The sequence below is a fragment of the Aquila chrysaetos genome, chromosome 2, assembly GCF_900496995.4.
Source record: "Aquila chrysaetos chrysaetos chromosome 2, bAquChr1.4, whole genome shotgun sequence".
NCBI classification, from domain to species: Eukaryota; Metazoa; Chordata; class Aves; order Accipitriformes; family Accipitridae; genus Aquila; species Aquila chrysaetos.
In genome coordinates, this window is record NC_044005.1 from 12,698,990 (window position 1) to 12,767,124 (window position 68,135).

At 48.2% G+C, this 68,135-nt stretch overlaps 1 protein-coding gene and 1 long non-coding RNA gene across 2 annotated transcripts; both read right to left on the minus strand.

The window, feature by feature from the left end:
• Positions 1-10,772: 10,772 nt before the first annotated feature.
• Positions 10,773-33,229, minus strand: LBHD2 (LBH domain containing 2). The gene is made up of 5 exons (XM_030001210.2): positions 33,048-33,229; positions 23,591-23,693; positions 19,221-19,311; positions 15,233-15,434; positions 10,773-14,085 (listed from the first exon to the last, which is right to left on the minus strand). Exons 3-5 carry the CDS (start codon positions 19,308-19,310, stop codon positions 14,009-14,011), a joined length of 369 nt encoding a protein of 122 aa, XP_029857070.1. The 5' UTR covers position 19,311; positions 23,591-23,693; positions 33,048-33,229; the 3' UTR covers positions 10,773-14,008.
• A 3,152-nt stretch (positions 33,230-36,381) lies between these two features.
• LOC115333961 lies at positions 36,382-55,632 on the minus strand. The gene is made up of 3 exons (XR_003920991.1): positions 55,071-55,632; positions 40,353-40,437; positions 36,382-38,272 (listed from the first exon to the last, which is right to left on the minus strand). It is a non-coding gene; the product is annotated as an uncharacterized LOC115333961 (long non-coding RNA).
• Positions 55,633-68,135: the final 12,503 nt, after the last annotated feature.

The window sequence follows — 68,135 nt, forward strand, 5'->3', positions numbered from 1 at the left end:
CTTTCCCTTGTCCCCAAATCTCCCCAGATACCAGCCCCTGAGCTGTGCTCTTTCCAGCTGACCTGGTGCAGAGGAGGCCCTGAAATGCCTTTCCCTGCCGGCGGGGGCTGCCCCTCTGTCGTGCTGGGAGGAGGAGAAGCTTGGGGTGGCCCCAAGTCTCATGGCTGCAAGCACTGAGCAGAGGCAAACAGCCCTCAACACCAGTGTGTAAGTCGCTGGGAGAGGTGGAACTCAAACCACCTCTTTCCTCAGGATTTCCTGCAGCATAACTTGGGCTTCCCCACGCATATTGGGCTGGCTGTAATGAGTCCAGTTTCCCAGGCACTACATCTTCCCATGTACCTCCTAGGGAGCCTCCGTGACTCCTTCGGTGAGTCTACTGGTTTGCAGGATGCACAGGAGTCTGGCCCTGGGGCTGATGTCCTTGTGTGGGATTAGCACAGAGGGACCCAGCGACGGACCCAGCGACCAGCCCAGCATCACAGAGTAGGCTTGAAATTGTGGGGGAATGTGGGTTTCCAAGGCAGTATCACTAACTTAGGGTTTATTGCTCACTAGATCACGTTCTCTCATTCTCTCTCTGGAAATCCAGTACTTGGAGTCATGAGACTATCAGAGATTCTCAGTTTTGGGATTTTCTAAAGGATGTTCAGCCCTTTGTGCTGCAGAGAAACTATTGAAAATGCAGTACCTCTCCTCTTCCCCTGCTGCAAAAAGCAACTGGGGAGTCCAGATCCATTCATTTTAAATCTTGTAATTTTAAGCCAGTCATAGAACTTTTGAACACCTGGAGCTGACAATCCTACAGCCCAGAGGTCCTTGTGCCTAGACCACCCAGCCTCTGCAAATATCTGCACAGATACATGTGTCTTCCATTTGTAATGTATTTTGCAAAAGCTGTTTCAGTTTCTTGGAACAGGCACTTGATACCTTGAACATTCACATTCCTAAGCACTGGCTTCTTGAAGTATTCATGTGCTTTTTGCCTGTGTGATGGAGAGGCTGCTGTCACTCGGTCAGAAGGAAGATAATATATGCAGTTGCATATTTGGGTTGCTCATCTTCTGGAGTGTTGAACAGACTTCCTAAATGATGCTTCAGTCCTTTGTTCAACTTTCAAAATGAATATCCCAGAGAGGTCTGCATTTTCTGGCTCAGAAAGACTTTCAAGAATAATGAATCAAAAAGGGGATGATTTTTGAAGCACTTGTATGGGAAATTTATGGCTTTGCTTCTTCCAAGATGAAAAACCTGATGTAGGCTATAAATTTACTTAAAGGTTTGCCTTTAAAACTCAGCCTGTGACTTCTCATGGGAAACAGAGGACGGGTAGGTATAAATCAACCTGCACTAAATGGAACGGCTAAGAATTCAGAAAGAGAAATCTGGTCCAAAGGACATGCTCTTTGTTGTGGAGTTAAGCTGAGCTCGTACCTAGTGTTACCATTTCACTCATCTGTGCACCCAAGACCCGCTGGCACGAGTTTGGTGGCACTTCCAGCCAGGTGAGCTGGCGTGAGTAGGAGTAGAGTCAGCTTGCAGAGAGGATGCAGGCTAAAAAGCCCTGCTTGGAGCACTCCTATAATTTTCCACCTGTGCCAAGAAAGACAGAGAGGCTTTCCCCGTACTGACCAGGGGAAAGAGCAGGATAAATTGGTTTGGGGCAGCACAAGATCCTGGTTACTCCATGACTCACACCCAGCCTCAGCTACGCCACAGCCAGTGATGGTCATCCAGCGTAGCTGGTGTGAATGCAAATCCTGAACTGCTCTGCTGGGACAGAGAGCAAGAAAAAGTTGAACTACTATAGAGAAACAATCCCCTGTTTATTCCTGATTAACTTACATTGAAACATGGTTGCTGACAGGTTATTTTGGTAAAAAAGGCGAGAGCTCATTGTGTCCCTCATTCTGCTGCCTACTCTGCATGGGTGGAGTTTCACTGAACTCAGCTGGAGCCCTTCCACATACAGCAAACGGCAGGATTAGCAGCGATGTTTTGCAAATATCCCTCTTACTCAAATAACCTATTAACTAAAATGCTCCATTGAGCTGCAATCACTAGTAGGGTTGTTTTAGTTTATAGTTTCTATGGAGAGTAGTGTGTTTCTGGAAGCTGGGTAGGTATTTCTTTTTCCTCCACTTGGAAACATTGTGTTGAAGAAAGTGGAGATTGTTAGATGTTTTGAAACGTGTTCTTCTCAAAAAAGTTCCCTTTTGACTGTTTGATAATAAAAATTCATTTGCATGATGCTACAGGCTGTGGGCTGAATTGCATGGCTGGATATTATTTAGCAAGATAGAGAGTTGCCACAAAACTAGATGCAAGTTCAGAAAACAACCAGGCATTGCTTGAGTTTGCAGCTCCAGTGAATTGTCACAGAGCAGAAGGATGGACAGCTCGTGGCATCACGCAGGGTGCTGGGCAGTGCTGGGGCTGAATGCTGCATGAAGCACATCTCAGCATTAAAGCACAGGGCACAGCGATGAGAGGCACGTCCCACTGATAGCACTGGCAAAAAGTTTGCTGTCTGTCCCTCTGCTCTCTAATCCGGAGCAATGGCTCAAGCCAACCCCAGAGGGGTCCCAGGTATCACAAGCATCTGCCGATGACTCTGGTGGTGGGTGGCTGCCGTTGTGTCAGCCCCTTCAGCAGATGGGGATGGAGAGGAGGCAGTGCAGAAAGGCGTTGGGTACATGTGGGCTGCAAAAGGGCAACAATTCGGTTTGTAGGTGTTGGTTTGGTGGGACTCGGGGAGGGCTGAGCACAGGCACCTGCTCGGGGCAGGCAGCAAGGTCACTGCCAGCGGCAGGGTTTGGCTGACCATCGCTACAGCCGCAGGTTTGGCTCCTCGGCTCTCTCTTGGCTGTTCGTGTCCAACAGAGGCAGCTGTGTCCTGGAGAGGAGAGATGGGTGTGTAGCAACATCAGGCGACTGCTGATAGGAATGTAGAATATTTGAGCTATTTCAGTTTTTGTGTATAAAGCTCAGCGTCAACACCAGAAATACAACATGAAAGCAAATGTCAAAAAGGAGAAGAGTCAAGAACTGAAGACTAACAACTTCTCATAACTACATGTATGTTTCTACCCATTAGTTTGAAGATGTAATCCCTAAATCATACCAGCCTCACCACTATGTTTTATACAAACTGTTACTGTCTTCAGGAGCTGCAAGTAAAAACACTGTTGTTATACTCACGCTCTTATATCACGTATAATGATTCTTGTCCAATTTGCTAAGCAGCAGTGTTCAGTGTCACATTGTGTGGGCATTAGAAGTATTATTTGGTAGTCTTTTTTAATCTTAAACATTTCTGAAATGCTAGGCATATAAATTGCTGCTTTTAAGTTTGGGGTGAAAAGGAAAAAAAATAAGAGAGTCACTGCTTTTAATCGGTGTATCATCTCGATGCCATGCTCTTAGTGCAGAACACTTAACAACTGCTCAGCAACCTTCCTCCTGCTCTGAGAAGAGGCAGCCAAAATCTGTCCTGTGGGGACACTGTCTCCTGGACCGGACCCCACCGATGTGAAAGTTTGTGAATCCCACAGGTGTATGTGGCTGTGGATGTCAGATGTAAAAATGCAGAGAGCTTTACTGAGGAAAGGTAGATACTCCCAGAAGAGTAAAAATGGAGGGGTTGAAAATTTGGGGACTGAACATATAAATCTCCTTGTGTGACTTCAGCTCAGATAGATGAAGTGGCTACGCCTAGGTTTGTGGTGAAACAAGAACCAGAACAGAGGTCTAGGGACTCCTACAACACAGCAAGTGACACTTCTCCCCCCTGGTTAATCCATCTTCTTCTGAATCATTTATTTATGTTTTGAGGCTGCTTATGAAGTTCAGAGGCATTAGGCTGGAGAAGAAAGTGCGGAGAGGCGTTGCATGTGCTGTCAGCCCCCCGGCGGTGTGTCCATCTGCTCTCATGCGCTAACGAAGACCTGCTGCGTGATGCCTTTCAGGAAGCTCCAATCTTCAGGGCCTTTTGCATTAATCTTTAATATGGTCTTTGTGTGCTTGTCATGTAGGAATTCAAAGACAGAAAATAAGCTGCTTAGCAAAGATGGGGCATATTAGCTGACTTCTACTCCAGGCTGTGGGACAAATCCACCAGCCTCTGGTACAGAAGAGACCAGCTCGGGCTAACATGCCCTTTTGCAAAATTTTTCCGAAAAGGAGAGGGAAACACATCAGCACCATAATGGATCCCATCCTGTGTTTTTTAATCCTTTCTTTGTTTGAGCTACCTGATCTCTCCAGGAAGACACATGAGGAATGTTCTCAATGGAAGCCCAGCAAAGCTGCCAAGAAATGCACACCAGATGAACAGGGTCACAACCACTTCAAAAGTTACCTCCAGTAACAGTCCAAACGCCCAAATTCAGTGTATTACTCATCTAGAAGCAGGTCCACAAAGTCAAAGGAATTACCTCTGTACATACCTGATCTCAGAGCAACATTGGGTTGGAGATTCGTGAGCACAACTTCACTAGACCTAGCCTAGCAGCATGGACACAACTGGGGTTGGTTTATGCCTTTGTGATAAAAGCTGAGTATCTGCAATAGCTGTTTTCACATTAGACATCGGAGATTCCTGCTCTTTCATGTATAGTGTGTCCAGAGCATTTTGCTTTGAGTTGGTAGCAAACCATTACTCAGAAGGTAATGGTATCATTCTAGGTAAAAAAATAAATCCACAAAGAGAAGATCTAGCTTAACTATGGGCTAATTCAGTGTACAGAGTGTTACGTGTTCCTGGTAGCCTGTAGAAAGACTAGTATATGCAAATTTTCTGAGTTAGTGCTAGCATATACAGTCCTGACAAAATTCAACTTACGAATTCTAGTCATGATCTTAAAGTTTATTAAAATGCACTGAAAAGGAAGGTGACATTGTAAACCGGAATAAATAGTGGTGCCTTGTAAAGCTTGAAATATCAACATGGGTATCTTGAGTGCAGTGCTAATCACAGTAAATTTGGAGTGGAAATGAGCTCTTCCAGTTTCTTCTGAAATCTTTCTCCAGTGCAGAGCTGATGGTCACTCTAGGAATGTTTAATATTTGACATTTGGCATCGTATGCTCCGTGCCAGTATGTCTCATTCAGTTTGTGTGTGTTTAACTTGTGTAAATTAACTACTCTGCAGTGGTACAGTACTTAAAAACCTACCTACTGCGATGCATCGCCTATAGCATATGTTGCTACAGAAGCTCTGTTGTTTATGAACACGGCAGGCGTGATCGCATTACAGTGATAGCTGTATTCTGCTCTGGTGTAAAGCTTGGGCCTTATCCTGCCATCTGCAGCCATGCTTCTGCCAAGAGCTTGCATCCTCTTGTGTTCAAGGCACAAAAAATTGTTGCCAGTGGAATTTTCCTTCTAAGTAAGAATAGTTCCACAAGCAGGAAGATTTTGCTAAAATGTAGCAGCATCTGCTTCTCATTTTGGGAATCAATCATTTATCCAATTTTCTAAGACTGAGATACAAGAGGTTGAATGACTTCAGTTCAGGCACCAAGTTGGTGGATCAGGTTGATTTACATCTCAAGATGCTCTTAGTTGTCTCCTTTGGCCAGCAGATGTTACGAACCGATACAAAAGATAGTTTCCAGCATTAACGCAGTATTGCCTGTCTCTTCTCCTGTAACCTATGCACAGCCATATATTAAGATTCTGTAAGATCACATCACAGTGTTTTCCCAAGCCTTTATAAGTTTCCTGATTAGATATGTGTGCTGGATTTAGCCAAATCCTCACTTAAGTGCTGTATTCTATGTATCTAGGTCATTTGCACAACAATTTTTATTGTAAATCTGGAATAACAAGCACAGCTCTTGGCAGAGTTCTGCATGGCAGAAAAACTTTATGTCTTCATATAAATGCATGTGAGATTTTCTGGAGGGGGGGGGGGGGAACAAACCCACCAAACAAAAAACCAGAAGAACAAATTAGTTAATTTGTCTGTGTTTTTTCTGGCAACTCAAGAGTAACCAGGAAAGATAACCAGAGAGACTCAGAGCTGTTGCTTTTACTCTTAGGCAAATGTGTTGGGCAGCTCTTGGACCATTTCACCTGCCTCCTTTGGTCTCAGCCCACTCTCAGTTCGGCCCCGGGCACCTGCAGCAGGGAATGCAGCAAAAACCTGCTGGTTCTGTCTTCCCCGGGAGGGCTGCAGGGGGGAGCAGGGCTGGCAGTAGCGTGGAGAGGGGCAATATGCCAAAAGCTGCCCCAGAGCGGGGAAGGCACAGCTCGAGCCTCGGGCAGGGTATGGACCAGGCAGCTCTGTGTGAGTACAGGCACCGCAGGCATCTCCTGCCGGCTTCTTCCCACCGCAGGGGACTCTCCTGCTCACAGAGCGGAGCCCGCTGCCTTAGGTGCTGTGCAGGTATTTCCAATACAAAGCAACAAAAAGGCAGTTGCTACCCTAAAGAGTTTAAAATCGAATCACTTGGAAGGAAAGCTTTGGCTCGGTTACATTAGTGGTTATCACAACCGGAGCCAGATGCTAGGTTGTGACAAAATCACCTATTGCAAAAACAAGGTAATTACACGTCTGGGTTATTTGTGAGTTGAATCAGTTCTTTCCTATTTGCTGAAATGAAATGCAAGCACCTAACCAATGCAGTTTGCTGCGTTGTTCGAACAGTGAAGCACCTCCAGAAGCACTGCTACGCAAACACACTGTAGCTCTACATGGTGAGAAAGCTATACATGTCTGTCAGAAACCAGAAAAATTTTGAAGAATGCAATAAAATCTGTACTGACTCAGAGAGCTGGCCTTGCTTGGGACAGCAGCTTAGCATGATAAGCACCATCTCTTGCTCTGCTTATTTCAATATATTACTACGCATTTCTGTAAAGCAGGGATTTAAAATACCCTCATTTTACTCCTTTTTTCTTCTCCTCAGTACCATAATTCATCCCTCAGCTGCAGTGGACCCAAAGCAATGCCAGCAAATTTAGAGGATTTCTATCAGTGGATCTGCAAGCAGGGTTTGTACCCACATGTCAAAACTTTGTATTATTTTAATAGCTTCTTTTTCTCAGAATGCATATGAAAATCATACAGATGATTTCTAGCAGGACAGTGGTTCATGCTGAGCCAGCAAATAATTTTCTAGTCTTATTTTGAATCACTCTTGGAACAAGTCTTAGCTCTGCATGTACAAACTAGGCTAAAAAGAAAAAAAAAAAGGGTGGGGAAAAAGACACAAGGCCCTTTGTCCTCTCTGGAATTTGTTTAAAACCTCAGGGATGAATAAGGCACTTTATTTAACCCAGCCTGGCTATAAATAGGAAGCAGCACCTTAGCCTCTATGTGAACTAGGGAATTCAGATGTGTCTCCTCACTTACAATCATGCTTGGGAGGCACAGCTTCAATCTGAGATGTGTCCCTTTGCTAAAGGGTCATTCAAGGTAACCAAGGGCACTGGTTTGGTCCAAAGAGAGACCTTGAGCTAGAAGAAAGGTGCTGGGGCCAGCAGGAGTCAAATGGCTGCTTTGCCTTTGCTCATGTTTTCTGGCTGTGCTTTAAGCACCAAGCCCTCTGGGTGTTTAGCATCCCAAACCCCATCTTAATTTTTTTTCTTGTTCCTACTGGAGCAAAATTGGGTTCAGCATGGAGGGAGTGACTGTTCATCCCTGTGGGACCTCGAGGGCTTCATGGTGGAAAAGTCACCAGGAGCTGCTCTTCTCTCTCTGTAGAGACCCTTTGCAGGAGTGGGGTTAGCTCCTGTCCCCCCGCAAGGGACACTGTCCCAGCACCTCTGGGCCATATCACTGGGCCAAATTAACCAAAACCAGGATGGACAGGAACACCTGAGATTTAGAGAAACCTCTTCTGCAGCAGGGCTCATGAGGAGGGGGAGGATGAACCACCGCAGCCACATGTGTGTCCTGCTGGGGAACAGCAGGGCTAGTGGCTGGACATGGCCATTAAGAATTAGAAAACCAACCATGCTGCTTCCAGAGCCAGTACCCTCCACAGCTACGTGGAGACCATTTTTGTGTCCAATTCACTTTGTTCTGCCTCAGTTGTAAATTTGGGGAAAAAAGCTATTTGCTTCCCCCTGCACACCCAAGCTAGGAGTTAAAGACCAGTCCCAGTGAAATAGCACCTGAGTTGCTGGTTTTCATCCCATGCTCAATTTATTTTGTTCTGTCCCTGTGTTTTCAGTTGCAGTTCTGTAGTTGCAAGACCTCACCAGCCTGAAGAGCTACCCCAGGAGGACGTACGAGGCTGCCAAGGGAAGGCTGGATTGATGAGATAGGTGCCTGTGCTAGTTCTTCCGGCCCAAATCACCATCAGTGAATAGTTAACAGCAACAACAAATTATTCTTAGGTTTCCAGTGCTGTGGTATCTGGAGCTTTCCCCAGCCCCTGGGTCTGGCTGTACATCCCAGCAGCATCCCAGTCCCAGGGGTTTTCATGGCTTCATCGCCTACTGAATAGTAACGTGTGGGGGTACAGTTGTCAGGGGTATGGAGGACATGTGGATATGTGACAATATCCAACCTATGTTTCATAAATTAAATGACTAATTCATAAAGAGAATTTGTCACACTCCAGGAGCCATGCCGAAGCTGAATGCTGGCTTGATTGCAAACATCCATTTAATGGCTGGACTCACTGCAATCACAGGCATTTTAAACAGATTTCCTTTGGTGTGTGGGCATGAATTGTCAGGTAGGATGAAAAGATCCTTGTCCTTTATAGTGTAAGATCTGGGGTCTGAAAGCTGAGTGTGAGGAGAATAGCTCCTGGCCCATGTCCCCACCTCCCTGGAGGCCCCTGCTTCTCTGCTCCTGCCCACCCTCCTACCTGCGCTCACGGAGTGTATCCAGAAGGGAAGTCTACTAAGGTTAGATGTGAAGTTTTTGGACTCTTCATGGCAGAAATGTTGGAGAAAATAGAGGAAAATGTTTTACCAGTGTTCTTGGAGGAAAATTACAACTTTTTAATGTTTCAAGTTTATTTTTTTCTTTTTTTTTTTTTTCCTTAAGAGAGAAAACCAGAAACTTTGTTAAAAACCTAGTTTTCCAGAACTGAGTGAATTTAAACTTTGGAGAGTTACTGTCTCTGAAATGAAAGCCACAATATGCTTTCAAAGACAAAGGGAAGAAGGGTGCCCTGCTCTAATTTGTGGTGGAAGCAGTGCTATATGAGTAACAGCTTTTATAACATGAATGTGAGGGATGTGCTGTTTGTTATGGGAGTCATGGCTCCCTGTAGCTGTCAGGGATCACCTTTCTCCACAAAAGAATTCACACAAATATTGGATTTGGAAAAAAAAAAAAAAAAGATGGTAAAAACACAAATTAGGATTGATTTGATTTAGACGTGACATTTTTCAGTTTAATGTCATAAAAGCCAGTTTCCATCTCTTACTAGCGGTTTAAATAGAGGCTAATTCCACTGAAAATGTTATTTGCTCCTTTAGACAGGAGTGTCAAGCAGAATACATCTAAAAGAAAGAACTACTAAGCAGATGTCTGATTAAAGATAAATGAAAATGTCTCATAATATGTCAATGGGATAACATTAAATGAACCTGAGTATCCAGTGGATTTAAGTTTAAAATATAAATGTTAGGAGCAAGACAACAGTGTTCCCATGCTCATCCTATATAATTAATTACAGATAAACTCCTCCGCCTTCAGACTCAAGGAAAGAGAACAGCCAGGACTCAGCACAGCCTCACAGTGACATAAAATTGGCACCAGTTGAAATCGCATCCCCTGGAGCCATCAGGTAGCACCTGTTGCATCCTTATGTGGCTGAACACCACGTAGGAAAACCCCAGAAGGAAGGGACAGCTTCTAGGGAGGTGAGAAGGAGGCAGTGTCAGTCGCTCTACCACCCCCCCCAGGGTAATATATGCCTGGACATGAGATTTTCCATGCATGGTGCATGGAAACTCCAGTACTGAGTGACATTAAGCATCAGGTTTGCAAGTGCTGCAGTGCCAAAGCTGGGGTCATTGCCTCCAGCCTGGGATACAGAAAATTTCCCTAACCATGCCACCACTGCCCACCAGGCACAGTTCTGCAGCGGCAGGTCCCCAGCCTGGCTGTGGAGAAACTGGCTTTGCCCCCAAGGAATGCTTTTTGCCATGCTGATACACCCATCTCGGCGAGTAGCAGCTGCTTTTGAACTGGGAAATAAGAGGGACTCTCACCCTCCAGTTATCTGATCCTTTGCTTTTTGGCAACTTGACGTTTTGGGAAAAAAATTGGTTGTTCAGTGGCAGACTATCTCTGCCTCTGATCTTCTCTGCCACATGACCCCGCTCTCCTTGCACAGGGTATAGGTTTCTAGTAATGTGAGTTCCTGCTGGGCTCCACAATAGCCTTTCCAGAAAATGTTAAAAAATGTGCATTGCATTAAAAGGTGAATGAAGATGAGCCAACTGGCTCGCTGCTAGCGCAGCACGCAAGGCAGCGTACCACCCAGGGCGAAGGGGCCGCGCCAAGCAGGGCAGCAAGAAAATCCCAAGACAGAAGCAGTGGGCGTTGAGCTGCCTGGTCTAGGAAGGGCTCAAAGGAAAGAGACGGCAACTGCCATTGATGTAAATGTGAATATATCTGTGTAGGATCATGTGGGATGGAGTGCCAGTGCGAGTATTTGCACACCACGGGGCAAAGGCAGGCTTAGAGCGAGCTTCGTTCCCCTGTATTAGCTTTATTCGTGGTAGGACAGGAGCTACACACCACCACAAATAACCCTTTGCATTTTTAAACCAAGACACTGTAGGTACACCACTTGTTCCAATCGGTCCAGTATAGGCATTTAATAGGCTAAATGGTGTAATACATCTACAGGACATACATTAGTCAAGTATTATGTACAGGTGGCATTTTACAAAATTAGAAAGAACTGAAATAGAGCAAAATCCAACAATGTCTTACTCCATAAAACTTCCTTTCTGCACTACATGAAATATTCTACAAGCTAGACTAGAAAAATATGACTGAATGTCTTTTTTTTTCCTTTTTAGTTTCTACAAAGCTTTTAATCCAGAAAAAAATACAAAACAACTATTGAGTTTATTAGAGAGACAACACTTGCACACAGACAAAGTAAGTAGACATTCATAGACCTGCAAGTTGAATAAATAGGGCTTGTTTGTATAAAACAATTTTCTCTCTATCTTGCTCTCCTATTTTAGGGCCTCTGGCCCATGTTCAGAAAAATAAAAATGGGAGGAGGAGTTGGCTTTGCGTGGTTGTTAAACTGAGGCCACACTGCTTTAAAAGAAAGCTTTAGTTTCAAGCATCCATTTGCTTCAGGTAAAATACTTCAAGGGAGCAGCACAAAAGAGGTAAAAAAAAAGAGAGGAGTAATTAGGCTGGAAGGAGGAAATCTGGCATTTCTATATAGGCTGTAGCTCTATGTACTAGGATGAAAAAAGTAGTGCTCCATGGCATTTTTTCAGGGTGTATGTAGAATTTTGTTGTTTCTTTGGGAAACTTATTTAGGGAAGTGCCATTGACCTCAGGTGGAAATAGGATAAGGGCCATCCAGAGCAGGAAGGGAGGGAGCGTCTGAAAGCAGATAGAGAGCACATAAAATTGGGGGAAGTGTTTCAAACAACTGTTTTTCCTTTTATAAAGCGAAAAGCAAATTAAGTGATATGTCTAACGTCATTCCTCATGGAGCTGGGCAGATGCAGATTGAAAGGAAATCACACAGCTAAAAATATGTCGTCACCATCGTTGTTCTCCCCCCAGAGCTTTGTAAAACTTCTTGACGGTCGATGCAAAAGCAGCATTTAAAGAGCACCTCGCATCCACCCGGCACACCTCACCGGTGCGGCTCTCCTCCCGCCACGAGAGCTGCAGACGGGTCCGAGCCGGGGACCTTCTCTCGCTGCTTCTGTGCTACCCAAACACGTAGCTTGAGCTTGTTCTTGCTTCGTTGGCTTTACCAGAAAACTGTCACCAGTGAAGGGGGTGATGGTGACAGCAGCCAGATTTAGGAGGTGCTCTTGAAGTCTTCAGTTACTCTGGTGAAATTTGGTGCTCTGACCAGAATCCCACTCATCCAACAAAATAATTCTGTGACAGTGTAGGTAAGAAAGTCTACATCAAGAAGGTAAAACAGATTGTTATATAGGTTGAGAGAGCAGAGTTTAACTTAAGTATCACATTATACTATACTACACTGCTTATAAAAAGGGTCCTAGATCCCAAACACCCCAAATAATGAGCTATATAGTTTTGTACATAAATTAATGTTGCTTTGAAGTAAAATAGTCTCTTTCCTTTGTATTAAACATTCATTGCACAGAATTCTTTGTAAGTAAATATATTAAATTTGGTTGCTAAGAAGGTATAAACTTATCTTATTAATACATCTGGCCAGTAAATTTTATCCACCATCACACAATTAACAGTTGCCGTTAGAGAAAGTTATTATTGGAGAAAAGAAAGCACTTGGAAGTCAACTTAGGAGTTAACGCTGGAAGAAATCCTGTTATTTCGTTCCACCTACAGTGAGCGGCTTCTTCCGGCTGCAACATTAATTGGAAGTACAGACCCCATCCAGCCCTGCAGAGATGGAGAAAACCAACTTCGTAGCTTATGGGACACTCGTCACTGACACAGTCAAACCCTTTTGAGTACATGCATTATCTATCTCCACCAACACTGTCCGAAGGGTAGCGTTTTGGGCCAAGATCGGTGCTTCTCCTGGGACGGCGGGAGGGAGTCTCTGGGAGGTCCCTGTGCAGGAAGGGGTTCACCCCTGTCAAAACGGTCCCCAAATCCCCACGGAAAATCCACGGGAGGCCCGAGGTGTCCAGAGCAGAGACAGCTTGTCCCACCGCGAGCCCCGCTCTCCAGGAGGTGGCCGTGCAACCGAAGCCGAGGGGGCCGTGCCGCGGGTGAGGGCACCCCCCGGCGCACGCGCTCCCACCGACATTGCCGCTCGGGCGGGAGGCAGGCGGGTGTGCGTCCCGCCACCTCGGCCCTCCTCCACCCCCTCCTACGGCGGGTGGCTCGGGGGGGGACCTGGCGTCAGGCAAAATGGAGGGCAGGTTTGGGCCGTGCTACGCAGCTCCTGTCACCCACCCCCAACCACCACCCGGCTCGGGTCGAGGGAGGAACGGCTGGGCCTCTGCACCCACGTCATACACAAAACATACCAAAAGAAGAATTGTCACAACGATTTCTATTAACAAGGTGGGACAAATCCAGCCCTGGCGGAAGCGAGAGCCATCTCGTTGGCTTCAAGGGAGAGGAGCGTGCGCCACGCCACAGCTGGACCTGGGCCTCAAGAGTGCACGAACAGCACGATCCACCCCACCAAGCCTACAACAGACAGCCTCACTCCACAAACACCAGCGACTAGCTAATCCGCTTCATCAATGTACAGCGAGAAAGCGTTTCCGAAAGGCGTGAGCCTTGTTGAAAAGGCGGCTAAGAAAAGGCTGGTTCATCCAAATTTGCACAGGTTAGCCAAAGGGAGAGAACTGCTCTGGGCCGCCCCGGGGCAGCAGCCTGGAGGCAAATCTTACACTTGCGTCTCTATACAAAAGTTACAAAATCAAATGGTGACATTATATTACATCTATTGTCCATAATATCACAGTGCTAGTTTTAAATGGCTAAAAACAAGAAAGGTTTTAGATTTAAGACATCCCTCCTGTAGAAATGTAACCCCTTTGTCCTGCTGTTGATACCTGAAAGCAGCCTTGCTCGAAAAAGGTAAAACCAATGAAATGTGCTAATTGAAATTAGGAGCATTTTTTCCTTGATAATCTCATATTTCCTAACACGTCCCATTGTTTCCCAAGGAAAAATTAAACAAATAATATGAATCCCAGCCTGAAAATCAAAATGTTGAAAAGAACAGTTCTAAAGCCCAGACGCTTCTTACCAGGTACTAACTAAATAAAACCCTTGCAGATTTAAATACAGATTACTTTGACATGTCTTCAGAGTGTGTTAGCTTTCCAACAACATTCACAATGAAGTTTCACTTCTGAGGCCATGGAGTCCCTACTCGTCCTCTTCAGTTCTGCTTTCCAGAGTATCTGTACTGTCTTCCACTTCGTGAGCTGGGTGCGCTAAAGTATCTGCAAAGAAATGGCTCGTCAGTATTTATTTCCCCATACAGGTACAACAGCCTTCATCTGATTCCCTGCTCCACCAGGCACTTGATCGGTTAGGGTGATCAGACCTGACATAAGCAATTTGCTCTACTTGCAAACCAGTAGTTAAACCTGGAGTAGGGAACTCTGAGTGCATCACAGTCTGACTCTGCAGGGGACTTGAGACCTCAGGACAGATATTAGTGAGATGAGGTGATGATCCCTGTGCACAGCCACTGTAGCATGAGGGCTACCTGCTGTCTTAGTGAAATCTGCACAAACTCTCCGTCCTGAAGACATAATGAGTCCTAATATGCACAAAAAACAGCACAGAGGCCATAATGTGCAACCTGGAGGTCAGGCCATAGATTTGGCTCATATTTCTTCTTGAATGATCAAACCCTGTGGTTGCCACCACCCAGAAGTGCCAACTGGAATAGCAGGAGATTTGACACTTCAAGATCAGACCATTTGTCATCGCCCCTTTGAACGTAAAGGAAGGTGCATCTTGCACCCCATCCTGGTTGCTGTCTCTGGACATTTGGGTGGCAAATGTTGGTGCACTGAAATGGAAACCATGTCACTTCTTAAGAGAAAAAGAGAGCACCAACATGAAAAAAATCAGGAATAAATAGACCAGTTCCACACTGGAGCATTCCCTGTGCAAGCTACACTCCAACAAGCTCTTACCTTTAGCCATGTTTACCCCACAATGACACTACTAGCCATATCTACATATTTGTGAGCTCCTGCTACACTAATGCACTCCTGGGACACCATGATGCTTTGAAAATGTGCAGCTGTTAAACACTTCGCTTCTAGGCTAGGAGATAGGGAGGTACATCTATGCTATTGAACAGGATTACCATTTCCTAGAGTGAACTGCTAATGTGCAGTAATCTGCTTGTTGGCCATGTGAGTGGCCAGCACTGAGCCTGATGCAGATGAAAACACCATGTACTCAAAAGCTACAAGGAAACTTTCAGTCCACAGGACTCCCTCTCCAGTGCAGGTGTTTCTGGGCACCTTCAAGCACCTACTGCTCTTTGATACGCTATTAACTTCAGTGCACGGCATGGCCTGAAACTGCTATTCTCCTATGGGGAGCAAGGACAAAATTACTCATTCAAACCTTCCAGATCCATCTGCTGCTGCTGCTGCTGGACACAGACTCTTTGGTCACCATGAAGACCCTTGTCCTCTGCTGATTTCAGGTCATCAGGAGGCCAGCGCAGCTCTCCACTCTCCACCTCCCCGGACTCGGTCGGCTCCACCACAATCGATGGCAGTCTTTTGGACAGCTTGGGGTACTTCTCGCGTGAGTCTGGGAAGGCCTGGTGAGACATTTGGGGACATGTCCGTCAAAGCCTTGCCCAGGGATGCATATTCAGAGCAAGCAAAGTACACGCTCCGTCTTAGCATCCTTTCTACATTTGACATGCACTCCCATGTCCATTAAAAACCCCCTTCATCTGGTGCAGGGCAACAGTCCTGCACAGGGAGGATTTCAAAAGTAGCTAAATCCAGCTCCTTGCCAGCATGGATGCAGAGGGGCTGTAGGTCTCAGCACACTCTCCTCTGCACATGCTGTCCCTTCCTGGGCAAAGAACTGACTTTGCTCGCCAGTGTGACGAGCAGACAATCGCCTTGACTGGTGTGATCTGACATGCGTAGTAAAAATGGAGACTTAGGCGACAAAATTCATTATGTTGCCAAACACTGGTGTTTCAGTTCTGGTGGATTTTTAGGACACAAAGGTCGTTGCTGTAACACTAAGCTAAATGGCTGCTGCAGCCCTTCTAGCTGTTGTCCTTTTACTCTGATATGATTTTCATGTTTTCTTGTGGTGACAGTTTATTAAGAAGCCACCATTCTGCAGAGCTATTTTCTGTAATGTGAAACACTATATTTTATGATGCATTCATGCAAAACAGGTAGTCCCAGAGATCATCTTTACACAGAGGATGGTGCCAGCTATTATTTTCATTTGTCACATTGAAGCCGCAGGTCAAACACTGTGCAGCGATTAAAGCTTGAAGCTGAACTAGGTCTTTTTAGTGAAGGATATTGTAACACATAAAAATGGTTTCTTGTTTTCAACATCGCTGGTTCATTTAAATCTCTCAGGGTACTTTGTTTTGGATTGGGGTTTTTTCTGGGTTTTTTTGAGGAACAGTAATTCCAGCTCCTGCAGGATGTTAACATAAGACAAACTCTGTTGTTGCTTCACTGAAACCTTATCTCCTGGCTTCTAAAACTTCCGTATACCTGCACTAACGGGTTGTAAATTTCTCCATGCTAGCCGAGTTTTGTTTTGTTTGTAACAATAAAATCAAGGTGCAGACTAGGGGACTGAACTAGGGGTTGAGAGCAAGAACCATCCCAGTTTAACTCCAGGCACTGCCACAGATTTACTGTGTGCTGGTGGGAACCTCCCCCCACATCTGCAACACATTCACCACTGAATCGGGGTCTCTGGTTAGACTGAGCACTGCTGGTTATGTGGGCCAGTCTCAGCACAGCTCCTGCACAGGCAGAAATACACAGATATTCCCTAACCACCATAAAAGTGGGCATATCCCCCAGGGCACTGCCAGGGACCTGGGGGTGTCATAACCCACTGGAGGTGTTTGCTCCATGGCTTTTGCAACCTTCCTTCATCCCAGTAGCTGCTCTCTCTGAGCTTAGTGTTTAGTTGTCCCACTTGGCATCAGAGCTGGCATGGGGAGGCAAGCCCTTGGGAAGGACAATTCTCTTCCTACGTGTCTGGGAAGCAGCAAGCACATTTTTATCATTGCTGCGATGCCTGTATCTGACTTCTGGAGATGAGGCCGGACAATAATTCTCATCCTCACACCCTTGCTCCCCATGGTAGTGTTGCAGGGATTCATTACTCTTTGCAAATCTACACAAAGGTGAAAAATGTCGTATATCATTGTTAATGTTGCAAAGTGAGACACAATTAAGAAGAAACTTCTTTAGTGAGAAAGCCCCTTCAGTGCACCTAGACCAGTGAATCACTGAAGGTAAACCTTTCTAATGCCACCCTAAGCTGCACCCACATGGGCATAACTTGTCCTGATCAAGCAATGCTGCTCATGCTGCCTTATCGGAAAAGTTACCCCCAACTTCCCATTACACAGCCTCCACCTGTTTATAATTTGGAAAGACATTTCCATGGTAGCTGTCTTGACTGGAAGGAATTTTTAAGAGGCTGCTAATACGATCTTGCTATTTCCAAATATAAGACAAGGTAAAATCTCGTTGGCCAGGACAGGTCCAGAGACACCCCTGAGCTCTTCTTCAGACCCATGGTGGAGCCCAGCTCCCTGAGCCTCACCGCCTCAGCTGGCAGAAAATAGCCATAAAATTGTAGGCAAATTGCCTTATTTCCTCCCAGGGCTGCACAAGCAGGTGACAGTGACCTCTTCCCCCGGCTGCTGCTCAGCCTACTCGGGTGGCAGGGGGCTGCGTGACAGCCACCCCATCCCCAAGCCTGCTGGCAACCCTGGATGGGGGATCCAATACAAGAAAATTTCTGCTTTTTCATCTGCTTTCTGGAGCCCTAGGAAATGACACACACTGATCTAAAAATGTGCTAAGAGCTGACTATTATGGCTGCAACAAAATTTAGGAAAGGCACCTGTGCGGCCTCAGCTTGGCTATTTTTGTTTGTGTCATTCTCATATGGTCTTTTCTCACACCGATCACATAATGTTTTTTTCCACCAGAGCCCCGTATTTACCACATCCCTCCAGGAATGAGTCAGGACTGGCAGGAAGCAGAGCTGCCTGTCGGGCCTTGCTGTGTTTTTCTGCGGAAGCTGGAGTGTGTGACGAGTGGGCAGGAGACTGCAGGAAGAGAAGGACCGGTCTCCTGGCCAGAGTGCTTGGAAGTTGCTGGAAGAAACCTAGTTTTCCCACTGAGTCACTGATTTTGCGCTACCTCTCTTTTCTTTTTGCTTTTTTGCCTCAGGTGGCCATCACTAAAATGTAGACGGTACCACCTTCTCCCAGAGAGAAAGGGTAAAGGAGCTGGGGGAAAACCTCTGGAGCATATGATCAGGGACACCACAGAACAGCCCTAAATGCATAGGTGGAATTGGAGCTGGCACAGAGTTTGGGCAGCATACACTAACACAATGAAAACCTGGGACTCAGTGAAAAAGAGGAAAGAGAATATTGAAAATGTGCTCTTTGAGTGAGCAACATCTATCCTGTGCAGTCAATGAGGCATGGGAAAGCCTATGGTACACTCTTTCATTGCACACAGCCTTTCATTACATGCACAAGTGATCTGAAAGGAATTTGCAAAATTTCAGCTCTGACTTCCCTGGCTTCCAAATGCTTGGTTTTAACCTGCAATAGGCTGCTCCTAGAGTAGTTTTCTGAGTCTAGTCGCAATAATACACCTTATGTTGAGAAGCAGCTCAGGTCCACCAGGACACGTTTAGGTGGTTTGTCCCTGGCAGTGACACTGAGAGTCATGAGCACAACCACAGAGCACAAACAGGGGTGCGGGGGTTGTCACAAGGGGGGCTCGGGACATCGTGATCCCTCCTGCTGGAATTAGCACCGCAGGCGGGTATGAGAGTGGGTGTGTGAGACGGCCTGGGGACAGAAAATGCTCTTGCACCTGCCAGCAAATGGCCCTGACCAGTGCTGCTGCTACGACGGCACAGCCATTTATGTGAATTACACAACCGTTTCAAATGGTCTCTTTTCTAAAAAGGGAGCTCCCTCTGAGCCTGAGGAAACTTAGCTCATTACAAGGGTGGCTGTATAAAAGCTGCGGTACAGTATTGGCTGGATGTCTTCCATCACACGATGGTTGCTCGATCTGAACTCTTGGTGACAAACAGCCTCTTTGCTTGCATCCCTGCAGGGGCCGGGCATCGCTGTCACTGTGCCCCAGAGACCTGGCACCTGACAAAACCCTCCTGCCAGAACTCTTACCTTTTAGAAATAAAACCTAAGTAGGATCAAACAGGTATTTCAGGGCTCTGTTCTTCTGGCAGCTGTGCTCTGCAATTCGACATCTAACATGTATGACAGTTATTGGTTGCATTAAATTGCTTTTGAAAAGCAACTCAGGATACTTTCCAGTTTTTCTCAAGTTACCTGGCTTGAAGGGCCTCCTTCTTCCTCAGGAGTCTGGCTGAGCGCAAATTCCTCCATCACCGGTTCCCGTGTGTTCATCACCTCTGTCATGCTGCGAATATTAAAGCAGAATGGGAAAACTCAGCTCTGAGCTTTGGCCCAACACTTAATTTAAAAAAAGACATTAGCTTTTCATATTTGTTAAAATAATTGCGTTACAGACTGTGCTTTCTAAACAGCCCACCGAGAAGCGTTTCCATAGCCCTCCAAGCCAACTGCTACTGCTGTGTGCCGCGATGCAGAGCAGGGCATCAACCCCAGCTGCCCCCCTGGGACAGCAGAGAGGACCCCCATAGAGTCCCAGAGTCATCAGCAGGAAAATGGGAGTCCTCCAATGTTATCAGCAACCAGTTATTACTGATATATGAGCTCAGAAATTGCATCTGTTGACCAAAAAAAGTTACTCGTGGAAATATCAGCCTTGAATTAAGTTCTCATTCTGATTCCTCGTAATCAATATTTGCTCTTCCCAGATGTCTCTTCCATTTAGTCATGAGCCAGCACTTCTTTTTAAACTATTAATTCAGACACACCAGCTGTATTGGTGTCTAAGGGCCAGATTTTCAGTAGTCTTTACTTGCCTGAGTATTCAGAGAGGTGTTGAGTGGGATTTTCAAATGCATCAGGGAAGGTTTGGCACCTAAATTTCATTTAAATCAGGGACTTCGGAACCTAATCTGCTTATGTGCCCTTTAGCATCCCCCTGTGCTGTTTGGCACCCAAAGCACTACAGCACTGGCCCTTGCGCTCCCCTCGTTCCGCTGGGCACTTCAGCCCCCTGGAGCAGAGGGATGAGAGCCGGCTGCAGTCCCCGCTGCGGTGAGCTCAGCCCAGCCCATGGCTGGGTAGCTGCACGTCTCTATGGCGTTAGGATTTTCCTCACATTTGAGATTTATAGACACAGCATTCTACTGAAAAATTTGAGGATGCCTGAAAACTTCATAATGCATATTAAGCGCATAGGAGCAAAGAGAGCCTGAACCACTCTGACCTACAGACTGAAGGGGCCACATTCATTTTGGATGGGAATACATCAGCCCTCGATGGGTCTGGCCCCGGACATTTCACTCTCTCTATCTGGCATTTGTCAGGTACAGCAGCTACTGGCTGCCGGAGCCTCCTGCAGCACGCAGAACGTAGGCATCCTCAATTACACCGCCCTGCCACCTGCCACAGCAAGCACCCCTTTAGGCACGACTAAATGCTGCCATTAATTCTGGTCCTGCTTCGCTCACAAAAGCCTTCTTTGTAAAGGCTGTTCCTACTGAGAAATGCAAACTAAAACATCTTAAGGATAACTTGTTTCAGGCTTACATTACCAATTATCCCGCAAAGCTAAATTTTACAATATCTGCAATTACTACGAAACCCTTCACAATGACTTTAATTAGCTGTAGCACAGAGCAGCGTGATATCACAGAGACTTTCACTCCCACTGCATCATATTTAAAAAAGAGCACGGCAGACCCAGGAGACACTTGAGCTCAGCTGTGGGCCAAGACCCGACCCCATAGGAATCCAGCGGCTTCGGGAAAAGCCCTGAAGCGCCAGCCTTGGACCCAACAAACGCCGAATTAAACAGCACGCTTTTGGGTACACACACACGAGGAGAGCAGAAGCAGGCTCTGAAACTCGGCAAGAGGCTGAACCAAACCCCTGACCTGGGCATCCCCCAGCTTACACAGCCTGAATCCTCCCAGAGCCACGGCACAGTAGAAGAGGGACAGATTCTGCCTGTTAGGAAGAGAGTTTTGAGCTCCCTGCCCTTGCTTGGACCTGTACCTTTCTCCAGGGACACCACAAACCACCTAATCAGTAAAATACATTTATTTTCTGGACACACGCTTTTATTCCTGCAGCATCCAGTGGGCCATACCACTGGACACCCACGGACAACAGCACTGAGGGAGTGGTGATCTGGAAATGGAAGACCCTTTCCTGGAGCAGTGACCGTGGCCCCAGCTGTGCCAGCTGTTCCTGCCACCCGAGACAGTGCTTAAAAGGACAGAGTCGTGCCCTTGGACCCTTCCTTGCCCAAAAGGAAAGCAGCACTCCCTCCGTTGCCTCCTCCCTCTGATCACCGCTGGTGCTCATGCGGTTCTTGCCTTTTTATCCCGTCCTGGTCCTGGTGTCTCCCTTGGTCCCAGAGGGACCCTTTTGCATCCCTCCTGCTGCCCCCCCAGCGCTGCCTCTGCAGATGAGCACAGTGGGCCATAGCAGGACGCCTCTCTCCCACCCCAACTCTTCGGGAAGAGTTGGTTTGGGGAGCTTTCACACTGCCTGTTAGCCAGACCCACCCATGAGCCTGGAGGAGCACAGGGCCCACTGCTCTGATCACGTCCAAGATGAACGTCTTTCTTTTCAGATCCTTTTTGGGGTTCAGTGCCCCATCCCCAGCTGTCCTGGACTGCAGGGAAAGGTAAATGAGAAAGTGTGTGTCTGGATGGAAATAATCTTGGTGGCTTTGTGGGGGGCTGGGATTTATGAAGTCTTGGGCTTGGCTACCACGGAGAAGACATGTCCCACTGCTGTGTGTCCTGGGGGTTGGTCCCAGCTAGCCAGCCGCAGATTCCTGCAGTTGCCCACAGCTGGCTGGTTTATTTTAGCAGCCTTTCAATATGTACCAAGTGTTTAAAACACTTCTCTGTCCTTGTTCCATGGGACATTAGAGATATACATCCACACATGCACTGTCAAATGTGTCATATGAGCTCAAAGATGTTGTTAAGACCTCATGAAATTCTATTATTGAGCAATAATGGGCTCCGTGCTTCCCTAAGACCACATTACACCCCGCAGATTATTTCTAAATGACAAAGACAAATGATTCTGGCTAGGAAAATGGTGACAGTCCTGCCAGTGTTACAGCAGATGCCTCAGTGAATCAGCTCCCAAGCTGTTGAAGCCCAGGCCATTTCACAAAATCTGTGCAACTTAAGGCTTTGATTGAATAGGATGGCAGAAGTGATTGTACTTGATGTGTTTCAGAAAAGAACATGGGGCCATGCAATTGGCAAAAGAATTAGGCTTTAACTGGAATAGATTAATTGTTCTCAGTCTCCTCTTAAAAACAGTAAAGGAAAGCAGAAGAATCTATATGGGCTGCGAAAGCAGTGAAACTTCCAACAAGCTTAACTAGATATTTAACACTAAAAATAACTAGAGGTGAAATAATTGAGAATGCCGCTGCAAATCAGTTCACCTGAAACTTCGAAATCACCTGTAGGACATCACTGAATTGTTTATAAAGCCACAGAATATGAAAAAGGGGTTTGGTGGCTGCTTAGGGCTTTTTTAGCTATGATATGATTCATGTGCAGAAGGATTTTTTACTTTTCAGCCAGTTTTGATGGAAAAATATTGAGCCACTTTTAGTGTTGCGTTTATGTGAGATGTACTACCATACAGCAGAAAAGTGGCTGATACAAGCAAATTATTATAAGAATGATATCTTTTTAAAATTTGGTCTTGCATTCATTTTATGTACGGTAGATGCTGATACCACCAATGACATACAGTAGCCATAGTGATGCAAAACAAGGCAATAAATAGCATTTACAAACAAAGAATAAATTCTGTTCTGGTGGATGAGTCACCTACTCTGAACCTTAAAATTCTTGTGGCAGTGAATTAAGGGATGCATTTACTTCCCCTAGGTTTCATTAAGCGCAAATATACCAATTAGGAAAAGAAAAAGCAAAATCTGTTCTTGCTTTTCTGTGAGAAAACCGCATTTGGAGAAGATTATCTTAAATGCAACTGTTACAGTTGCAGGACCACGCTATGCTGATCTTTTTCCAGGGGCACGGAGCAAATGCACAGCTTGCTTTCTGCTGTTTGTGATGGCACTAACAAGGTCAGTAACATACAGCAATATATAGGCTGACAAGTGCTAAACCACCTAGCATAAGAAAGTGCTCAGAAACAATGCACACATTTTTATTTTAGGTTTTGAACAGAGGGCGAAACTGACCTGTGAAATTCCTGGTGGCAAAACAGTATTTGAATGAAGACCAGCTTCAGGATTCAAGAACGTGAAGCATTTATGTGGCTATGGAAAAGAGGCAGCTTGTGTGATGCAAGCAAAGATTTCCTTAAGAAGAGGGGCAAACCCACATGTCATGGGACAGGCTGAGCCACGGTTAGGAAGAGCTTTTTACCTGAAGCAAGGATCAGCCTGGAGGATGCTCAGACATGCACCAAACTGTGGCCTGATCCTGCTCTCACCTCACCAACCAGGATGGGCAGCAAAAGGGGACACCCAGCCAGGGCATGGGGCTCCGTGGGAGTAAATGGCGAGTACAGGGCAATGACAGAAGAGAGCGTGTTACCTTCAATCACATCAACGGATGTCGCTTCCAAAAACTGTCCTTGCTGCAGGCGTTCACGTTGTTGATGAAGTGTCGTGCAAACTCTGTCAAATCCTAGAAGTGCCTGAAAGAGACAATAAAACAGAGTCAGAGCGTGCAACCAAAGCGAGAACGCTGGCAGTAACTGGTGTGAAAGAGTACTACTGAAAACTTGCTGCAGAAACTCCTACTGTATAATCTTCTATGCCAGATGGGATTTGATCTCACTAAGGACATAGCTCACAGCATACCTTGTGTATTACCAAGGCAATTAATGTTCCAAAACCACCCAAATCTCTTAGCTGAAATACCTTGCAATCTGACTCTTTTTGTGATGCTAAACTTTATTCCTTAGTGTAAGCTACATAAAACCTGCTGAAACTGGGACAGTCTGAAATTCTCCCATACAGGAATTTTGATGATAGTTGGAAAACCAGAAAATAAAAATGTACACCCCTATTTGGCAAGATCAGCGTGCTTAATGACACACGGTTCAAACCATCAAAGAATGAGATTCCTGCTCAAGAAGCTACTGGTCAAGGCACAAAGAAGAGAAAATACGCTGAAAGAAGGATACATTACTGCACGTTTCTTTCAGATATCACAGGAGAAGTGATTTTTGCAAAGGTCTATTCCAAACTGAAGGTAATACTTTGACTGCTATCAGGACAGGGAGCCTGGTGAGCAGAGGTGAGGATCCCACAATTTCAAAGTGTGAATCACTGATTTCTGATGTCTTCTCTGTCAGAACATCTTAGCTGAAGAGCTTGAGGAATTACAGTGCTGAATATAGTCAGTATCTTGGCCAAAGATGATTTTCTGAGAAATTTGTTTAGCCCTACAGCTTGCCAAATATATATTCATGCCAGCCACAGCTATTTCCTTGGATGGGAAAAAGGTGTTTTCAGTGAAGTGAATGGCACTAGTGTATGTATTTTATATCCTCCAGTGGTTTGGATTCCAGCCCAAGTGATTAAACAAATCAACCTGCTCTGGAAGCCTTCCTACCAAGATTTATAACACTGGATTAACTACACAGTGATTTTATTCAAAAAACAATGACAGAGGAAAAATTGTGCATTGCATTCTGGAGTTTCTTCTCATGCCACAGGCCATGCGTATTGCAAATTAGGGAAGCAGGAAATCACATCTCCATCCCCAGGATTCAATTCAGAAGGTTTAATTCTTGTCTGGCAATTTTCCTTCCTAACCAATGATCAAACCAACTTCAGAGAGGCTAATGTTTTTTCCCTTAAAAATTTACGACTACACTCAGTGCTTGTCTCTTGTATGGAAACCAGAGAGCATCCAACACCATGTTATCCAACACTCCGGGAAGATTTTTATCCCACTACCCATTGCAAAACCGCTGCTATTAAACCTATGAAAATTCAGCATGAATTTGTCTGCCTTCAATCTCTCCTTTAGAAAAGACTGGATGTAATAAGAACAGTTATTACACTGAGTCATCTGTCAATGACAGACAAAATGGTGTAAGAGATAATGAACCAGGTACCACATGGCCACTGGTTGGAATCCAAGCCAGGCCACTTGCTGTTTAGAGGTATCTTCAGATGCCTGGTTAGCAGTATATAAGGATCCACACAGTACTAAATTAATTAAACCCACATCCATTGCTTTTCCAGTCTCAGCAAAGGACCTCTGGATTGAACTGACCCAAGACCAATCTCGTCTCCAATGTTTTGGGCAACTCTGTCCTATGGTGCATGCAATGTTTGAGAGGGGATGTCAGGACCTGGGGCTCAGCTACTTGACTGCTGGAATAAAAAGAAAATCACTTAAGGACTGCAGTGTGGAAGAATCCCCTTCTCCCAGCCCTACAGCCTTATTTTAAAACAGGAAAACTTCTTCCCAGACAAGATTGTTGAAGAGTTCAGTGTTTCCAGTGTATAAAACTACCAGAATGCATTTATTCTGTAAAGAGGAAATACTCACTTTATCTACCTAATAGATGTGATTATCTTCTTTGGCTGACACTAGAGAAAACATAAACTAATACTCTTCCTTCTACGATACTGCTTTATCTTTTAAAAACAAGGCACGGCTACTGAGACCATGCGACAAGCCTTTACTGCAGTGGAAGCAGTCTGGAATTTACTTGAGTAAAGCCTTGCTCTGCTTATCTCTTCTTGTCCCTTCTTACTTTTACCCACCTTTTCTGCTTTGCTGATTAGTCCAGCCTGGAGCCCACTTGCTCAATGCACCCTCTCCCAACCTACCCCTCTTCCGCCCCCAAAATGACTTGCCCTCCTTTGCCTCAGCTTGACAACCAGCTTCTTCTCTGGCTCCAGGAGTACCAACACAGCTGTGCTGCTATTAACAGCCACCAAGAAGTCTCAAGTCTCAGAGCTCAGTGACACTGCCTGGCCACCCATCCTCTGGGCTTGGAGAGCCCTGCTACACCTCCCAGTAAAGAACAGTTGATTTAGGGACTACTCCGATGAGCTGGTCACATCCTGCCTCTTTAGGAGCCATAGCACCAAGCAAAGCGTGAGGAGATACAACCAAGGTATGGTAAGAATGATAAGAATGATAAGAGAGCTGGTTCCACCAGTGAGATGATGCAACGCTTCAGTGGTGGCCCCTTTGCCTAGACCAAGGGCCTTCAGCCTCCCACCCCACACAACGAGATGGATTTCCACCTGTGCAGCTTGGCACGGACCAAAAGCCCAGGCACCAAAATGTGCTCTCTGGGCTTCTCTCCCACTTTGGAAAGCATCTGGGACACATTGTGTGTTTGGAGTTTCTATAGCACAAGGACACAGTCTGCCCCGGTGGCGTGGTCTCACCACCTACGGGAGGACAACCAGCACCAGGGAGCAGAAGCAGGATGTCATGCAGCAATTCTGGCCAGCTGGGGCGCGTGGGAAGCCCAGCCTGGCTGTCTCTCCTGAGCTGTGCCTGGCCTTGCTGTGCAGGGATAGGACTCTACCATGCACAGCAGAGGAGGCCTTTCCTTGAGATAAATCCACTGTGAATTGCAAAGTAGATGTTTTTAAGGTGAGTGCACTTCATTGGGCAAAACAGAAACAGGAACCGGCCACAGGTTGCAATCCTAGCAGCCTGCAGATTGGCCGCTCGATAAAGGCGCCCCGCATTTCAGAGGTGCCGAGCCCCAACACTTCCCCGGTAGGCAGCAGCACCTCCGACATCAGGTCACTTATTTAGAGATGCCTCCTACTCTGAAAGCATCACCCCTCCTCTCCCAGCTGCCCCAGCGTTGGAGACATCTGGGTGGCAGAGGGAGACCTGACCGCAGGGTGCCAGGGCTGCTGGTAGATTAGCAGGGGCTGCGGGACAGCCTCCTCCCCTCCCAGGCTTCCGGAGTTAATCATTCCCTCACTGAGCACTCATGGAAATATTATGATAACAGCCTAACAATACCACATTGAAGGTGCACCTCCTAAAAAATAAGTGTAGATAGTGCAGAAACTGGCCTTGAACCACTGCTCCGCGTGCAAATTTACCATTTTTCTGGCACCGCGAAACTGGAGCCCTCCCCTTCTTATTTCAATGGGACAATCCCAGGGGCTTTACCAGCCCCGTATTTAAATTGTGCTGGAGAGACGTCCCCCACATGGCTCTGCGGGCTCAGCTTCACGCGCGGGAGGACTGTAAAGACCGAGTTCTGGGAGCTCGCCCATGCAATCGCAGCGCACACACGGTTCCCACTGATTTCAGATAGTGCCTCAAACAAACCAGGAGTTCAGCCTTGGGCGTCCGGTCCCCCCCTGCTTCACCCCACTAAAGCCTCTGGAAAAATGCAAACTTTTCTTCATTCAAGGCGTCTAGTCTTTGTGTGCTACAAAAAGAAACCCCTGCTGTTGATTACAAGGAAAATTGGGACAGGGCATGCATAAGAATGGTGTTAGGCAGGAGAAGCAATGGGCTACTGCTTGATTTTTGCAAAGTGGAAAATTTCGACGGGCCACAGTAAACCCTGCTCAGCAGTTCTCAATAAACAAACACGTCCAAGGAGGTTTTTCCACTCAGAAGAAGAAAGGGTGCCTTATTTGGGCCACTTTGCTGCAGCAGATCGGGCTGTCAGTTCAGCCAGGGTGGATGAGTGGGAGATCTAGGACAGAGTTACGCTTGTTGCGGCTGATGAAGCCATGAAGGAGCTGCTCACACGGTACCAGAAGGTGCACGTCCCTGCAAGGAAATGTCAGTTGGTGTTTTCTAGGTCCAGGTGCCTCTCTGGATCCAACTCTTCTATGCCACAGTCTTACGTTAGTGTCCTAGGAGGATGGAGCTACGGCTTATGCCCTGCAGTGCTTCAGGCCACACAGGTGGCCTGGGCCATCCATAGGTAGGACCATGCCCAGTAGCTCTGCTGAGGGTGGGATACTAGCTTCAGCATCTTGGCACAACCCGAAATAAGCACTTACCTCAGTGACACCCTGCAGCCTCCAATTTCCGTGACTGCCTACTGAGCTCAGCTTTTGGACACTGTGGATAGGAACTTGGACAGCTTCTTTGTTTCCCCTGGTTGCACATTTGTAATGGATGCACTTTATGAAGTGTTATGGATTCCATGGGACTAGCGAAATGTAAATTACCGTATGGACCACGGAAGATAAATGCGCGTGTGTATGAACTCCTATTTAAACCTCCCACTTCTTTTTGGATGCAAATCTCTTTCCTAAGCAACTGAGAAAAGTGCGATATGTGTCAGAGTCTGGAGATTAGAGATCTGTTCTGTTCCCTCATTTCAGAAGCTCTTGTCTTCGGCCACCCACACAGTACTTGAGTTCTGCTCTCCGCAGGCCAAAGCTGCCTTCCTCTCCTCGGCAGCGTGTGCTCTGCAGAGGATGTCGATCTCTCTCAGGAAGCAGCAAGATGAAATGACTCTCGATGTGGAGGAGCAGGCATTTCAGCATGAGACACAGCACGTAGTTTGGGAGAGCGAAAAGGGGTAGGAGGCTGCTATTTCCAGACCATGCTGCCTCTCACCGCTAACTTCACAGCGAGCTGCAGTTTTTACTGTTTCTGCTCCAAAGAAGCTACTGGGGTAAATATCATCCTGGGGAATTTCTCAAACACTCATCTGCGGACTACCAACACTAGAAAATACAGGCTCGCAAAGGGCATGGTCCTGGCAGATCACTCTAACTCAGCCTTCTTGACTCCTGGTGTTGCACAGTGAGGCATCAGGGAGCCGTTGTTCTTCTTGCATCCCCAGCTCCTGGAGCGTCATGACTACACACAAACCTCAACGTCCAGTTTGTTGTAGTTGTCCAAGTTCCCACTGGCCCTGTTTGCAAAAAGGAGCTAGAAACTCGACTCATAAGTGGCCAAAGAAGAAGGAAAAGAACTAAAACGTACCTGTGTTTAATTATCACAATTTTCAAAGCAATCTCATGATTTGGGGGTGATTTAACTCAAGGTTTTTTGCAAATGACGTCTGCGACGCTGCTTGCTATGGGTGCCTCCTTGGTAGGTTTTTCTTTTTTCTCTTTCTTTTTCCTGGCTGCTTTAGAGAAGCTCATTTATTTCAGCTCTTTGATCTCAGCACTAAACTACCTGAGCTTCCTCGCGGAAGATGCCACAAGGGATAGGTACGGCAAGGGAGGAGAGCAGGGCAGCCAGCCAGGATTCTCGGAGATAAGGATGAGGAGCAGACAGCCAGGAAGCATGTGCAGAGCAGTGGAGGGAGGAAGAAGCAGAGCAGATGGGAAGAATGACTAAGCCAGCTCCTCTGAATGCTGGTAGACCTCGGTATCGTGGAAATCTCCACAGAGTCCTCATGGAACCGTGTGCCAAGAGAAAGTTTGGATTTATTTTTTTTAACATCAGATTCAGCAGCTAATTGATGTGAGAGGACCTCATTAAGAAAACAGCCCCATCAAAATCAGAGATAAGCCTCAACAAGCTGTTAAAGGTTTTTAGAGGTATCTCTTCTGGTACTTGCTGTGCAAATACTCTCTCATCCAAGAAGTTGCTTTTGGGATCGGAAATGCCTGTGTCGAGCAGAGTGTTTCTGAGCTCCTCTCACACAGCGAACCTTGCATCGGCTTCAATTCCTCAAAACAACCTTATGAAGCCAACACCTTACAAATAAGTATATGATTCCTTCTAATTCAGAGCAACCGTTACTAAAGGGTCTCAGGAAGAAATGGTTTTGTTTCTGGGATCTTCCCTGGAAGATGACAATTCTCTCATCCCTCATATTTCATGCCACGATTGTCCCTCACCTTACAAGCACCCGTGGGAATTGGCGACAGTTGAAAATTGGCTTCATGTGCTTCTTTCTACTATTCCCTAGGTATTTCTGGCTGGTCCTGAATTCAGGCCACAGTCCCACAAGCAGAAGATGAGTGGGAAAAAAATATCGTAGAGCATCAACACAGAGTAGGTGATTCTTAGATGGAAATGTCATGGGAAATGGATTGCGAAATGTCTGATGTCTTTCTGGCACTGTGAAAGAATACTCTGGATAGTCTATCGCTAGGCTCATTTCTAGGTAACAGAATAGGATAAGAGGTTAGGTACAGTCAGGTAGAACAGTATTTACTTAAAAGATAAACTAGTTCTTTCTCTGTAAATTTGGGGAAATTAGAATATGATGCTATTAGTGCTGTAATATGATGCAATATTGAGCATTTAGTAGAGAATTCAGTAAAGCCAATGCAGTAAAAGTGTTAGATTTAAATACCAAGCAAACAAAAACCCACCAGACACTCCTAAGAGAACAATGACAACGAAGAGACTTTTAATGTTCCCTCTTGGTAATTAACAGCACAACCGCAGGTGTCACGACATCACAACCTAACACCAGAGATGCAGCTGGTTTTGTCTATGAATTAAAACTCCATCACCTTAATTGAATTTCCAGGTATGGGAAGTTGCCCCAGCCTGAGATGGAGGATATGAGAACACTGCGTGCTATCGCAGTAGGGGTGGGCACGATGGAGGGTGAGGACAACACACAGCTAAAAATAAAGAAATTATTAAAAAAATTAAAATGCAGTATTTTTTTTAATGAGTCATTAACGCTGAAAGCAGATATGCATTAATAGGACTGTGAGTCTTCCTGGCGACCAATTAACATGCACCTTCCGGATCTAGAGGTCTCCTAAATATTTGCACAGAGGCAGTTTACGTGCGTGCATGTCAGAGACAGAACTCAGCTGAAAATTCAGGCTGCATCTTACAGAAGTTGCAGTGGTCTCAACAGAGGAGCTGGACTTGGACTATTTTCTCCTAGTCCTAGGGGGATATGGGCACTATGGGGCAAACCGCTGTGGGATCAGTCAATGCACCCTGATGAGAGCAGGGGATCGTCCTGCCGGACCACAGCTTCTTCCAGCACTGGTATCTGCTCTGCACAGGACGGTACTGGTCATGCTCTCTGCAAACCATGAAGGAGAGGTGATCCCAGCCCCTACGGACTTACGATGAAGGAGGGACAAAGGCTGAAACAGGGGGCTGAGACAAGGTTTTAAGGACCTGTTGGTATCAATCAGTCTTTTTCATTCTACCTGCTTGTTATTGGCTGGCAGTTTTCCTGGGGTTTGCAATAAAGCCTTCCTTTGAAGATGGAAAATGCAGGAAATTGATTCATTTACAGATTTTTCCAGAGAATGTACACATGTCTGAGGAGCAAAGGGAAGGGCTGTGGCTGAGGCAGATGCTGGTCTCCTTGAAGTCCTAGCAGGGCTCCTGCTGCCTTACATGACACAGGATCTGCCCCGGATCAAGGCTTCTCTGACCGACCCTCCAAAATCGACAGATGTGGTTAAATAGGCTCAAACGCAGGGGCATAATTTCAGAAATGAGGGAGAAGGAGCAATTTAAGCCTGTGACACGGTGGGGTTGATACCTGATCTATGCAAAAGCCTGTTGCTTAATACAAAGAGATCATTGTGAGAAGGGAGGGAAAGTAGTGACTATATTTGCACATTCATTTCTTCTGCTAAAGTAATGTACCAGAGACGTTAGAGGAAATTCCACTTGATTGACAAATTGTCAGGCTAGATGGGGAAAGCAAGGAAACCAGGTCAAGTCATTCCCCGTTTGCTTGTTTTCTCTCTGTAATCATAATGTTGACTCTGAAAACATGTTTTTTAAGTGGAATATTAATTATCAAAATCCTGAGCTGTGAGCTGGATTCTTTTCTGGGCACAAAAATTTGTTGCTCATTAAATCAAAGAGATGGAAAACACTGGCTCAAGCCTGGTTGCGTGTAGGCAGATTTCCCCGCTTCACCTTCATTTTCAGGCTACTCATAAGGAGGCATTGTGCAGAGAACCAGGCTACAGGACAGGTGTGAATAGCAACTTCTGGGTCCGTCAGTAAGACTTGAGCCTATAACCGGGAGGGCTTCCTTCGCTGTACTGACTATACAACTGCAGTAAAGATCTCAGTGAGGAAAGGGCTAATGGAAACAAATTTCTCTCTGTGTATCGCTTATTGTGGCTTGAGGGGTTAATGCTACATCCAGACTAACCTAACTCCCCTCCGCGACTGTAGCCATATTCAGAGATCTACAAACACTGCTCTGTCCCAGATGAAAAGAAAATTTTTGTGGTATGTTCATTTGGCAGCAGGAAAATATTCACACCCCTTGCTCAGAGTGAAACATAGTCCTCATTTACAGAGCAAAGTAGGTTCTTTCTTTCTCTACAAGTAATCGTATGTGTGGTATTTGCTACCTGATGGGAAAAGCAGGATTTCAGTGTTCTTTTACCCAGTTCAGCTAGGCTGCAAGCAAAAGCATCATTGTCTTAAACTTGCGCTTTGTTACCCGCTTCCTCGCCTCAAAAGTTGCCTTGGGGGAAAAAAAAAAAAAAAAAAAAAAAAGGGAATAAACGAACAGCTGAGGCGATCGCAGACCACAAACAAACAACTCCCTCAGTGCTACGCTCATTCATCAGGATTCCTTCACACAGCCCCTTCGGCTCCTGAACAAGTTGGATGTTTTTTTTTTTAAAGGAGAATCCGTTTTTCAGTGAATTCTCCTTAACGTCCTTTCCTCAAAAAAAAAAAAAAAAAAGCATCTGGAGAAACAACCCACCGCGGAGCCGCACTTTCTGCCTTTCCTTCCCCCGTAACTCCCCGCAGCCAGGCGTGGAAGCGAGACACTTTTCCCGGACGGCGCTCGGACGGCTCCCGCGCCCCGCTCCCCGCCCCGACCGGCACCGACCGCACCGCCGCCCCGGCGCCCGGCTCCGGCTGCCGGCTCCGCCACGGGCGCGCTGCCCCACGGCGGCAGGGAGCAGCTCCCCGGGCTCCGGGCCGCCGCCGCCGCCGCACGGGGCCGCAGGCGGAGGACTTACAGGTGGCGGCTCTTCCCCGGGGGCTGCCGCCGGACCCCGCAGGCGAGCCCGGGGCGGCCGCTCCCCCGCTCCCCGCCACCCGCGCCTCCCCCGAGCCCGGCGGAGACCCCCCGCGCCCCCCGCCCCCCGGCCCGGCTCACCGGCGGGGCAGGCGAGGCGAGGCGAGGCGGCAGCCGCCCGCCGCCCATGCACGGCGGCAGAGGGGAGCCGGCAGCTCCGTCAGCGCGTCCGCATCCTCCCGGGCCGGGCGCTGGCACCGCCGCCGCTGCCGCGGCACCTCCCCGCCCGCGGACCGGCCCCGCCGCTGCCAGAGCGGGGAAACCACTCCCCCGGCAGCGCCGGCGGGGCGGCGCGCAGCCACGGCCCCCCCCCCCGGCACGGCACGGCACGGCACGGCACGGCACGGCCCCCCGCCGCGCCCCGGGCCGCCCCGCGGGAGGAGGGGAGGGGAGCGGGGGCGGCAGCCCTCGCGGGGCCGGCACTTTCTGGGGACACGCGTGGAACCGCAGGGCCCCCACCCAGCCCCGGCCCCCACAGCGCCCCACGTGCGGGACAGAGGGGCCCCGGGAGCGGACGCTGTCCCGGAGCGGTTCCCCACCTTGCCCTGATCACGGGTGCGGGGCTGACCCGACCCTTCCCCGCAGCGGTCCCTGCTGAGAAAACGCTGAATTCAGGAGGCACAAACTTTTTCTGGTTCTTTTTGGGGGTTTCTCTCGAGGGGGGGGGGGAGCGGGTGCTTCACCCCAGGGCGAGTTTCCCAGCTGCACTCCCTGCCCGCGGCAGGGACACGCTCTCCTGGGGGAAGCATCCCAGCACCACCTCGTCCAGAGGGGCCACAGAGCTGGGGCTGGCAGGCAGACGACGCCAGGGCTGTGATAAGGGGCTCCCCCCTACCAGGGGGCTATCAGGAGCCCACCTCAAACCCACTGGAGAGAGGCTGTCAGGGGAGCGTTTGCAGCTCTGCTTCTATTTGTGATGCTGGGGAAAGAGGCAGAAAACACCCGCAGTGGGATGAGGCACTCTCGTGGCAGGAGCCTGGGGAGCAGCGGTGGAGGGCTGTGGCCCCGGAGGGCTGTACAAAGGAGCATGGTGTCGTCCCCCCCCCACTGCTGTGCATCCCCCAGGGAAGCAGCTCGAGCGCAGGCGCTGAGGGGTGTGAGGGGGGCCGAGACATGCCTTCCTCCCGCTGCACATCCAGCAATTGGAGCTGTGGGTTCAGCCGGCAGAGATGCAGCCCCTGGGGTCCCCTCTTCGCTTGGCCCCGGGGGCAGGGGGGCTCCAAGGAGGGACATGCACCACAGCTGCCAGAACACGCCCGGCCTTTGATGCCTTTCCCAAGAGCGGCGATTCCAGCACGAGCACTGGAGAGCATGATGGAGCAGTGTGAGCGCTGAAGGGGAGATGGATGTCAACCGGGGAGGCCCTTCCAGAATTTGGTTCGTGTGAGGTCCTGCGAAACCAGTGCCAGCACGCACGGAGGGCATGGGGCGCATGGAGGATCGGGGGAGGCATGGCTGCAGGAGCTGGAGCCTCTGCCCGGCCAGCAGCAGGCAAGGCAAGAGGAGGCCATGTGTAACCTCCTCTTCGATCTCTGCTCGGGCTAACATTGAGTTGTCAGGAAACAAGGAGCTCGGCCTCCATTTCAGGGTGATTCATGCTCGGCTGGTGGGGAGAAAAATGTCAGCTGCTGCTGATTTAAGAGAAGACACCCGCCTGTTTCTATGGGCAGTGCTGAAAGGTAATTGAATTAGGGCAGTGGGGCAGTGCTAGCACAGCTGCGCTCAGCTCTTTGTGCACCCAGACAGTGGACAGGAGGGATCTGTGCCCACACCCAGTGAACCCATTTGGGAGTGAAGGCAGCTCCTTCCCAAAGGATATATGGTAGATATATGTACACTCTCTGTACAGAGAGTATATCTACCAGGACATTTTCCAGTGCCAGGGTTACGGGCATGGACAGCCACCCAAGAACTGGTTGTGTCAGCTCTCCTTGGGGAGCTGCTCCTGAGCTGTGAGCTTTTACACACTGCGTGCTTTTTACACGCTCCTTTTGCAACTGTGTGTAAAATGTAGCTATTGGTTTAAACCTATATATGCAACATATAGCTTCAGTATATAAAGACGCGGTGTGCTGAGGATGAACTCTGCTGTGGCAATGGGCTGGCCATTTGTTTCTGGCAGTTTCGTTCCCAGACTTGTAATTGTGAGTTTTTCTTGTCTGAGGACAAAAGAGCTGTAAGGGGAGATTTATAGCATGGATGTTAAAACCAACTTCCCAATAACATTAGGAATTGCAGGAAATCTTTAGGAAGAAGGCATCCCTGTGACTAGAACCCCAGGGTGATATTAGGGAGCTGGCCAAGCTGCTCCAGTGGGTGAAACAGAGAGACTGCTGCTGCCCTCCGTGGGCATCTCCATCCCATCTAATGGCACCAGAATCTTGCAGGGAGGTCAGTGGAGACAGTGCGGTGCCACTGAGGGACCTTTGCCTCTGCTTCCACTTCTACTCTCCACTCCCCACAAGCAGGTTCCTGCTTGCACTTTTTCCTGAGTTGCTTCACCAGGAGCTGCAACACGCAAGGTGGAGAGCAGGGACAGGGGTGACTGCTGTCAGAAAAAAGATGTTTTAAAGCTATTTTGAGTTTTGTGTAAACAACTATTTCTTTTGGTTTAGTGGCCACAAGGAAGAAAAGAACAAGCTTCTGTCTCCACCACAGGATCTGTGTAGTCCTGGGTGGCAGATGTGCCTCGGTGGCACACAGGGACTGCACCCAGCCCTGTGGGTACTGTGGGACATGATGTTTGCCTTCAGCCCCCACGGTGCCCTGCAGAGTGTGGTGGGGCTTTGCTCCTGCTCCTCGCAGAGATCGTGGTGGGGAAGTGGGCGGTTGTGCCTCTTCTTGAGGGGCTTTCAGGTAACGGGTACAGCTCAGACCCTCTCTGTCCTTCCCCCCCACCAGCATGTTGGGGCCTTCGAGGGCTGGGCACCGGTCGAGGGCTCTCTTCCCTTCTTTGGATGTCACAGGGCAATGGGCAACCGCTAGCTGAGACTGATTTAAGAGCAGCTGGCTGGGACACTACCCAGACAGAGCAGTAGGGATAATAAGGAACAATGTGGACAACCAGATGGGATGGTTGAGGTCCCTTTGGATCAAAGAAATCCCCAGATGCTGTTTGATGGTCCTCTTGTAGCAATACCTCCACTGGGTGTTTACCATGTGTCTGGTGAGGAAATGTGACCCTTCGTTTCTCACACGAACACTTGTGATACGGTCCATGCCTCTGTCAGCTCAAGATGTGTCCATGGCAGCTAGTGAAAACATTCAGATGAAGCAACCAGCATCTGCCTGGTGCTCTCCAGGAGGGCCTTGGAGTTGCGTTTGCAACATTTGAGGCCCCGAGTGGGGAATTCACTTCCCTCCATGGACAAGTGTAGAGAAATTCCATGCGGGGACGGATGACAGGACACCAATATGATGATCAAAGTCGCCAGTTTATTGAGCATAGCAGATCATTCTTATACAATTCTCTAAGTTCCTTAAAAGCTCTGATTGGTTGCTGCATGCAAGCATATAGTGTCCACGCGCATAAACATAAGATATAATTGGTTATACTAACCCTGTACACGTGCATAAACATAGGACATAATTGGTTATATCAACTAAAACATGCAAAACTTGTCTCAGTCAAATTGATCAAGATAAACTGCTGAATTGAGGTTCTTTGTGCCAAGTTCCCTTTATCGTGGAATGCGCACCTGTGTTCTTCTAATTGGCATCTTTCTTTTTTTTTTTTTTTTTTTTTGTCTTCTTGTTTATTCTGTTCAAGGCCTTCTAAAGGCGTCTGGAATGCTCTTGTGTACCCCTGACCTTTCACCTACTTTCAGGCCCAGTCACTAAGTTCCATATAATTGACTCCTACAGGCAAGTTGATCAGACACCAGTTGGGTAAGCAGAGGATGTGGAGGGGATATCCTCCATGTGGGCTCCTGAAAGCCCCATACTGGTGGTTTCTGAAGCCTACTCCAGTTTCTAAAATAGGCTGGACAGCAAAGGCTCTCTAGATGATGAACAGGGTAAGTGCCAGTCAGCCAGTGTTATTCCCGCAGAATTGATTTGAACACTGCACAAACTGAATTTAATTTCATGATTGATTATGCCAGGACACCCCAAGTATTGGATAGGTGCCTTTATTAAAGAATATCATAGAAATAATTCTTGGCTCCAAGAGAAGGAGCTTGCATTTTCGGATCCGGAGTAAGACTGATTGGGGGAAGGCCATTCATCCTGCACACTAAATCAAGATGAAAACCTGTGGTCCAGAGGCTCAGTGAGACGTGCTGGTGCTGAGGCCCTGGGTGACGCCAGCTGCATGTGCTGTCTCCGGTTTCTCAGGAGGGGACCATGTGCAAGCCCCCAGTGCAGTACTGCTGCATCAGAGAAGCCCGTCTTGAGCCTCTGCCAAGATCTGACTTGTTATTATGGCCAAAGGCACCCAGGTTAGACATGCAGTTTCCACAGGGTGGATGCCTACAGTGATGCTTGCACACGTATGTGTCCATCTTCTGTATCTGCCTGTAGAGCTGTGTGCAAGAGATGCAGCTATCACCTTGCTTCTTCATGGTGTGTATGCTGCTTTTTTTCACGTGCCTTAACAAGTCAGTGCATCAGCTGAGAGGTGGCAATGGTCCATCTTACTGTGTGTCTTACCATAAACCTTTTTGCCATAGATGAAAAGAAACCAATTTCTTTTGCCTCTGTTGCAGGGTAACATCAGAAGCAGGGACAGCCGTGCCGGCTCAGCCAAAGTGAAGGAATCAGATAAACACGCATGATGCTAAGGCGTTATTAACCTTGTGAATTTAGTGTTGTAAGTTTGACCTTTCTTCTCCCATCTCTCTCCTCTCTATGGATCACTGCTGTCCCTCCTGGACACACCTCTCGTTGTGAATCGTGAGATGTCATACCTTGTTGTTTGCCATGCAGGTCACCCTGTGAGTGCTCCGAGACAATTAATCACCCAAGTCCTGATTGAAAATTCTCAGTCCTTCAATTTTCTGGTTGCATTTGACTGAGTAATGTCTTTGCAGAGACAGGGGAGAGAAGAGTTTCCAATTCATTTGCAGATACATGATTATTTTAAAAGGTGTTTTTGTGAAGCATCTCATAATACATAAAGTCCCATGGCTACATATCCTGAAGGAAAACCCAGGCAGCACAGCTCCTCAGTCCAAGTGGGCATGGGCTAGCTGGCAACAGCAGGCTCAGCTCTCGCACAAATCAGGCAGCAGCAAAAGGGATCAATTCCCACCTGGTACAAGGGCTTTTGGGTCAGAAATTCTGGTCACGCCGTGGTGCTGCTTGAACTGGAGAAGGTAAGGTGTATTAAGATACACTGAGCATGAGAATCACAGAAGGTTCAAATGCCAGGACTTCAGGCTGGGAAAATAATAAAGAATCACACAGAGCTTTCTGATGTTAAATATAAAAAACTTACTGGAAGGAGGAGAGTAACTTTTTATTAAAACACCTGTCTTTCCTTGGCTGCAGAGCTCCTACTTACACCCTTTCCCCATCCCTTCAGGCTTCACTCCGACATGCTTTCGAGGCCACACATTTTCCTCCCTTGCTGCTGTGCAGGGAACGTGGCCCTGCATACCCCACCCGTGGGTGTGCAACACTGCAGGGGTTGTTCATGGGATAAGACCTGCAGGGATTGCCGTAATGGGGGCCTCCCTGTATAATACCAAAGGTTTGTTTAAATTATTATGCTTAATGTTGGCTATGATAACGCGTTACTGTGGATGACAGTACTGGCTTCATTTCCTTCTCCAAATTTGGTCCCTTCTGGCGTTGGAGCAAGGTTTTATCCGTCTGGATGACTGCAACATCATCAGATGTGTTCTATAGGCACAGGACTGTCCTCCAACAGCCTGTCTCCCCTCCTGGAGGCTGTGGCTGAGAGTATGGTTGCCATGGTGGTAGCGAGACAATTAAAATGGCTTTATAACCAGCTGAAGGTACCGACTGTTTCCAGGATACCATATATCCTAATCAATCTCAGCTCTGACAGACCTTGGAGCGAAGCCAGGTCCAATGACAGCAGTTGGTGGCGTTTGATTTTTTTCTTCCTTTTTCAGCCCTCTAGGGTTAGCTTTCCTGCATGGGTTTGAAGCTGCAGTTCAAGGTAGAAAAACCCTCCATCCTTTCTGGATGTGGTATCTTTCATTCTGCATCCTTTAATTTGGGCCACGCAGCACAAAAAATGTGTAAAATTATCACCACTCTTCTGATCTCTTGACCCGCAAGAAGCTGAACTGGCTTCCTTGCACTGACTGATGTGGGTGCTGCCCTTTAGCTGAGCGCAGGGAATAAGGGATCTCTTTGTTAGAGGCTCCTCCTAACAGGCTGCGCTGCTCCCCCTGCCAGGCCATTCCCCGTGGGTGGTGGGGGCTGGAAGCAATATGTTGGAAGTCACACTGTATCCCAACAGCTTGGGATTCAGAGCTGTCAAGCAGTGGCTCATTGTTAGTACAACTTCTTCCAGAACGCCAGAAAAAGAAAAGGCGACTTAAAACTTTTTATGACCTGCTGACACATGAGTCTGGTAAGAATCTGACTGTCTGTGAATCCAGAGGAATAGCGGAGGGGTTTGGAGATCTGCTGCTGCTGCTGGTACTTACAGGGTTATTTTTCCCTACAGGTAGCGACTGAGCCGGAGTGCTGCTCCAATTTGCATCTGGTTCTTCCAGCTGGCTCACATGGATCTATTTTGTGGTGTAGGTGCTGCCCTGTGCTGGGTCAGCACTTCAGATGGACATATAGTATTTTTCTGAGGGCTTCTTCTGTCTTTGCCATGATTCATGAACAGTTGAATTCCCATTTTAGAGAGTTTCTGACTTATACGAGCCCTGAGGTGACTATGTAGTCCCAGGTAGGCAGCTGGGCCAGCCGTGTCCTGCAAGTCTGGATGAATTTGCGGGGTGAGGCTACAGGATGGCACAAAATGGCACTCCTGATTGCTACTACTTTTCCCCACATTTCTAGAGAACTTAGCTCAGGGCTGCTCTGTGTGGCACTGGACACTTCACTGATGCAGGTGCTACAGTGGTTTCAAATTCAGGGCTCTTCTGCGTTTCGTGGTGGCACTGTCTAGCTCAATGGTCTCAACTTTTCTTTTTCTTGAATCCTCGCTTATAGACAGAATGCTTGAAACAACCACAATTATCAGCATTAAAACAAAATTAACCTGAATCTAACTTAGGTTTACGGCCCTGCTTAAACCTTCTAGGGTTGTGAAGCCTGTTTTAGAAGCTGCTGGTCTATGTCTTTGCATGCCATCAATCACTGTATATCATTTGCTTTAGAGTATCAGACCTTGCACAAGTCTCCTGAATTTCTAGCATGCCCGTAGATTTGCTGTCTCTTCACTCTGTCTGGATTTACCTGATCCGTCCAGCTGTAAGAGTCTGCAAACAGCCTCCACTTCACAGACGGGGCACTCCACCTGGGCAAACACTCCCGGCATCTGCTGAAACAACAGATCTAGAAGCATTAGCCTGCGCCATTAGTCTCCAGGTTAGAGGGTCATTAAAAGTCCCCAAAGTAAACCAAAAACCTTGTCTGGAGGCTTTTTCTCCCTTAGGAACCAGCTACCTTCAACACTTCCTCAGTGACCAAAGAGAACAGCTTGAAAAAGCCCTAATTTTTCAAAGATAAGCAATTTAGCTATGTAAATGGGAAGTTATGGGTTTCTTTAAAGGCTCTGTTTGAACATATTTTTTCCCTGACTCCCCCTTGACACCATTAGGTCTTCCTGGCTGCTCATTTTGGATGATTTTGTTTCAAAATATGTTTAGAAGCTTAGGTTCTAAGAAAGGACAATAATTACCCAACTAACAATGAACTTAACCAACCACCCGAGGAGTCGGAATGATTTACAGCTTTCAAAGGAGCTGATGCTAGCTTGCCTTTTGTCTTTCTGCTTAATGCCTCTCTAATATTCTTCTCTGGACACAATGACTTTCTGAACTGTTTTTTCTCCTCCCTTTTTTTTTCTTAAATAGAATGCTAAGTCCCTCCACCACCTAATTCTCTGCATACAAAAGAAGATTTAATATCCTCTAAATGACTATAAAGAACAAACCTACCAGATGGCAGACTTCGTTGCTCAAGGGAGATGCAGGCTGCGTTTCTTGGAGAAGCATTTCAATGTGGTTTTGAAAGAGAGAGTCACTAGATGTATTAATCTTTTCCTTAGTGGGGTGCTGTGATATAACTCAGGAGAGGTGCAAGAAGAGGGAAATACAGTTTGTGATGCAACAGAAGAAACAAACAGAGCCGCATGAGGAACCTCTTTTGCTAATTTCTTGAATCTCTTTGAGAAACGTATTAACTATGACCTTGGGCATCTCTGCAGAAGTTTTGAGATGTAGCGCCTGGACTAGGCATAACTTTACAAACTTGAAGAAAGGTTTAAGGAAGTTACTAGCATTTGGAGACTACTTCTCCAGATTTAAAACAAGGATGTTGCTGACATATAATCAATGCTCTTCAGGAAGAAACTGTTCTGCTTCATCCTCTTTCCATTTTTCCTATGTCAGAAGCCAACTTGCTAACAAGATTAGTTGATTAAAAGGAGGACTTCTTTAAGAGCAGAAGTTTTGCATCTCACTTATTTTCCAAGTATTCAGTTGAATAATTCACCTGACACATAGCTAAATAATTTCTCTTCATAGATTATCTGAGAAAAGATCACAATATTTACGTATGGACCTATTGTTCAGACTTATTTGCTAAATAATTTATTGGAACAATCTGTGCTCTGTGTCTCATTTGTGGCCACTTCCTTGGGAGATGTTGATATTCTGATGATGTGATATGTTTCTGTTCCCAAGTGGGTGAGTGTAACTTTCTGGAATTATTTTGTGATGTAAGTGGTTGTTATGAGTTTGAAATGTGTTTTCACGCTAAATTCACACTTGGTGAGTATTCCTACCAGAAAATGTGTTCCCTAGGATAACTGTGGAAAGCAAACACGAAAAAGGAAGGAACATAGTCAAAGCAAATCCATAAAAAGATTCAGATGAAGAGAAATGTGTTTGCAGGACACACTTATCTCTGTTGTGAAGCAATGTGATAAAGGAGGAGACCTCGGATTTACAAGGTAGAAATCGCTATATGCCAACCGGCTACATATCCTGTATGGACAACTTGGAAGACAATCAGCTGCCAGACCTGCTACCAAACAAATATGACCCACAGTCACTTGTGTTCTTTTTGGGATATAGGTTACACAGCAAAGTGCCAAGCAAAGCAAAGTGTGAAGTTACATATCAAATGAGGAAAAGTGAGAAAAGATAAGAAGGGCATGTTAATGGTATGGCAACAATCTCAGTATTAGGGATGAAGAAAATAGGGTATTTTATATGTTTCCAAACTAACACAATGGCCTGTAGTAATGGCCACTACCTGATAACTTGAAAGCAAGAGAATAATTTCCATCATGATCTAGTGATCATCTTTCACCCTGAGTTTGGAGATCTGATCCCCTTATCTTTGCAAGTGCTACTGGGAGACCTGCTTGGTAACAAGAAAAGAATTCAACCTAACAACAGCCCATTCATCCTGGTGCTGCGTCAGGCAAAAAACAAGCATTTATCTGGAACATTAATTCTCAGCAGACCTTTGCTTTAAATCATGTTTGCCAGTATGTATATTAATATAGCCAGAGAGAGGCCTTACTCTCACAGAAAGTCAGTTGAACTATGTTTCTCCACACTGTGAAAAAGTAGATTCAAATGGCATACCTGTCACAATATAGTCATATAGCGCAATGGGGAAAAACAACTATTCTGGATTTAATCCCATCTATCAGTTGGAAAGACAGGTTGCAGTTTCTCCCTCTCTAGTATTCACATCTTTCTCTAAATTTTGAAGGATGTCTTTGGGCCAATTAGAAAAGACACTGACTTTTTTAGATCTTTGGCCATGTCTATAGACGGAAGGTATTTTTCTGTATATCTATATGTACATTGTACACACTGTATCAAACTCCCCGGCCCACCCTCCTTGTTAACAATAGTCTATGATGCTTCTCCTGACAATCCTTGTGCATACGCTGTTTGCTCAGTACTTGGGAGATATCCTGAGGTCCAGTGGTCCCTTACTCTATTCTGCACTCTACAAATTTACTGGCAGTACATTGTGGGACGCATTCCGAAACTGCAGGAATACTGGTCTGGAGGGATAAATGTATTAAACTGCCAAACTCCCGTGATTCACGTCTTTTCCTGCCATCCATTAATGTTTCTGGCAGCATTTTCAAATTACTATTCGGCAGCAGATGGAGGACATGCTGCTAAGTGCTATGATTATGAGATTCATTAATATGGATGGCATTATGCACATGCATTTGTAGTTGGGCAAGCAGAAGAATTTGCATCTGGGCTTTCCTAAGACATTGGATACTGAGGTGATACAGCTGTAGCAAATGATGCTGTAGGAAGATGAGATCAAATTTTGTGGAGTGCTTATGTGAAGCAGTTTTACATGATGAAATTTTTGTTTCAGGGCTCACATAGGCAGCAACGACTGGTGGGATGCAGGTAGTGGTGCAGAACTGGATGGCCACTGCCAGTGGCAAAGCTTTTGGATGACAAAGACCAATTAGAGATATGAGCAGAGCCCAGAGCTACACGAGAAGAGCATAGCCATGAATGTGCCCATCCAAGTGGGCAACCGTGCCACCATTACCTCTGGCATCCTACTGCTGATCAGGAGCTCACCAGCTGGGCTTGGGAGATCAGCTACAGAGCAAATGTTCTCACAGGGATTTGAAATGGGGAGGTTTCTGCTCCATCATGTCATAAGCCTGGAAATGTGTAAGACTTGGTGCTGGCTTTAAAGGGTTGTAAATGATAGATATGCATGCCTAGTCTTTGCTAGCAGGAAAAGGTATTTTCTATGGGTTTGGAGAGGCTGACTGATCACTATAAAATATTCACTGACAGTAATGTGAAGTGGAAAGGTCTGTGATGCTGTGTTATCGCAAAAATCGGGTCTGGGGGCTGGAATGGAGAGGAACTATTTGCTTCTAGAAAGGCTATGAACATTATGGTTCCTCTTCTTGTTCTGGGCATCTGGATTCAGTGTATGCTCTGTTTCCTTGGCCAAGGAAGCTCTTTGTTGGTGGTTTCGGCGTGAAGGAAGAATTATTTAGCTTTGTGCGGAGTGGTTGCAGATGATCGCTGGCATGTACTTCAGGAAAATGGATAGGAGGGAGGTGGTACTTCATGAGAAGGGTGGGTGTTGCTCATCATGATGTGCCTCATGTGATAAGTGCCTGCAGTTTTTTGCACATCCATAAGAAGAGAGACATCCTGAAGGAAATATTGGAGCAGGAATGTGAGTGGGAGCAGGAGGCAGAAATTTAATATTTTAGGCAGATGGGGAAAGCATCTCTGCAAAATGACCAAAATAGTCATGACCACAACATAATGGATGTTTGGTGTGCTGAGGACAGAGAGTGATTTTTGGCCTACGAATGCATTGTAACCAAGGAAATGTCTTCCTGTTTGATGTATTGATGGTGTGTGGGCATTATCTGTCATTTAGGGGTTGAGCTGGATCTACATGACCTTTTCCAATCAACTGCACCAAAATTAATTTGAGTGAGGAAAGTCATACATGACGTGTTGAATAAAACCCCAAAGACTACAGTGAGGAAACACACAAACATAGCAGCAGTGAAAGAGATGCCTGGTTGGACTACGGATGTATAGGACCACAGAAAAGTGCCAAAGCGGGGCTGGCAGTAACGAGAGCCCCAGAATTGTATGTTCCCTGGGTTGCATGGGGTTCTCTGTGCCAAACCCAGTCTCCCCAGATGTTTGCCTCTGCGCTGCCCATACAATCCCTCATTCCAGGGTGCCCTGTACCCATTCTTTGGGAGCACCTCAGGGAGTGCTGTCTCCCTGCTGTCTCTGTCGGCCCTGGAACAGATCCTCTCACACATTTTTTCCCATTCAGGTATCTGTCAGCCTCCCTGTGCATGATAATGCTCCTCTTCACACAGGTTGTGTGCTACAGGTGCTAAGGGAAATGATAAAACCTCTAAGTGCTTATTGTCCATTCTCAGTTTCCATGGCAACCATGATAAAATGTTTCTTTTCCCACATTTCAGGAATGCCATTCACCTCCTTCCTTCCCACTCTTCAGTTCCCTTCAGGAGGAGGCGATGCTCACCCGGCTGCTTCCCCAGGGACAGACCCCTACGGCAAGGGCTCAGTGCTGCTCGCACCCCCAGGGCAGATGTTAGAGCGAATGGGCAGCGCTGGGTAGCTGGAGGACATCACCTTGGTCCAAACTCCCCAGACCCCAAACAGGTCTCGTCTGAAGAGGCAACGGTCATGCCAGGATCACACCGGGAGCCGGTGTCTGCCTGGCTGGCTCTCCTTGCGCCTGCAGGGGTGGGAGAGCCAGCTCTCTCCCAGCAGAGCATCTTTGCCTTGCAGGGGTGTGCTGTGCCATATGGGCTCTGATTTCCCTTACACAGGACCTACAGATCAGCACAAGTGCACTGTAAATGGACTGAGTTTCCCAGCGGTCTTCCTAAGCACTTCACAGCACCCTAAATTCTGCATGCACCTTGGTCAGCCTCAGTAGCTCGGTTGCAGGAGCCCACCGCTGATAGCTCACCTTCTTAATCAGCTGAGCAAAATAATGAGCTAGAGAACCTTTTCTAGAAAGTTTTTCTGCCCAGGATGTATCACTATTATACACATACTGGGTTTGCAGTGTGCTTGATTATTTAACCAATGTGTTGCTGGTGCGCTGAACTCTGCATTGTGTGAGCTGCTGCGGGTGTACAGGGCTGAGCAAATTGTCAGTAACGCAGGCATGGGGTGTGAGGGCTGTGAGTCTGGCTAATGGCTGCAGGGTGGACATGGTAGGCAGCAAACCAGTAAGTCTCAAATAACTTCATTTTGGGTTGTGTGATGCATGTAAACACATTGGAAAGAGGGTTGAATGCTAAGCAAATAAAGAGCCAGTACCTGGAGAACAGGTTTATATATTGTCTAAATATTTAAATATCTATTATATAATTTGTATGTATTTATACATATCTGCTACTGGAGGCTGTCTCTGCACTGTGTTCAGTGAAGCTCTTCTCAAGGCATTTGAGTGCATTACTCAAATCTGCTAGGTCTCTGCCCATCACTGGCTGGATTTGCTAATGTCTACTTTAGCAGACCCTGGGGCACTTCTGAGGTAAAAAAACAGATGCTGGGCATTACTTTTGTCTTGCTTCCTACTGCCAACAGGGTGGTTCTGCGAAAAAGGTCTATCCCACCACTGTCCTATCTGGCAGCATAATCTGTACAGCACACCTGTAATATCAGGGATGTTATCTCTAGAAATATAGTCCAGCTCTTCCTAAGCTGAACAAAGAGTGGGATCACTGTCTGCCTGCAAACACTTCTGCCAGAGTGGTCTTGCCTTCCCGCAGCGCTGGACTGGCTCCAGGAGGGCCACCCCTTTCGCATGGCTCTCCTTGTCCTGGCAGTGCTTCTCCAGATGGAGACCAAATGTGCAGCTCTGGAGAGGCAGCCCCGTCGGGCCCCTGCAGGTTCTGTAGAGGAGCTGTGCAGTGCTGCTAAATGAACATGCTCCTCTCAAGCACTGGGAAACGATAGCACCGGAGAGCTGGCATCTAGTCAAGACGTCACTGAAGCTGTGGCACCGGAGAGCTGGCATCTAGTCAGGATGTTGCTGGAGCTGTGGTGGGCACACGGGGGTACCAAGGAGGTCAGTCCCAATAAGGAGCAGTATCGCTTGGTTAATGTTTGGAAACCTACCAGAAGTGGCAATGTTGGTACCAGAGCTGGCTGAAGATCAGGAGTTCAGGTTCTCCAAAAATAACATTTTTCTTGCCTTTTTTTCACTCCCCTCCCAGAATCTCAGCAAACTGGGGTCAAAGACCCATAACCTGAAGGCTTCTTACCCCAGGAAAAGACTTTCCAAATACATCTTTCTGACTTCACAGTTTGCAGTACCCCCAGCCTGGGGATGTTAGGGATTCAGAAGGCAGCACCCCACAGCCTGGCCTCAGATTTTGTCAGCTGAACCTAACATGTTCTACTTGAGACATTCATGTCCTGAAGAAAGCAGCTGTTGGCCTGAAGCTTTGCTGGAAAGTTTCCAGCCAACCATAGTTTGAAACAAGCCTTCATGAACCCTAGAGACCAAACAGCCTCACTGGGAAGTCAACCGGCACCTATTCATGGAGGTTTCGTATGGGTCCATCGGTATGAGCAAATGAAAGGCCCTAGGTGTGGACCATCATCCACTCTGTTTAATCGTCGTCTTGCTCCCTGGCCTGGTGCCGGCCGGTGCCCTGGATGGTGTGGAGGGCAGCATGTACCAAGGACCATTCCCAAATGAGCAGTGGGGGCCAGGCTGCACCAGCTTCAGCACCGTCCTCCCCACAGTCCTCCATCAGTGCCACACTTTTTCCATACCCCCATTTTCATAGAAATAAAATATCACCCTGCTCAACTGCAACACTAGCTCAGAAGCTTTGAACTGGGGAAAAAAAAAAAAAAAAGATAATACTAGAAATATCATATTAGGGCCACAGGGGCAGCACATGGGGACCAGATGAGACCCAGAGTCAGATGTGTTATGGACTGGAAGTGGCTAATCTGTGCCAGTTGATGTCAGGGCCAGAGAATGGTCCCTGAGCTGATTTTATTTATTATTTCAGACCTAGACTAGCCAGTAAATTTGGTATGGAAGTGAGCAGCATGAGGACATCGAGCACTTTTTATGCAAATTAATTTAGTTCCTCTGGTGTAACATCTCCTTAATGAAGGTTTTGTGGAAGCACCTCGAGGTACAGGTGTATTGTTTTGCCTGCATAACAGGTTCATAAGGGTGCTCAGGATGAAGTATGCTACACTAGAGCTTCTTCAAATTGCCAAGGTGACCAAAATCCTCAGAGCTGCCCAGCTCTTCTGTATGTATTGATTGTCATTTCGGTGGTGGTGCTATAGACCGCCCATAATTTGCCAAATTCCTCACAGACTCATTATGGGACAGTTTCTACATGGACTTACCCCCTAGATGGTCAATGTACAGCATGGGGAGCGGGGGTGATCCAAGGTTGAAGGATCTTAACTAATATTATGTTACCATTATAACATTATGTTAACATTATAAATACTAATTTAAACTTTAAACTGAAAGAGGCTTTAAACAGAAAGGGTAGATTTAGATTAGATGTAAGGAAGAAATTCTTCATTGTGAGGGTGGTGAGGCACTGGAATGGGTTGCCCAGAGAGGCTGTGGATGCCCCATCCCTGGAAGTGTCCAAGGCCAGGTTGGATGGGGCAACCTGGTCTAGTGGAAGGTGTCCCTGCCCATGGCAGGGGGGTTAGAACTAGATGATCTTTGAGGTCCCTTCCAACCCAAAACATTCTATGATTCTATGATTACTTCAGATTTTCACTCCTCTAGTTTACAAGTAGTTCTTTGGAAATCAGCCTGGGATTCCTAGGTCTCTTGAAAGAAAGGTATTTGAAGAAGGACTTGAAGAAGAGGGCTAAAGAAGGGATTGGCTGCACAGCTAATTCCACAGCGTAGCCATGAGCATCTCACCTATCTCCCAGCCATTCCCATTACATCTAAACAGACCTGTTGTAATGAAGCACTGAGAAGTGAAAGAGGGGGTTAATATGCTAGTTTGTTACTGCTGGAGGTATCATTTCCAATTTGATGGACGTCACAGGAAAATAAGCGTGGTTGTCTCAGCTGATTCTTCAGGGCATATCTGGTGGCTAATTTTCCTGAAATCTCCTGGTTTTGCATTAGTTAAGAATCTGCATAAGTGACTTTGAAAGAGGAGATTGTGTTTATATCCTCTTGGTTTTATTTAACATTGTATTCTTATTACCTGGGATTTACTCTTCTGGTGTGATGCATTTTCCCCCTCTCAGATGAAGCAAAGTAATAGCTACCCAGAGGCCTGCAAAGCACACAAATGGGGCTGAGTTGGAAAGGTCAGCCCTACAGATACGTTGGACCATGCCAAAGAGCAAGGTGAACAGATTAAGCTATATAAATATTTGAAGAGCTGTAATTAGGACTAATGTGGCCTCACTCCCAAGGTTCATTATTATACATGCACATGGCAGAAAAGTAACTAATCATGACCTTTTCCCACTTGCTTTTCCTTATGTTTTTGACAGCGTTTTTCACTCACTCCCCAAGATGTTCCTGGCTCACACTGCCTCCCTCAGAGGTGACAGGAGATTTGTCATGGCTTTCTGTGAGGCCAGGAAAAATCCCTGAGAGGTTTCAGAAGCAAGTAAGGGGGAGATGTTGGCTTTCACCCAGGCATCACCCTGTGCTGCTGGGGTCTGGGGCAAGGAGGCAGAGGTTTCCCAGCATGGTGGAAGCTCTCGTCCAAAGCCCAGCAGGACTTGAGGAGCCCTTGCTAAGGACACCAAGTATCCCAGTGTCACAGACACACAAGCAACCTCCTCCTGGCGGGACAACTCCAGCTCATCCTTAGCCTGAAGACCATGTATTTGCGACTCCTAGACTCAGCTGTTACAACTCTTCTTGAGGCATGCAATCTCACAAGCTAAAAACACTCTAGTTGGTACAAAGCACAATATCCCCTTTGCTTAGCAACACACGTTTCCATGAACACCTCACGCCATGAGGCTCGCTGTTATCTCATCGCTCATCAACTGAGCCTGATGCAAGGTCTCCATCCTTGGATGGAGGTAAGAGGTGGCACAGGTCCCCCCACCCCTGCTGCCATGTCCTGCAGCAGCAGCCACCTTCCTGTGACAGAAGAACCAGTGGCACAGCCCAGGGGCTGGGCCACCACGGCAGCCGTCCTGGGTTTTATGGTCCTCGAAGTGCAGCAGTAGGTCACCACCTTGGTGCCACCACCTCCAGGCAGGGAGAACACAGGGGACCGGTCGCTGAAGGAGAGTTGCCTACTCCTTCACAAGGTCTGAGCTGTCTTCCTTAGAAGAAGAGGGTGAATGAGGGTCAGAGACTTTTTCCACATTGCTCACAGACAGACCCTGGTGCTGGGTGGGGAACAGACCCATAAATGCTCTCTGCAGCATCCCACAGGGGATGCTCTCGGTGGGAACCAGCCCCTGCAGGCCTGCTGGTGTGGGCCAGGGCTCAAGGCATACACCCACACCACATTTTTAGACCTCCTGCTTTCCCAAACATAGCATTTTAAGTCTCTACCTGTGCCACTTGCCACCACGCTCGCGGATCAGGAGGAAGCACCAGAATTACCAGCTCTAAAGCACAACAGGCATGCCTGTTTTAAACCAAACATGGGGGTGTTGGACATCATCAGCTGGACCAAAGGAAAACTTTCTATGGCTGTGAACCAGTTTTGATGACATTTCCATTGAGAAAGACTTACTGGTCATCTGACCAAAATGAAAGAAAGAAAGAAAGAGGCAGAGTAAGGGAGGACATGTCTCCAGAGAGCCTGGAAGCTTGCAAGCACACCTGTGCTGCACCGGCCAGCAGCCTGCACCCAGACACATGTCTCTGAAAGTGCCGACAGAACAAGAAAATTCACATACATGCACAGGAAAAAAGGAAAAAAAATAAGAAAAAAAAAAAGAAAGGAAAAAAGCTTGTTTGCTGCCCTTCTCTTCCCTGCGGCTAAATTAATTGGGTCTTACTCCTGCTGTCTGTACGCCGGCAGTACTCCCACAGCACTGACTTTAACAGGAGTGCAGATTGCAGGATCAGGCCCACGGTGCCTTGGAAAAGATGAATAATAATCACTATGTGGAGAAATACTGCAGTTTGCAACTCAAAGAACACTTTAAATCTGCTTAGCAATTTGTAACGCCCACAGTAGCACACTGTGTAAAGCTGCAGTTATGAGACAAATCACTTCTCCATTAACTGCAGCTCCAGGATGTGCCTTATGGCAGCACGCACGGGGAGCGGGGAGGGGGACACCGCACGCAGGGCGGTGCAAGAAGCTGAGAGGTTTGCTTTTTACAGCAGCAGCTGTGTTATCCCTTTACACTTATTTTCTGGGCTTGCAGCAATCCCCATACGGCCTGACTCCAAAGTCCATCCATCCGTGGACGGTTGTGCCACCTCTCAGATCTAACCATCTCTCAGTACTGATGACTTTCCTTCAAAAGCGAATTATGTGAATTTTTCCAAATGATGGTATTTTTCCCAAGTGCATATCTCAGTGTTGTTTGATGAAGCCTTTCCTGGCCAGCCTGTTGGTGTTCCCTCGACCACCCAGTGTGCTGCTGGCAGTTATCCGACCTCACCTACATCTGAAACATCCCTCTGCCATGCCGAAGTGCAACAGCGGAGCTATAAAAGCTTATTTTAAGGGCCTTCCTCTTTCTTATTTAAGCCTTTGACATCCTGCTGATCTTCTGGAGGCAGAAAACATCTCCAGATGCCATATGCCCTTGGTTGACTTGGGGCTGTTTCACACTAGCAGGAGGCACTGAGTTGCTCAGGGCAGGAGTAAGCAAGTGGCAGGTCCCAGCCCAAGCCACCACAAACTGGTGTAATGAAACGGTGTTTGATCTGCACCCGCTGCCAACCTCACCTGGACCACGTCAAGAGCAAGCAGCCTGGGCAAGCGTTGGGAACCTGTGGGGAGAGAAGCCCTGGGAGCCCATGGCAGGGAGCGAGGAGTGTTGTTGTCAGAGCTAATCCTCCCCGTTGTCGTGGGAGGGCTGGTGCTGGGGAGCATTGTGATGGCTTGCAGGTGAGAAAAGTCTCAGGAAAGAGCCAAAATTGAAGAGGTCACACTGAAATAAGCCAAGAGAAGCCAAAGGGAGACTTACTCTAATGTTCAGCCTCCAAAGCAGGTAAAGGCAGTGTGTCACGGCAAAACAACCCTGATCGGTGGGACTGAAGCCTGAACCCTTTCTCCCCAAATGTCCAGCTGGCATCTCAGGGGTCCTCTCAGATTTGGGGGGGGGGGGGGGGGGGGGGGCAGCAGTGAAGGGAGATCTTCCCTTCTAGCTTACAGGGAGGGAGCAAAGCTGCTGATTCTAGAGCCAGCAAGCCCTGCAGCTGAACACCCACCACTGCCACGGTACTGTTAAAGGGTGGATTTAACCCATCCTTGCCAGCTCTGACCCTCTTGTCCCCAAACTCCCCCACGTGCCACCTGCAACAATCCTTCACCACCCTCCAGTTATAATTCGATGGGTACGAGATGATGACAAAAAGCACCGGCAGAGACACTGCCTGAACCACAGCCATCAGTGGTAGAAGGCCATTTACAACAAATTCTGCACTGAAGGCTTCGCCAGTGTGACCTGGCTCTGAAGTGCCACCAGAGCAGAGTGGGCTGCTGAGCACAGCTCTCTACCGAGAAAAGGAAAGACCTTGGACACGCCAGAAATAAAAGTGCGGTTCGAAACACAGGGAGAGGGAGAACAGTGAGCTATCTTGAAGCATCTACATGAACTGTACGATGACATTTAAGCCTGACAAGGCTGGTGAGGAGATCCAGGCAGACTGGGGAATTAGACAAAAGGGCCAGGGCTTCAGTGCAAGCTTTTATCTCATTCCTAGGGAAGGTGTTTGGAGACCTTGAATGAGAAGAAAAGGTAGCAAGATAAACAGAGCAGGCAGCTGAATCCCCTCAAGATTTTGAAACACTGATCAAAGGAAAATGCAAGAGAGGAACGTGCCCTCAGAAAGTCAGGAAAAAGATTCATAGCTCAGCAGTGGGGATCAGGTATTAGAGGAGGTATTTCAGCTCCTCCAGGGAATCCAGCCTGTCCCACACCAGGAAAGCACACGCTCGTGCTGCAGGGAGAGCATGGGCGGGGCTGAGCAGAAAGGCCAAGTTTCCTCCTGCCTAGATTATGGGAAATGCCGCAGGTCCTAAGTGTTGGATCTGCGATGGCATGGAAGGATGTGTAGAAAATAAGATAATATATGTAAAGGAAAAAATTTTCACAGCAAGGGTGGTCAAATGCTGGAAAAGATCACAAACAGAGGTTGTAGAATCTCCATCCTTAGAGATTTTCAAAGCTTGACTAGGAAAGGCCCTGGGTAACCTGATTTAATCTTGAAGTTAGTCTTGCTTTGAACTGAGGATTGAATCAAATGATCTCTGGCAGTTCCTTCCAACTTAAATTGCTCCTTGATTCTGTAACTCTATGATCTGAAATGATCTCAGGGTAATATTTTAAAGTTTTAAGATGTTTGCCTGCTGTACTGGAAACCCAAGCACTGCAATACTTGGACTTAGAAAGCTGGAAGGGAGCTTACAAGAAAATGCAGGCCATCTGCCAGCTCAGCAAAACCTAAGCCATTCCTAGAATGACTCTGACAACCAAAGTCAATCTTCCCCAGTTTGCTCACAGACTGGGGCAGATTACATGTCTGTGCTCCCATTGTGAATGTGAGGGATTTTACCGGCCAGCATTTCCACTGGGCAATGCATCTCCACTTGCAAAGCAGCAAAAGAGCATGTCTACTGCTTGCAAGCATCTTGCATTTACTTTACAACCCATCTTAAGACAAGTTTTAATGCTGAGCTTGGGTAGTGCTGTGCTGATGGGGGAGAAACAGGAACATTTTGTACACTCCAGGTCTCCCTGCAGACTTCATCCTGCCAGGCTCAGGAGACAGCATTTGGCCACAATGTGTTTCAATCAGCCTGCTGGAAGAGTAAGCCCCAGGTCATGAACCCTGTAGCCCTGACTCAGAGCAGGAGCTAGAGAAATAAGAATTAGAATAAACCTGAAAAACAAAAGTGGAAAAAAACATATCCCATGACACAGGCTAGTCCTCTGTGACGCCAATGGCAACATTTGATTTCAAGCTGGTCATGCCTTGCATATTGAGGCACAGCCAGGATGACTTACCTTGCAGTTCTCAGTCACCCAGGACTGAATACCCCCAAAAGATCACATTTGATCATTATTTCTTCACTAGTACCTTGAGGCTTCACTATAGGACAAGCACCCTACAGAGCCAGATATCATGTGCACAAAATATACCCCCTCTGCTCCATCATCATAGAGAAATTTGCAGTCTGTTTTCTCCCTTGACCCACATTTTTGTAGCAGGTGCTTTTAAATGGAGGAAAGAAAATCAGAAGCAGCTGTTTGATGGCTACTGAAGGGCCTGGGATGGCGGCAGCAGCAGCCCGGGCTGAGAAGGATTAATAGGCAGTGCGCACGTGAGGAGGTCAGACATGGCAAATAAATGCAATTTATCAGAGAGTTACGGAAATAAAGGAATGAATCACATTGCTCTCATCACCACAGATGAGGTATAAATAGAGTTAATCAGCACTGAATGAAAGCATATTAACTCAAGGAGAATTATTCATGCACTGCAGGTGTTTTCCCAATCCCTGTCCATGGAAGTAATGAGTGAGAGCAGTAATTGGTGTCCAGCCCATCTCTAGCCAGCAGCTATTGCCCCTTCTGGACTGAATTAATCTTCCAAATTGCTATGCTGCTTTACAACACATATTTCAACATAATGATCTTTTACTTATTATTTTTGGTAGCTAGTGAGTTATCGAGATTGATAGCATCCTTTGCAAGAGAAATAAAGAACCCGAGGGGAACTGATAATTCATTGAACTTTTGAACTACCTCCAAGTCACCTCTCTGGGACTTGAAAATTATGATGTATTATTTATCCAGCCCTGGCTGTGCCTCTCCCAGTGTGGTAGGAAGCTTCAGGAGAGTAATAACAACACGGGCCCTGTATGCTTTCCCTGAACGCTCGCTGGAGAGAGCCTGCTACTAATTTGCCTTTCAATAAAGGGCTGTATTTTTCCTTCGTAGCCACTTTTCAAACCAGCCATTTCTACGCGTCAGGTTACCGACGCAGCCTCAAGAGTGTCCTTCGCTCTGGTCAGCTGAGCTGCTCCCTCCCCGCGGCGGCACAGGCAGCGTTCTGTAGCCCTCACAGGGAGGTGCACAGGTACCGATGACCTCCCTGCTCTCTGGGCCCACACCGCATCTCCCACAGACCTCGGCAACGCAAGGCTGATCCCCAAAGAAGGGGACGTAGCTCCTCCGGGTCCAGATCTCCCCCTGCAAGGCGCCGAGCTCTGTAGCCCACCTCCAGAAAACTGCTTAAACAGAGGCTCACCACAAGCATGTGCTCATCTTCCTCACGAGCTTAGAGCCCAAAGGATCATCCCCGGGCAAGTCCAAACCCCATTTAGTTCCCAAGCGAAGCGAAAAGGCGAAGACTCCTGTGGGTGCCCGGAAAGCGTATTTCGTCCGTACCAGCAACGCTGAGTTTTCTCAACGCTCAGCTCCTTACCCTCCCTTCGCCACGCCAGGCAGGGGGAAGCTGCTGGCTCAAGAAGGGCTCCGGCAGGACCACCCCCAGCCCGCTGGCCCCTGCGCTGGGAGCGGGGCCGACACCGCGCCGCTCTGCCATGCCCAAGCCCCGTCTCTCCGAACACCTAAAGCAGTGCAGCAGGAGGAAGCAGGGCGACCGCGAGGGCCGTCCACCTTTGCCACTTGCAGCAGGTTTAGCTTTTGACCGCAAAGGTTTTCGTACTGAATTCGTTCCGCGGGTATTCACGGGGATGTCGCCGAGCCCGCCCGCAGCGTTTTTCTCGTGCTTAAAGCCCCAAATGCTGTCTAAATACGTTATTTGGCGGCCAAACCCCAGCTGTGCGGGTCGTGCGTGGGGCCGGCGGGGTGCGAGGCCTCCCGGGCCCCTCCCGCGGAGCCCCCGCAGCCGCCGGCCGGGGGGGACACGGGGGCTCCGCGGGCCGCGGCGGAGGCAGCCGCCGCCTTTCCTTTACTCCTGGCTCCCTCTCGTGGGCCTCCCCAAAAGCACAACTTCGGCGGCCCCGCGGCCGGTACCCCCCCGGCCCGGGGAGCCCGGCAGCCCCCCGCCACGCCGTCTCCCGGCCGCCATTCAGCCCAGGGAGCTGCGGGGGTGGGTAGGAAACGACACTGCAGTTTGGGCTGCGGTACCCAGCCAGGTGCCTCGTTCTGCTTGCAAGGTAAAATACAGTAATTTGAGTTTTCCAGGGAGTGTTCGGCTTCACAGCTACGCTCATGCCCCCAGCTACGGGGAGGTGCTCATTTAATGCTCTTGCTTTCATGCCTTATGACCGGATTTAGGGACAGAACTGCTTTCTCCCAAGCAAAAAGACCATCCGTGGTTGTCACTCCTCTGCCCTTTCCTGCACTCCCTCAAGCTAAAGTCCGCAGTGGCTGTGTCCCTGGCAGTGTCGCTGCATTTCCTTCCCCTGCCTTCCCCTGCTGCTTCCCTCTGTCCCACGGGGTTTGGCCTTCCTGTCTCCGTAGCATCCTCCATCTACCCCACAAACTGGCTTAAATCTTCATCTAAGTCTTCAGCTTGCAGCGCTTTCAGAGAGCTGTCACCTTCCTCCTCATTCCCAGCCTGTCTGCCAGCTCCTCTGCCCCTTTTCAATCCACTTCTCCCCGGCTCTCACCTCCCTTTTCACTAGCCATGGCCCCGCACCTGCTTGGCAGCCCTTTCACCCCTCTTCCTTCTCTCTCGGCACCTTCTACGCTGTTGTCTGCCAGGGCACTGTCAGCACTGCTGTCTGCCTCTGTTGCCTGACCCCTTCCTTTCATCCCTGTGACCCCAAACCACCTGAAAATGTTCTTATCCTCCTTCACTCCTTCCTTTTATTCTTTTCCCTCTTATGTTTTCGTGTTTCAGTCCCAGCTGTATCCCTTATTCCAGCTGTAACTCATTCTGAGACGCAGACAAAGAGAGACAAGCCATGCCACCGAAAGCTCCACTGGGGACATGGAGCTGGCATGAGGCTCAGGATGTGCCTGCAGCTGCGAGGCTGTGAATTAGGGTCTGCTGCTTTGCTGCATGAACTCAGGTAGGTAACTGAACCTTCCCATACCTTTCTTTCCCTCCTTCATCCGTTCTCTATATTTCAAACTTAAGCTGCCGAGTGCAGGACAATTTCTTATTCTCTTGTGGCAAGGTGTCAGATTCAGAGAGGTCCTATTTTCTGTGCGAATCTAAGGCCTGATAACAACGCAAATAATAACAGCAGTGTATAGAGCTTGTAAAATAAACCTTTGGCAAATAGATATCTTGTAAGTGAAGTGATGCTTGCTAGACTTTTACACGTTAAACACCCATGAGCCTGCAGCTCCCTCCAGGACAATTTATTTCAATTCCGCCTCATTTTCCACTTGTGAGATACTCCATAAGACTTGGTGACAGTATGTGAAAAAGGAGCTAGAAAGCGTTTTGGTGTAGAACAGCCACTGAGCCATCCAATATGCTTGATGTGCTTTATTCAGAAACATAAATCACCGTGTACTGAAAATTTATGGAGAATGATACCATTTGGTGATGCTTCTGCCTTGCCCTTCTCACCAGATAGGTTTCTTTGGGCTCCCTGGTGCATTTAGCAAGGAGGAGCGTGACTGGCCGCAGCTGGGTCTTCTATGCCCCAGATCCAACCAAGAGCTCCTTTGCGTCACGGTACAAAGGGTGTAAGTGAAATGGAAAACACACGTTCTTTTTCGGCAAGAATTACTATTTACATCTCACTCGCTTGGAAAATTTAGCAAGGATTGTGTGTGTTAGAAATGTCTGAAGTCTTTGGAAAACAAAGCAAGGCTATTTCATAATGGTATCATTCGGACTGGTGGTTTCCCCATCGAGATGGAACTTGGCTATTAGGTAGAAAGATAGTGCACAGCTGACAGAGCAAATCGGTTTTGCTTTGACTGGTTCAGTGTCTCTTTGGTCTGGTCATCCAGATCTCAGCAACATCAACTGCACATGAGCTGTCATGGAACTAGAAATGCTTTTGTGTTGACCTCACTCACTAACCGTTGAAAAGATGTCGGAAGAAGCCCCAGCCCCGTTCTGCTCCAGCACACCAGGCATACAGTGAGAGGCAGGATTTCCTCTGGGGAGAGCTTGCAGGGGGGAAACAAAGTCCTCATGCAGAAAATGTCAGCAGACAAACATCGCTGGCTCAGCAGGAAAGCTTACAAAGTTGCTGCCCCTACACAGCTCAGCATGCCTGGGGAGACCTTGTCCCCTCCGAGTCCAGGTGCCCTCGGCTTTGCACTTTCAGGCCCAGCTGTGCTAGAGACCACGGCCCAACCCCGTACAAGGTGGTGCAGAGATGCCTAGCCCTAACCCAAATTTCTAAGCCCATGTAATAGATGTCAAGGGCTCTATGTGCCTTTACAGTCTTGTGCACCCTGTGGGACCAGCCAAAAGCTGAGACAAAATTTTATTAAAATACAGGGTAGAGTGCTGGGCAGCTTATGGGATGTCCACCTGATGGACCCTGTGATGTCCTCCCACAGCACAAGCTGGTACTTGCATACAAAGGTACATATGCGTGAGGACCAGAAAGACCATGTGGCTATCCCCACCACATACATTATTTAGAGAAGTGGCATTGCCAGGATGTGGAAGAAGTAGCCTGCAACAAAATGGAGAGCAAGACAGAAGATCTGAACTGGGCTGTGAAAGGAGCAGCTGATTGCCTTAAGACTTGCCTGAAAAAGAGCAAAAGCAGAAGGGGCAGGAGACCCCATAGCCTTTGGAAGAGGAGAAGGAGGAAAGGGTGATGGGAGTGAGCTGAGCCGCCCACCCAGAGCAAGAGGCGGATGAGCTAGCTGGGCCGCAGCAAGCAGGGTCCACATGGGGCAAAGCACAGGCAAGAAGCATCTCCCTGGCTTGCCATCACTCCGATGAGGATGACGTGTTTCGTTTACGCAGCCCCTGGGCACTCCACCGCCCTGCGAGGCCAACCTCGCTGGCCAGAGCCACCGGTGGCCCTGAGGGCTCTATGCATTGTGGGCAACAAGAGCAGCCAGCTGCAGGAGAAGACAAGTCAGAGGGCAAAGGAGGAAGGTCAGGCGGTTATTTAAAGCATGTCCAGCACCATGAGTGAGTAGCAAGACGGGTTTAAATCTTTGGAAGTCAAAGCAATATAAATATCTATCTGCTGCAGGTCTCTTTCTTAGTCTTTCTTTGTTTTGTCTGTTCCCACAACTCCAACTTCTCCTCCTTCTTCTCTTTCTTCTGGCAGTCCTCTCTCTCTCCTGTTTCTGGGGTTCTGCCTTCTTGTTCTCAGACTGTCTTCTGCCTTCCTTTCCTCTTGAGCCCCATGCTCCCTCTTGACAGAAAGCTGCCATCTTTTAGCAAGACACCTCACACCGAGCCTTGGCCTCCTGCTCTGCCTGTTGAAAGGAGACAAGATGCAAGGTGCTGGGCTGAAGGCAGAATAAGCCTTTCCAACCACCCCAATGAACAATCAAAGCCTAAGATAAGAGAGGTGAATAGAAAGACTCAGGGTTTTTTTTTTCCTTGCTTGGTGCTAGCCCTTTTCTCCAGCAGATCCTTCCAAAATGACCACCAGCACCACCAGTGGAGACCTGACCTCCAGCAGCACAGCACCAGTCACTGCCCACTGACCAGCCACTGCTGTGAGAGTGCAAACTCTTTCCTCTTTAAGCAGAAATGGGATGCCTCTCATCTCTCATGAGATGCCATCATGAGATGGGAAAGAGGAGCCGGCTCCTGCTCTCACTGCCATCAGTGTGGGGCTTGTTTTCAGTGCTGATGGCTTGGGCTCCAGCTCAGAGCTGGCCGTGTCGGGGGGACCCAGGCTACTAGCTTAAAGCATCAGCTTGGCTCCCACTGAGTCCAGCCACCAGATTCCCACTGCAGTCTGCAGACACCGGGTTTGACCCTTGCCGGAGCGAACGCACTGAGGCACAGCCCCTTGCAAGGCCAGCAGCCGGCAAACCTCTTTCCTTGCCCTCGCTCCTGCTGCTGCCCAACCCCTACCGCAGCGCCCCGTGCAGCTTGGGCACGGGGGAAGGTGTGTGACATTCATTTCCCAGTGTTTGCCAGAGAGGGTAGCCACTCACGTCGCTGCCGTCTCCATCGTGGCAGCCTGCAACCCACTTCCCAACACATTCTTTTATCAGAGGGGTGAATGCTGGCCAGTGGCTTGGCCGCTCGGTGCGTTTCAAGCAGGGAATGTGCTGCTAAACGAAGCAGCGTGTGCTCTCCGTCTGCCTCTCCCTGTCTCCTTTGTCTTCAGCAGGAATTATTTATTGCCCAGGAGCAGCAGTGAGGGGCTGGGTGTTGGTCTCCCGGTTGGAGAAAGGCCGCGGCCAGAGCTGGGCTCTGCCTTTTGATTCCTTTGCTGTTGGATCCATTTTTATTTCAGAGGACCAGATGCTGTCTTGATGTATACTAGAAATGAGTGAAGACATAGCTCTTACTCAGGATCAGCCTCTTTGAATTCAGATGTTTGATCAGCGACTGAAGGGGCAGAGAGCAGGGGAAGGAGGGGAGATCGCAGGATCATAAGCGTCCTGAGGAAGCCTTGACGTCTTTGTGCTGTTTCCATCAGCGTGGGAAGTCTGGAGATTTTGATTCTGCACTTCAAAGTCAAAGGTGAAGGCAAGCAAATGGAGTTTATTCACTTCTCATTTGGGCAGCAAGAGTTTACTTGTTCTTCACCAGGTGCCTAGACCCCCAAGCAGGGACTATTGCTTACTTTTATTCACCACTGTAGCACTGATCCTGTTTCAAGGGCAGGTTATTTTTATTTTTCTCTATTTATTTTTCAAATTAACGTTACACAAAATGGCTGAACAAAGTCCTCTCTAGCCTGTGCCCTGGAAAGGCAACCAGCAGGTACTTAGGGGAGACACAAGCACGCACTTTCCTCGCCCCACAGCTGTGGGACTTTGTCAACAGTTGTGCCCAGACCTCTGTGCTGAATCCCACTTGATGGTCCCTCTTAACCTGCTGGGTGTGCATGCCACCCACCCTCGTTGTGCCTTGGTGGGCTCCTTGGTGGGTCATGCAGGGTGAGGTGCTGTGCAAACGCACCCTCAGGGACAGTCCCCTTCTCCCCCAGGATCTTCATGCCGAAGGATGGGACAAGGGGCTTCAAGATGTCCATAAAGCAGAGGGCAGCAGTAAAACCAGCCCCTTTGCTGCCTGTGGTTTCCTGCTCCACTTGTCCTGGTTCACCACACAACTTCTGTTTGTTAGAAAATTTTGGAGATGACTTAAGAGAGATCGCTGCAGTTGGCAGGTGGATTTGGAGAGGGCTTTCTAGCAGCTGCTGAAGGGGGGAGACAGAAGCATAACCACAAATCAGGCATCAATACTGCCTGCATGGGGGAAGCGAAGTGGCTGAGGGGGGACACAGCAGGGTGCATGATTTCAAAACGGAGCCTGGGGTCTGGCTGGAGTAAGGCTTCTGAGCCGAGAGGCAAAATGGCATAGCATTGGTCTTATGGCGATCTTATGATGCAGCACAAAAGTTACCTTTCCTTCATTTTTATAATTACTGGACTGTTGAATCTGTAAATTCAGGGCTCCATAGAAGAGCTGGGGGCTGTGAGCTGGATGCCCTGCTTGTCCCCATGCCCAGGCTTGTGCTTACACGTCGACTTGCACAAAACCAGGAGTGGCACCGTGGCTTCGTCTGCAGTGATCCTGAGTGCTGGAAACTCTGACTAATCCCCCAGGGACTCGCGGGCCGCTGACTTAGGAGAGCATTTGCAGTTAGTCAGGCTGGAGAAGTCCAGTCACAGGCAGCAATGTGGCATCTTATTGCTCGATTCATTCATCTTATTTGATAACCATTACACAGGGAGAAACATCCTGGAAAGACATAGCATCTGACAGGCAGAAAGCGGCCAGAAGCCTTGCCGACATGGTTCCTGCTCCCGCTGCGGTTACAACACAGGGCTGCGGTTACGAAACCCGTCACGGTTAGAGGGCACGGTTATGGTTTCCCGCTGCAGCGAGCAGGGTCTGCAGCAGACAAGGGGAATCCTGTGCCACCTTGGCTTGCGCTGAGCAAGACACTGTAAAGGCCACTGGATTGGATTGGGATTTAAGAGTGGGGAAAATGGCCCTTTGCAAAGAGGGTTCTGGCTGGAAATGACAGATAATTATTATCACAAGCTCCTGTCCTCTCCCTGGGCTGCTGCTGGGGTGATTTACGAGCCGGTTTATGGACGCAGGCGTGCAGTAGCGATTGCCCGTTCCTCTCTGCAGTGCAACGCAGGCTGCAGCTGCCAGTAGCTGAAGGGCGGAAAGCGCTGCTGTGCAGTCTCCACGGCTGGGAAGAGACAGGCCTGCCGCTCCTGACCCCGGGGAGACCCACCCTGGGGTCCTCCTCCAGGATAACACCCAGCCCAGCGGTCACAGCAGTCGCATCCTGGCCTCTCACAGGCAGTCAGGGCTTGAAAAATTGTATTCACAAGGCAGCTGCAATATTCAAAGGGTCGGAGCTGCAAGGATGCTCCTTTATAAATCAAGTGCATCTACTGGCTACATCTTCCCAATCAGAGTTCCCAGGGCAAAAAAAAAAAAGGCTTTTTGTCTGGAATTAATGTTCAGGGATTTGCTTTATGGTTCCAAGTCAATATGTTTAAATGCTTTGCAAAAGAGCAACAGAAAAGAAAAAGCTTTGCAAACTGGCCATGCATATTAAAAGCCTCATCCTTCAGCAGACTAAAGCCAAGTAATAATCCACTCGGCTCTCGCTTATTTTAAGCTCATTTTTAAAACAAAATGTGGAAAACCATCAGAATACTTGGAGTGCATTAGACAACCCAGTAGCTCTGACTGAACATGTCGCAACCTGCAAACTTTCCTGAGGAGCTGCGTGGCTAGTTTGAATGTCCCCATCCTTCTGCTGCTGTGCAGGACTGCTGTGTTGGGACTGCAGCCCGCTTAGGCCAAGGATGGTTTGCAAGATCAGCTCAGCCGTGTTTTGTTCTTGTCTTGCTTTGCTGTAATAAATGCAATAATTACAATCAGCATTATCACCCCAGCTCTTTATTATTATTTGACTTATGATGATAATTTGCATTATCGCATGAGAGCCTCTCTCTATTCCAAGAAACTACATTGGACTGGGAAGATATATTGGCAGTCAAGCTGCCCATTTTAATTGCCCTCATTTTAGCAATGGCAACGCCGGTCCAGCCTGCATGCAGAGCGAGGGCCTGCCAGCTGAGGACGCCGGCAATTTGCTCAGCTGTTCATCTCCTCACTTGACTTATTCCAGTAAATGGATTTCCACCAGGAAGCCAAGGAAGAGGTAGGCTCCTACCTGAGCCCACCGCAGGAAACGTTGCAGTAAGGTGAATGGAGAGACACACCAAAATCCCAACAAAAACTAGGGAGTTGGCTGGGACAGATACAGTCCCCACGCAGGGGACGGCTGGAAGAAGAGACGTTTCTTCGCCCTCGCTGTGCGCAGGGCTGCGCAGAGGGAGGGGAGAGATGCCCGTGCCTGCCAGCCCCCAGCTCGAAGCCCTGAGGCTGCAGAGGCGACGGGAGCGGGCTGAGGTAAGGTACTGCCGGCCGTCTCTCTCGCCTCATTTATTTGAAAGGGCAGCTGGTGACAGAACTGCGAGGAACATTTGTCTGTGACTTTATCACTGGTTTCCATGGAAAATATTGTGTCACAGGGGACCATGAATTCAAGGCAGGAAAAAGCTGAAGAATTGGACAAGCTGGATAACAGGGCTGCTGCCGCTGGGCCAGGGCAGCTGGGAAAAGGCAGGTCAGGGACGGCGCCGGTATCTTACTGGTGGGCTCTCTTGGTGGTCAGCTTGCACGTACAGGCTGCATGGCTGCTGCCCACAGCCGGGGTTTCCAGCAGGCTACAGTGGCAAGGCCACAGCTTATTTTTATCAGTCCTCACCCTAGCAAAGGCCTCTCCCCCAAATCACCGCCTCGAGGCCTGCCTGGGCTCCCACCACCCCTGCTCAGCCAGACCTCCGCACCCCAAATCCACCGATCCCCCCCCCGGAGCCCCGGCACGGCTCGGATCCCGTGTCACTAGAGGGCACTCGGGTTATTTTTTCCACCAAGCCTTCAGTATTAATATTCATAACATGCACCGCGCTCTTGGGGCGGGTTGGCAATATTCTCTTAGGGGAGTGGAGAATTTTTTTCCAGCTGGTTTGCAGGGAGCGGGAGCGATCGCAAAGGCAGTGCCTGTTTTCAGAGGGGATGCCGCAGGGGCTGACGGCAGCGCCAGAAACGGTGCGTGCACGGCGTGTGCTGCGCAGGCTGCTGCGCCCGCCATACCTGGGACCCCTTCTTGCTGCGCCTCGAAGCGGTGTCGGAGAAAGAGATGGGTCCTGGCCTTGCAGGGCTTTCAATAAAGCGCTAATTGCAGCAAAATCCCAGCCTCCTGGAGCTTCAAATAAAATAAGAGTACTGACACATCCGAAGCTTGATGCCTGGTGAAGTGTGAACTAGCCGTGCGGGCTTTTGTTTACTGCCTCTGAAGCAGATTACTAACACAGCGGTGAAGAAATATACTTCTATAGGGACATGGAAAAGATCCTGTAGAAAGAGGAGATGTGAGTGATGAACTGCCTGCATCAAGGTGTTGCACTGCAGGCCTCAGGTGGAGGGTATTTTCCCCCTATTTTGACCTGACACTAAGGCTCCTGGTGTCCTGCCCCGGCTCTGGTGTCCCCACTGGAGCAGGGTCCAGCTGCTGCCCACGCGCCATCCCGAGCCGGAGCGGCGCAGGCGCCGTGAGCCAGCCTCCCCGGCTCAGCGCCGTGCTCTGGGCTTTCCCAGCTGCAGGACGCCCCATGCCAGGTCCTCCCCGTGTCCTGCCCACCAGATGCGTGTGCAGACACACACACACACACACACACACACACACCCCCCAGCACACGGGGTACCATTGGCACATGCCCCAGGAGCAGCCAGCAGCTGGCACAGGGTGCAGCTCCGAGGAGCAAGGCTGTGACGGGCACTTAGGGTTACAGTTCCCGGGTTCCCTCAGCTGATCGGGGCCAGCCCTGGCCCAGGGGGTAAGTGACCTGTGGCAAATTCACTGATGCCTCCTCCACTGACTGCTGAGCACTCGGCTGGGGGCGAAGCCTTCGCCCTCCCACGGGACACTGGAGCTCGCACACTGCAGTCTCAGGAGGGTCAGTCTCACCACGACCCTCGAGCCTTCGCCAGCAGCAACGTGTGTGTCTCTCTCCACTGATGAAGCACATTTCCCTCTCAGAAACCATGTCTCATTAGCAGTAATGCTTTCTAAGCTGTAACTGGTATTCAAATCAAAGAGAAGTAGCATATTTTCCCTTATTTATTGCCACTTTATTTGCACTGGAGTAGCAGCTAGAGGCTCTGATTGGGACCCCCTTGTGCAAGACATAATGAAAAGATGGTCCCTGCCCCAAAGAGCTTCCGGTTTAATTACAGAACAAGCGACAACAGATGGATGCCCCATACAGACAGGGAGGAGCACAAGGTAACAGGGAGACAATTATGATTAGCTTAATAAGCCGTGGTCACAGTACAACAGCTGCCTGCCATTGTCACTAATTGTCGCTCCAATTGCTATGAAAGAATTCTTTCAGTTTAATCATGAAATGTTTTCCGTCACCCAGGGGGAGAAAACCCAGATATTTTCCTATGGCTCATGCCTCATTTCTCTATGAAACCGTCCTGCCAAGTCTGGGGATCCAGGAAGAGTTGCCTCTGGCAGCGGTGCTTCTGCAGGTATCTCCCTGCCCCTGCTCGCTTCCCACCTGGCCCTGAGACATGACAACGGTTTCTGCCCGCTCTGCTCCTTTCCCTGCCTGGTCTCACCATGAAGTGGATGGAGGAGCTACAAATAACCATGCTAGCAGGAGTGCAGGGACAGAGCATCATGCACCCAGCCCCACAAAGGAGCGAGCAGCAGGAGGAGGTCTTGCTGCTGGAGGTCTGGAACTATTCAACCACAACCTGAGGGTTAAATCCATCTTTCTCTTTTTCTCTCTCTTTCACCACGACTCAGCTGCATCATATGTGCTCACTCCCCGCATCTCTCATGTGCTCTGACACTGTGACTGTTGCAGCATAAGACCAACCCTTTTGTGGTTAAAGTAACCACCACACTTTTAAGTGGTATTTAATTCAGAACTGCTCCCATATGTAGCTTTCTCGACTAGTTATTTTCTATGTATTTCTGTATTTTTTTAAAATGTATTTCTGTGTCTACTTCCAGATTTTGACCACTCAGATTAATGTTTCAAATGTTTCTGAGCATCTATTGAGACTGGCTTACCTGTGTTACACACTCATATGCACGCACGCTTGGAGGAAGTGGGTTTCCTCAAGACCCACAGAGGAGGAGAAACAGAAGGCACATCTGGCCATCCAAATTGGATTTCTGCTCCGACGGAGCCCCAGAGGAGCCTGTCTCTCTCCAGCAAGCAGAGAGAGTCTCAGGAGACTGAGGCTGCAGCTTGGGCTTAAGCCCAGGCTCCACCAGGCACAGCTGCCCTCCACTCCTCCATTTCTACAGCCACTGGCCATTGTCCCTTCCCTTGCACAGGCATGAGTCCTTGCAGGGTGAGTTGGCTGCGGGGTGACTCAGACCATCCCAACTCCCTTCTCCACAGATGCCCATCTTACCTCAGACTGGAAAAAATGACCTACTGCCTGCTGAGTTACACCCTGCCTCTCAAGGATCTCCACTGGCGTGGAGCCATGAGCTCATTTGGCCGTGCCAGCTCTCGGTAGCATCTCCCCTAGGAAGGAGCAGAGCTGTGAGCATTGCCCTTGCTGGCTGCAGCAGTCACTGTGTTACAAGGACCTCAGCCCGCCCTCTGTCCCTTCCAGGGGCTTGTATCGGCTTTGGTTTCCTTTGCTGCTCTCCTCAAGCTGAAGTAAAAGACACCTGTGTAGAAAGCATGGGGTAGGGAAGGAGGATGCACTAGTCTGCACCAGTGAGGACACGGCCCCGAGCTCTCCAGGGCTCAGGTTGTTACCTGCAGCACCAAACCTGCTGTTGCAGTGTGGCAAATGATAGCCAGCAATGAGGAGCAGCAGCTGGGCTGGCATCCCCTGCTCGCGCTCGGAGATGCTTCTCCAAAGCAGGACCAGAAGGCTCCTTCAGCCACCACAGCCCATGGGGAGGCAGGACAGGCTCCGGTGGCTGGGCTGGTCCGGGCTCAGCCGGGTGGGCAGCGGGCTGCAGCCCTCCTCTGCGCGCCAGCACGGTGTGCCAGCCACGCACACCAAAAGTGCTAGCTGTCGGCGCTGTGCCGTGTGGCATGCTGTGTCGGCATCCTGGAGAGAAGGGGATTGCCGGTTTACTGGCTACGATGGAGCCCGGCCAGCTTTGAGTGAACTAAGTGGGAGTGCTCACACCGAAGCGAAGGACGAGCCCATGTGCCCTGCACGCCTGCCAAGTGCCACGGGCGGCTGCTGGGCAGGCCTGGCTGTGTCCTGCGTGTAAAAGCCATTTCAGGGCACTTTGTTCGCTTTGTAGTGTCCTAAAAGCAAGAATTATGTTGCTTTTGCCTTGCAGCTTAGATCACTCTGCATCTTTGGATACTTGCATCAGGTCAAGTGTGAATTAATTGTACTTGCTGCTTTCCTAGATATATTGCTTTTGTTGGAACAGTAAACTGGCAGGTTTATTAGCAAGCTGAAAAAAATCTCTGGGTTTTGGTTTGGTTTTTTTTCTGAGCGTTAATAACACTGTATTTATTCCACTATCACAAAAAAAATCAAAGATTTTATGGCAGCTGCTGCTGAATCATTGCAATGTGGAAAAACTTCTTCAGTAAAAATTAGCCCATCACATGTTTATTTGCTGGGTTATCTGGGGTTGCATTTCTTTCCTTTCCCTACCTGGTAACTATCGACATGACAGGTACAAGCAAGATACAAGATAAAGGGCAAATGTGATTTTAAAATAAAACCTTCTGTGTTGAAAAGCGGTAACTATATTGCAATCAATCTGCTGCTACTGTTTTCCTTCTGCTCAAGTGGATATAAGTCAGGGAAAAGGAGGATGCCACAGGACATAGCAATGTGCTTGCCGCAGCCTAGGCTGCCGAACGAGGTATCTCGGGGCCTTAAAGACCATGACAGTTGGAAATGATTTGCCAGCACATATTTTGCACCATATGTCCTAGCAGTTGAAGTACCTATAAAGCATGCTTAAGCAATGATATGCTGCCAGGGCAAAGGCTGGTGTTCCTCAGCCTTTCAGCAACTCTGCTGAGGGGAATGATTACAGAAGCTGCAGAAATCTGTTGGGTTTTTCTCTACCTTGGGAATGCAGAGCTGGTTGAACTTGCCAGCCAGCCCAGCAAAAAGGTGAAAGACATCAGAAGCAATTAAAGGCGAGTCATCATAGAATTTGCAGAG

What these genes read in the sequence shown, in the direction of transcription:
- LBHD2 (XM_030001210.2), bottom strand. Translation starts at nt 19,310, where the DNA reads ATGACAGAGGTGATGAACACACGGGAACCGGTGATGGAGGAATTTGCG. An exon ending in AAGGAGGCCCTTCAAGCCAG is followed by an intron (nt 15,435 to 19,220) that starts GTAACTTGAGAA and finishes ATGTCTCACCAG; the next exon opens with GCCTTCCCAGACTCACGCGA. An exon ending in GCAGCAGATGGATCTGGAAG is followed by an intron (nt 14,086 to 15,232) that starts GTTTGAATGAGT and finishes ATTTCTTTGCAG; the next exon opens with ATACTTTAGCGCACCCAGCT.